The sequence below is a fragment of the Haliotis rubra genome, unplaced genomic scaffold (genome assembly GCF_003918875.1).
Source record: "Haliotis rubra isolate DU_JTF1 unplaced genomic scaffold, ASM391887v1 Scf43, whole genome shotgun sequence".
Lineage (NCBI taxonomy): Eukaryota > Metazoa > Mollusca > Gastropoda > Lepetellida > Haliotidae > Haliotis > Haliotis rubra.
Window position 1 is genome coordinate 1,097,430 of NW_025767113.1, and position 66,993 is coordinate 1,164,422.

At 43.1% G+C, this 66,993-nt stretch overlaps 3 protein-coding genes across 3 annotated transcripts; 1 reads left to right on the top strand and 2 right to left on the bottom strand.

Moving 5' to 3' along the window:
- Positions 1-1,349: 1,349 nt before the first annotated feature.
- On the bottom strand, positions 1,350-2,714 carry LOC124289006 (bis(5'-nucleosyl)-tetraphosphatase [asymmetrical]-like). Its single transcript, XM_046725602.1, is given in 3 exon segments — positions 1,350-2,087; positions 2,090-2,230; positions 2,479-2,714. Coding segments are annotated over 3 exon segments (456 nt in total). The 5' UTR covers positions 2,597-2,714; the 3' UTR covers positions 1,350-1,890.
- Positions 2,715-3,010: 296 nt separating this feature from the next.
- On the top strand, positions 3,011-39,038 carry LOC124288998. The gene is given in 12 exon segments (XM_046725594.1): positions 3,011-3,472; positions 4,097-4,883; positions 6,200-6,297; positions 7,014-7,229; positions 7,453-7,540; positions 21,340-21,461; positions 30,824-30,929; positions 33,939-34,120; positions 34,545-36,177; positions 36,179-36,999; positions 37,608-37,707; positions 38,556-39,038. Coding segments are annotated over 11 exon segments (4,299 nt in total). The 5' UTR covers positions 3,011-3,472; positions 4,097-4,118; the 3' UTR covers positions 38,724-39,038.
- Positions 39,039-52,729: 13,691 nt separating this feature from the next.
- LOC124288918 lies at positions 52,730-61,152 on the bottom strand. The gene is given in 4 exon segments (XM_046725510.1): positions 52,730-53,366; positions 53,368-53,814; positions 53,816-54,100; positions 61,030-61,152. Coding segments are annotated over 3 exon segments (993 nt in total). The 5' UTR covers positions 54,065-54,100; positions 61,030-61,152; the 3' UTR covers positions 52,730-53,069.
- Between the last annotated feature and the right edge of the window lie 5,841 nt (positions 61,153-66,993).

Consider the following 66,993-nt stretch of genomic DNA (forward strand, 5'->3'; position numbering starts at 1 on the left):
TCAGTGTTGATGCTAACCCCATCATCCAGCAAGTACTACTGCAATAGGCGTGTTCAGTGCTGATGCTAACCCCATCATCCAGCAAGTACTACTGCAATAGACGTGTTCAGTGTTGATGCTAACCCCATCATCCAGCAAGTACTACTGCAATAGACGTGTTCAGTGTTGATGCTAACCCCATCATCAAGCAAGTACTACTGCAATAGACGTGTTCAGTGTTGATGCTAACCCCATCATCATTAAGTACTACCAATAGACGCAGTTAAGAAGTGCAAGCAAGTACTACTGCAATAGACGTGTTCAGTGTTGATGCTAACCCCATCATCCAGCAAGTACTACTGCAATAGACGTGTTCAGTGTTGATGCTAACCCCATCATCCAGCAAGTACTACTGCAATAGACGTGTTCAGTGTTGATGCTAACCCCATCATCCAGCAAGTACTACTGCAATAGACGTGTTCAGTGTTGATGCTAACCCCATCATCCAGCAAGTACTACTGCAATAGACGTGTTCAGTGCTGATGCTATCCCCATCATCCAGCAAGTACTACTGCAATAGACGTGTTCAGTGTTGATGCTAACCCCATCATCAAGCAAGTACTACTGCAATAGACGTGTTCAGTGTTGATGCTAACCCCATCATCCAGCAAGTACTACTGCAATAGACGTGTTCAGTGTTGATGCTAACCCCATCATCAAGCAAGTACTATTGCAATAGACGTGTTCAGTGTTGATGCTAACCCCATCATCAAGCAAGTACTACTGCACCCCATCATCAAGCAAGTACTACTGCAAGAAAGAAGTTGGCAATCCATAAAACTTGTTCTTCTTCTTGTTAAGACTTGTATTTACATTTAAAGTACCAGGATGCATGCCACCTTTAAACGTTTCTGCTCACTGTAAGATAGTAGTTTTGTGAATCTGTGTAGAAGTCCGTCATTTCTGCAACTTTCAGTCCGGTTTTCCATCACAGAACTGCTAGACCTAACACAAAGACATGTGGAAGTATGAGAGGCAGAATTTATGTGTTTGAAAGGGATGGGTTAGTTAAAAGGAACAACATCAGTCTAATATATATGATAATTTTGAAGCTAAGTGTACCATTTTAAAACATTATCACATGGTCTGAGAAAAGACTGTCGTTCTTTGTTTACACTGCATAGGCAGACCCAGAGAGAGTGAGGGGGGTGTTGCAGGGGTCCTGATCCAGACTCCCTTAACACTGTTAACCAGCACTGCTGTGTGTGTGCATGCATGCATGAATCAAATATTTTGATAGGTTTTGGTGTTGGTTTGTGGAGAGCTGTGAACAAAAATCAACATACTATAGATGAAAAAATACCACAATGCTATTGTAAAGATTTATCACACTGCAGAACAATGTAGGGAAGAGCATAAGAAGTATACAGCTTTTCACATCATGGTGGAATAATGAACAAGAATGTCTTAAACAATTGTTGTTGATAGAACACTTGGAAACACAAATTTTATGCATAACACTGATATCTATAGAACAAAAAGAAGACAGTTTAAACAGTTAAACAAAAACTAATGTATGCTGAAGAGGTGCCAATGGTTTCAGACTCATTAATGCAGGTGAAAGAGAAAATTAACATTTTGTGATGTTATTGGGATGAAAATCAGTCTGAACAAAAATAATATCATTGTTTTCAGAAATGCTGACCCTCTTTGACAATATGAAAGATGGTTCTTGAAAGGGCACCAAACGTAACTAACTACTAAAGATATTTTGGTGTGGTCTTCTCCCCTATAACTATACATGTATAATTCTTATATTCTGACTAAGAATAAATCTCTTTTTGTATTATTACATAAATATATGTATTGTTGGCTTGAAGCCTGATTACACAATAAAGTCTGTCTGTCTGTCTATTGCTGGTGTATTTGTTTACCTATATCTGGTTTAGATTCCAAGTAACTATTCACATCAGAAAGGGCATGTTGCATCTCTCTGAACCTGGCTGTGTCACAAGCTTCATTGATCGGCAACCATTTATACTCTGTGTGCTCTTCTGATAACATAACTGGATCGTCTGGCTTCTTCAACTCAGCAAGCCAGTACACAACCTTTTGGGCTTCCCTCGTACATCATACTTAAGTGTTTTCTGATAGTCTTCATAAATGTTCAGTTGCTCCTTTTTCAAACCTGCTTCCTCCGCTGTTTCGCGTAAGGCAGTTTCAAATTCTCCCTCTCCTTCATCGACGTGACCTGCAATTACAAATGGTTAACATACTGTTCCCAACACGAAGGGTTCTACACTAGTTTCATAGAGGGTTCTCCTGGATAAATATTATATATTTACGTAGTTACCTCCATACTTAACATGACACATTTTCAGGTCCAACAAAATACAAGAGGTCAATGTGAGCATTGTTAAAGTCTTATTCGTAATTTATTACAGAAAAGAAAACTTCTCATAGCTTTTATCATCTTTAGCATGATGATACACAACGTACCTTTTGGGGGTGTCCAGTGTCTACTACCATAAGACGCTCGCAGGAGTAAATATTGGATCTGTTTTTCAAAACGTCTAAATATGATAAAGCCAGCTGCAACTACAACGTTAGATGTCATGGTTTGATCATGCTCCTCGAGAGTCGTGCATATATCATATAAATGCTACAAACGCTGTATAAGGCAAAACAAACTATGTACAACTTCCAACACTGCGGTTCATTTGTATCATATAAAGCAAATAACATTCGTCACTGCATGGAGCTTGCAGGCTCGAGCCTCATATATTCGTAGAGAATTATAACAATGAGGGAAGTGTGTGTTTCGTATTATCGTAACCAAACCCGTAACATACCGATCTTTTAATAAAACTCATTTTAATTTTATAGAATTTTGTAAAATTAAAGATTTAATACAAGAAATGTTATATTGAAGATAACTTTATCATTATTTAAACTAACATGAACGTCAATAGTCGTTACAGTAATAGTATACAAGATTAGTTTAATAATTGTGTATTTTTAATGAAGTTATAATATATCGTGTATAGGTTGATAATTGGTCGAATTATTATCAAGTTTAAAATATGAATGTAGTTTATACAGACATCTCACTTACACGTTATCACCATCGGCGCGGAATTCAAAATGGCGGCTTGAGTTGTAAACAAACTAACAGTGGCGATATAAAACTTCATTTTTTATCTATATTTTAGAGTAGTGTGTTTCAGCCATAATAAAGTGTGCTCACTGTTTCTCTATAATAAATCGCTGAAACATTCTAAGACGTGCTTGTTGAATCGTAGAGGAAAGCATATAAGATTTGGTCCAATGGCTGAAGGCTAAAATAACAAGCCTAAACATGAATATCACTACATACAGTTCGATCATTCATTGTGTATTGTTAACTTCCCGTAGAAGATGGCCGAGGACATGTACAACACATGAGTTCTGTAACATGACTACCTACGGAGATACACCTAAAACTTAGTCAAAGGTGATTGTTCAAGCACTTCTAACTTCAGGATGTCATTGCAGTCAGTTATTTTAGGTTTTATGAACATAAAAACTTTGGCATCTTTCCAGGTCTGTTCGTACTATATCTACAGGAAGTTGGCTCAAATGATGTGTATGTCATCCTTATTAATAACGACTGGCACTGAAGGCATGTCACATTGATTATTTCTCTCTTTTTCTTTCACCATGATATTGATAACTATAGTGCACTGTCCCATGTGGTCCCGTAAGTTACTGGTATATGCAGTTATTAGTAAGTACAATTATTTCTTGTTAGTTTCCAAGGGTTGTCATTATATATGTTACTATTGGTAAGATGAAATGCAAAAATGACATGGTGTTTTGAAATCTACTTATTGTTTGAACTTTTGTCAAATACTGTTGTGTCGAAGTTCAAGGAACCTGCACAAATGCTTCAAGCTATCTGCGGTTTGGCACAATGCAAAATGATAACAACAGGAAAACACATTGACCAAACTTTTATTTCAAGACAAGTGTATGTTTGAAGGCACAAAGTTTGACACAACATTGTTTGACTGTTAATAGTATAATGTGGCTTACATTTCTTCTGGACAGTATTTAAATACATTAGTATCATTTGCAGAAACCAAACTTTCAAGATCAAAATGGGGACTTTATATGAGTGTCTTCGAGAAGCAAGATTGGAGAAATATTATCCAACTTTTCGTGCTAACGGAATAACACGTTCAGAGACTTTGTCAAGATTGAGTCTACATGATTGCACAGTAATGGGAATAACTTCAGTAGATGATAGACGTCGGATGACAGAGCTGATAAACATAATAAAATCTGTTCATAATGCAAGTAGAACACAAATCTCTGATCCACAACTATCAAGTAATATCTCCCGGAAAACGTCACAACCCAGGAGGGCGAGTAGAAGTCCCAATCCAGCAGCAGGACAAAGTGGTGTATCCCGAGGCCTGGAAGCAACAAGAGACGTCACCGTGACAGACAGAACACCAAACTTTTCTGCTGCCTCCTATGTTGATATGTTACAGTTACTGACAGAATCAAGTTCTGATGAATCTAGTGATGAAGCAGTTCAATCAGACGAACAGAATATTCCACGTCATGTAGCAAGACCTAGCACAGTTTCAAAGCAAACTCGAGGACAGGTAGAGAGAGTCAAGCACACAGGGTATAACTATGGCGTTCCTAAAGGAACACTAAGGACTAAGTCTAAACCAGCATCATCCACACCATCGCGAGGTGTGGAGGATAGGATTCGTGTTTGTGTGAGGAAAAGACCCGTATCACACAGAGAGGAGAGGCATGGAGACGATGATATATTACAGACTGAGGGGACAAATTCTGTTGTTGTTAATGAACCAAAGCAGGCAGTTGATCTCACAGCCTTCACTTTACAGGTAAATGAATATTTATTTATGAAAAGTATCCATAAACTATTTATTCAGAAAGTTATTTAATATTCATTGTGTAGCAGATAAAGTGGACAGTTAGTATGGTGATTAAGGACAAGGCATGTTTTGTAATTCAGAATTGCTGAAAATATATAGAGTAATCAAATGTTGTCATACCATTTTCATGATGGTATTAACCAGGGGGATTTCTCAGTAGATGAAAATATTCCTGTGTCAATTTTGAAGTCATTCAGGCCAAGGTTAAAATGAATAATGATGATACAAGAATTCCTGAACCTCAAGTTTGATAAATCTGACTGTTGTCCAAGCAATGAGTTGATGTGATGATGAGCCTCATGTCCTGAGCGGTCGTATTGTATAAGCTGATCTCATATATCCTAACTGCATCCTAAAAAACTCTATCAAAATGTCATGTCCGGTACATGAGCCAGACCAGCAACCAATGATCAGTCCTCGGTATTGGAATATCAATGAAAAGCTATTGAAGTACTTCAGTTAATCCTGTTTTTACACTCATATAATAAAACATTTTCATTGTATTACTGGACTTTTGTTTGTGATCTAGTTGAATACTTTCACTCAAAATTTCATTCAGGTCAATAAATTTATATTAATTGTGACAAAATCGTCTGTCCCTCCAGAAATTATAACCTCCATTCACCTCATTTCATTCCTTTTTGCATACCTTGACACTGGTATCAATGACATGCATGTGATCAGTGTTCAGGGATTTTTTTACGCCAAGACTTCAAACAACCATAAGATACAGTGCACAAATGGGAATTTCCTCAGAAACCCTATTCCCTGGTGTTAATACATGTATACTAATGTTCACAAACCATTTAAACTGCAGAGAGGAAACTTTGCAAGTATACAGAATTCTGTCAAACCATACAGCTCTGATATACAGACTGAACTAGGGTGTATATAAGCATCAAATGATTTAAGATACATTTTGGGTGAAATATCATGAAGCTTAGAGTGATTTCAAGTTATTCATGGTTATGATGTTTCATTCTATTTATTTCATTGGTGAGGGCACAAATTCCCAGCCATCTGAGGTGCTATAATTTGGTATGTCGAGTTGAGTTCATTGGGCAAGCCACAAACCTATGATCATTGTTTTAAATCATGGTTTGCTGTGATTTGTCAACATGATACCAGTACTTGTAGCCTTCACCAAAGTGGTAGGTGTCTGACACATCTATCCCTCAGCATTAAACATTAAAGCAGCATTAAACCTAACTCACTTTTTCATGATGAGTTTATGGAAATTATTTCTAATTTTGTTTCTGTTCCAGCATGAATTTTTCTTTGATGAAGTATTTGATGAAAACTGTTCCAATGAAGATGTATATGTGCGAGCTGCAAGACCTTTAATCAACAGTGTATTTAATAAGTAAGATAAACCATGTTCTTTTTAATTACTTTCAAAGCAAACAAATACATGAAAACTTCATTTGACTAGTTGTGGGTAAATAGATGTTCCTCACTCGTTTCTTATCAGTCATGTTGATACTGTCAATAATGTCTTTTAGTATTACTGATAAAATGCACCTGTGTCCATCATAATGGTGTTAAACACTTAACATGCTTTTCCAGGGTTCATATCTATAACACAAGCTATAGAGTTGTTTGGAATCTATTTGACGAGTTCAGATACAACTAATGACACACTTCTTTTTAAGTTACTTTGTCATCAAATTAAGCATGTTTATTAAACATGACAGATCAACAGAAATTATTATCCATATTGTAAATATTATATTCAGAAATGTGGAACCTTTGGCCAGAACAATACACAATACATTTATGACATAGAGTCAAATATCTTGCATCCAAGTTTGTTGAGATAAGCACTCACACATAATAAACGTCTACAGATTTGTGTGAAACATCAGGCAGTGTTTTTACAAGCAAGCAGACATTGCATCGCCAAACAGACTTTATTATATATCATTTCATAAGTCATTTGTTCTTTATTGCACTATTTAGAATATTGCATAAGGCCTGAGAAATATCTAGGACACCTGAAAATAATATGCTCACGAAAACATTCTTCAAATTGTATGGATTTCAGCATTAAAGATTTTTCCGAACTTGTTTTCCCCACAGTGGTAGTGCCACCTGCTTTGCCTATGGTCAGACTGGGGCAGGGAAGACCCACACCATGATGGGGAATGAGAATGTACCTGGATTATACCTGCTGGCGTCCACAGACATTTTCTCCATCATTGAATCCAAGCAGTATGGGGATGGCCTCCATGTGTGGGTCAGCTTCTTCGAGATCTACTGTGGCCAGCTCTTTGACCTCCTCAACAGGAGGAACAGGTAACAGTTTGTTTCATTGTTAGCAGTTGTGGGGGAGGGTTTTGATAGCCACTGTATGATATTAGATCTGATATTAATATAAATATTTAATATCTCTTTAAAACATTAGTTTGTTTCCCACAAACGTACTGACAGATCTTAAACATTGTGTTAGGGTAAGTATTTGACCTCCTTTAGTTGTTAGTCACGAACATTTTTTAAGTCTGGTCATGTTTATTTCTAGACTCCATGCACGTGAAGATGGCTCTAATCACGTGTGCATCGCAGGACTGATGGAGACTGAAGTCAGTGATGTAGCAGGGCTTGTCAAGGTAGATTATACTATAGTCCCTGAACCACGTTTTTTCCCTACTGCCTAGTTTACCCTGCAATGCTAAAGCCATAAATGAATCTAGCCTAGATCTCCATCTCACTATGGCTCCTATTCAATTTAAACAGGTTTATTTGTTATTATCAAAAATTTTTAACTTACCTTACCATAGGTCTTATGCATATTACCTCAAGCTCCCTTAAAGAGATCAGACAGTCGTTGATTCGCCATTCTATAGAACGGCCCCCTCGTGTATCGACGAGTGTACAGGCAACGGAAGTGACGTGATCTCCCCTCCCGCGCAAGCATGGTCCATCCAAAATCACTTTTACTTCAAGCGTCTTGCTTGTCAGACGTTTTTGTTTCGCTAAGTTTTCAGACACTTACTAATAGATTTCAGATATTAAAGTTATTGGTATGTATGTTTTTCTATCTTATGTCTCTTCTCTGTGGGTGAAGAACATAATTTACAAGTAACTTCACTTACCTGGCTACCTCGTGTTTATGTTTTTCACTTCGGCTTGGGGTGTGTCCCCACGTTCCGAGTTTTTTCCACGTGGCATGTTTGGGTGTTTTGATACCTCTAGGGTTCTTCCACCTTCTGTTTCATGCTTGTTTTTGTGTACCTCCTTTTTTCTTGCCTAATTTGTGTGTTTTTTCACGCTTTTTCCGGCTCAGTGTGGGGGCAGCCATCTTGGTTGTTTACACGACTGTCCCACTTACTTGGGCGTGCCCATTCTTGTGGGAGGGGTGCTTCCATTTTTTCGTCTGCAGGGGTTGTTTCTAGGTTTTTTACGTTTCACATTTGTGTGTTACAGCTTTTGGTGTGCATGACCCGGCAGTTTTGTTGCATCTGCAAGGTGCAGAAGTCTGCCAAGGACCCACACCCCTGGTGCCCAGACTGTCGCGACTGTTGCCTGTTCCATTGTGGCGCTGTCACTTTTGTACTCGCTGTCCGTCGCAGATTTCAAGGCCTACCTCAGCTAAGAAGAAACGCTTGTCACAGCGGAGGAGGAAAATGTCTTCCCCTGTTTCTTCTGTGGACTCGGTCTTCTCCCCTCGTCGCCCGGTCGGACGTTCTTCTCCTGTGATAGATCAGCCCGTCCACCCCTGCGCCTCGTTTGCTGGCGCCTGAAGCCAAAGCGCTTCGTCTGGCGCCTTTGTTGACCTATCCCACCCGGACGCTTTGTCGCATCCAGAGGTTCAGAAGTTGCCGGACGCTCCTTTTTGCGGCAGCTGCGGGCCAAACTAGCACCGTTCCAGCGCCGTTGCCTAGCTTTGTCCCTGCGCCCGGCGCCTGTGGCACCCAGATTCTCCAGTTGCTGACTTGTTGCTTCAACCAGCGTCGATGCCTCGCCCGGCAGCCCATCGCGGACGCCGGGCGCCTATGCCGGCGCCGACGCCGACGCCGCGCTGGCCGACGCCTGTACCGGCGCCAGCGCCAGCCAACTCCGGCCTTTGGCGAACTACGTATCCCCAGGAAGGCTACAGTGTCTAGAGAGGAGAACCTACAACGTCAGTTAATGGAAGAAGCGTTCCCGGCGTCAGGGCGCCGGCGTTCCCATCGTTCTCGGCGATCTCGTTCCAGGTCTCCTCGGCAGCATCATCGGTCTAGGAGTCCTCGTCTTAGTTCGGATACTTCTCTTAAGCTGTCGTCGGTCTGACTCAAGGTCTCCGCTCTCCCGTGCGTTCCAAGGATAGGGAGCGCCACGGATCACCGATGCGTGGTAGGCGATACCGTCGGTCCGTTCAAGGTCACCTCCTGTTAAGCGCTTGCCGCGGCGTCCGTTCCCGACAGTTACTTTGAGTGCTGCTTCTCAGTTGTCATCGGTCGCCCACTCGAAGCCCACCGGGTCAGCGATTTACTGCTCCTACCGTGTCCTGGGAGGACACTGAGGAGCTATTTTCTCCGATTATAATGAGGAAATGTTGCAAGAGGATGATGATGATGGGGGCACCTACCTCCCTCTCTCTGCTGTGTTCGACTGGATTGCCGACAGACTGCGGATTGTCCTTCTCCCTCTTCAGGTTCGGGCCGACCGAAGGCTATTCGGTCTTCTCGGAGTTACTCCTCCCGCCTCACCCGATGGTGGCCGATGCTGTGGCTTCTTTGGGCGCTGATTTTGCTACTTTGTCTCTCAATACCACGATAAAGGCTCCTAAGTCACGCCAAAGGAGACTATAAGATTCATAGTTTGGATTTTGCCGATGGAGGCGCGGCTCATGACGAGTCCCTCAAAGCGCTTTATCGGCTTCCCCACAGGCATCCTACCGAGTGCAGGACTCCAAGATGTTGGCCATTGATGCAGAACTCAAGCGGATGTTGAAGCCGGTATCAGCGTTGGCCTCGGCAACCGGCTGCTGCTTGGGATCTGACGGAAGACAACACGTCAAGGTTAGAACATCTTACCACCCTGTTTCAAATGGCAGGGCAAGGTGTTGCATGATTTGCTGGCGCACCTCCGGGGCTCTCTGGCCATGACAACGGTTGTTCGGCGGATGGGTTTCCTGGAGCCCTGTTCTTGGCAGGAAGAGTTTAAAGGAAACTGTTAAGAGCCCCTTTAAGCGTCTCGTTTCCTCTTTAATGGCGGCATTCGAGGTGTATAAGGAACATGCAGAGCTTACCAATCACGGAGGTTTCTTTGTCTCACGTTCGAAGCTTTGAGTTCGGCCTTTAAGAGGGCAGATCATCTGCAAGGGGTAGAGGCAAAGCGCCCGTTACGTCCCGAAGAGACTCCGTCCCGCGAAGCCTCTGGCAGAAGGGCGTGGCCGTGGCAGATCGAACCTGTTTTTCAGCACCGTCAGCAGGATCGTCCCGGGACCCCCTTCGGCGCCCGGCAGGTAGTAGGGGGCGCCCTTGCTTCGGTCGCTGAAGTTGCGACCCAACACGACTGGGACCTCCGCCCCAGTCGTGCGGTTCGTCCCTACTCCAGTAGGCGGGAGACTGGGGATCTTCTGGCCCAATTGGACAATCCTGGAAGACCCGTTTATCACCAACATTCTCAGGACCGGTTACAAGCTGCCAATCGCCGTGTCGCCGCCTCTGACTTCAACGCCCCAGTCACGTGTGTATGCTCCAGACCAACAGTTACTGCTAGCAGACAGCATCCACACTCTGTTACGCAAACAAGCTATAGAGACAGTGCTAGACCCCCGACAGTCCCCGGGGTTCTACTCACCAATCTTCCTGGTTCCCAAGAAGGACTCAGGGAAACTACGCATGATTCACAACATGGCAGTTTTCAACCACCTTTATCTTTCGGAACCGCCTCACTTCCGCATGGTGTCCCTGGAACAGCTACGAGCCAAGCTTGCGCCCAGGGTCTGGTTGGCCAGCCTCGACCTTCAGGATGCCTACCTGCATGTGCCCATTTACCACCGTCACAGAAAGTACCTGAGGTTCTTTTTCAACGGGTCCCACTACCAGTGGAAAGTGCTTCCATTTGGAATTTCCACGGCCCCGTGGCTTTTTACTCGGATTACCTCGCCGATCACCCGGTTCCTCCATCTCAGGGGCATCGACTTCGACCCTTATATAGACGACTGTCTCATGAACCACCTCGACCCTCAGTTGCTTCGCAAACAGATGCACTTTGCCATTCATCTCTTGCAGCAACTGGGATGGATTATCAACATAGACAAATCCCACCTGGAGCCGTCCCAGGAACTGACGTTTATAGGAGGCCTCTTCCTGACACATTGCGACCTTGTCAGGATTCCGCTAGATCGCTGGAGAAAGATTGTCAGTTTCGCCAACCGAGGTCTATCCCAGCCGCTCGTGCTCAGGGAGTGGCAGTCCCTCTTAGGTCTCCTCACCTCAGCCCAGGACTTGACGCTCAGAGGTCGCTTGATGCTTCGGCCGTTACAGCGCTTCCTGTTGCCTTACATCCAGGCGGACGACCTTCAGTTGAGGTTCCTTTTGCCCCTGCATCTCCACGCTTACCTCCGTTGGTGGACTGTCGAGTCGAACGTCTGCGCAGGAGTCTCCTTGACAGAGTTTGTTCACGATCACGAACTGTTCGTAGATGCGTCTCTTCAAGGTTGGGGTGCTCACCTCAACGACCAGACCACCTCGGGGCTGTGGTCAGGCACCGAGCTAGGATGGCACATCAACAACTTGGAGCTGCAAGCAGTCATTTTAGCGGTTCGACACTGGGTGCCTCTGTTGCGGAACACCAGGCTCCTGATAGCGTCGGACAATTCCACGGTGGTGTGGTTGATTCACAATCAGGGAACGACCAGGTCCAAACAGTTGTTGGAGCAGACGTTCCAGCTGGCCAGTCTCCTGGACGACAATGGCATCAGCGCCAGAGCCCGACACATCCCAGGGTGCAAGAACGTTTTGGCAGACGCTCTCTCAAGGCCGGGCAAACCGTCTCCAACAGAGTGGATGCTACATCCAGAAGCGTTCAAACTTCTTTGTCACAGTCACGGCCGCCCTCTGATCGACCTGTTTGCGACTCGCTTCAACACACAGCTGCCGTTGTACGTGTCTCCGATTCCAGATCCAGCGGCATGGGCGGTCGACGCCATGTCCTTGTCGTGGGAGGGTCTGGACGTGTACGCCTTTCCACCACCAGTTCTGTTGCCAGCGGTAATAGCAAAGGTCAAGCGGACAGAGACGATTCGTCTGCTTTTGGTCGCGCCTTGGTGGCCAGCCAGAACCTGGTTCCCAGATCTGCGCCGTCTCGCCGAAAGAAGTCCGCAACAGTTACCAGACTGGCCTCACCTGCTCAGGCATCCCCACAGTCGACAGTGGCATCCCGATCCGACTCGGTTTCATCTGTGCGGTTGGATCATCTGCAAAAGGCGCTGAAGGCCAAGGGCTTCTCCACGGGTGTCGCCAAGGTTATTGCTCGTGCTCATCGAGTCTCCACAAGATCACTCTATGATGATAAGTGGGTTTCTTTTGAGAAGTTTTGTGCACAGAAGTCCAAGGACCCGTTGAAGGCTTCTCCTCAGTTTATAGCAGAGTTCCTTCTCTTTCTTCGGAAGTCCCGGCGTCTCAAGGGCAACACTATAGGAACTTATTTATCGGCTCTTAACTCCGTTCTGGCGGTCAAGTGCGACAAAAAGATTTCCAAGGTGCCAGAACTCATCGCCGTCCTCAAAGCGTTTAAGCTGGAGGACCAGAAGGCAAAGCTCCGTCCTCCGGCTTGGGACCTAAACGTCGTTCTTCGTCATCTGAGAGGTCCCCCTTATGAGCCCTTGGACACGGCTTCTTTTGAGAACCTCTCCAGGAAGACAGCCTTTCTCTTGGCCCTGGCCACAGCAGCTAGGGTTAGTGAGATCCACGCATTGGATGTCACCAGGGTGCGTTTTGAGCAGTCACGGCATGGTCTTGTTCATCTCGGACTGCTTTGGGATTTCGTGGCCAAGAACCAGCTGCGGGACAACCGGATAGGATCTTCTCCATCCCTCCTTTGTCTTCCATTCTAGGACCTCCGGCTGAGGAACAGCTGCTTTGTCCCGTGAGGGCACTTAAGATTTATATTGCCAAGTCATCTTCCAGGAGGCAGTCTCGTAAGAGACTGTTCATCCCGTTGTCTTCTGTGGCCAAAGGTGAAGTTAATAAGAATACGCTTGCGCTCTGGCTCCGTACTACCATCCTGACCGCCTACGATGCGCAAGATCTGCCTCATCCTACAGCCACTAATCCGCATGAGATTAGGGCTCTGGCATCCACCATGGCTCTCCACAGAAACTGCACCGTTCCAGCCATCATGGAGGGTTGTTTTGGAAGTCCTCTACTGTCTTCGCTAGTCATTACCTGCGGGGATTTGGCCGTCCGAGGACGTGGAAGGTCTTCAATCGTTTGGTCCACTGGTGGTTGCTCAGCAACTCACCCATCCTACCGCCCATTAGGTAACTACTTCTTCTTACCTTCTGGTCTTCAGGTTAACTTACACTCTGGGTGTATTTGTTTTCCTTAGGGTTGCCTTTAGTTACTATCTGTCTCCTGTTCCAGGCCTTCTCGCGACAGTCTGGCGATTCAGTAGTTTCTTCTGGTTTTCCCTTGGCATGTGGGTTTTTCGTGGGACGGTCCTCTGGAGCCCGACACCGCCGTCCTACTGTCGAATCCATATGCATAAGACCTATGGTAAGGTAAGTTAAAAATTTATTAAAATCTAAATATTTTAGATATTTAAATACTTACCTTACCATAGGGCGGTAACTCCCTCCCAACGCTGGATGCTCCTCCCCTCTCTGGGCTCTTCGGACCTGGTCAGTAAAAGTGATTTTGGATGGACCGCGCTGCGCGGGAGGGGAGATCACGTCACTTCCGTTGCCTGTACACTCGTCGATACACGAGGTGGCCGTTCTATAGAATGGCGAATCAACGACTGTCTGATCTCTTTAAGCGGAGCTTGAGGTAATATGCATAAGACCTATGGTAAGGTAAGTATTTAAATATCTAAAATATTTAGATTTTAATAATTATATATATTCAGAGACTGAGCGTTAGTCTAGGTAGATTACAGATAACCTACTTTCAACAACCTCGTGATGTATGTGCTATATGCATATGATATACAAATGCTATACCCTGATTTATAGAGAATACTACACTAGGTCTCATTACATACGAATTACAGTGAAGCCCCGTTAGTCCGGACTCCGATAATCCGGATGTCTCGCCTCCCGGGCGATTTCAGATTGTTACCAATCTATGCCTATATAATTTGCCTCGATGATCCGGAAATTCGGTTTCCGGAACCGGACGGTAAGTAGCTGTCACCAATCAGTAAAATAAACAGTAAATTGCTTCACAGTCCGGACGCTGTAAGTCGTGTTCACGAACCGTAACATCACCTCCCGGCGATGTTTACTTAATTAACCGGCCAACTGGGTTGTTGTTTTAATTAGACATTAAAAGCTCCCGACTGAAGATACTGTACATTTACACTTTGATTGACACCACAATACAAAGGTGGATGACAAGTGAGCTGTTTTGTGATTGGTTAATGTACTTCGACAGACAGATGCGGTCACATGGACTTAAAGTGATTTTGCTTTACGACAATGCTGCAAGTCACAAGTGTGCTTGCTAACTTTGCGAAATGTGACCAAATACCACGTCTCATATTCAACCGATGGATGCAGGAATAATTCGGACATTCAAGGCATACTACAATAGATCGCTTGTTAGACATTACCTCACCTGTGCTGAGGAAGGACGTGATCAGACACGTCGGATCAACATGCGGATGTCACTCGGTAAAATTATTGATGTGATGAATTAAGCTTTACATTAAATGCTTATTTGTTGTATCCAGATTCGTGTCGTTTTTGTAATAGTGAGGGAAGCAACTTGGGTCTTGATTCAGTAGTCCGGACTATTCGCAATCCGGACGAATTTACTGAAAAACGCAACCGTCCGGATTAACGAGGCTTCACTGTATACGAAACGAGTGTCCTTCCTATGGTATCTGACCGAGCGAAAGCGAGGACAGAAACCATAGGAAGGTCACGAGTTTCGTATAATTCGTATGTAATGAGTCAGAGTGTGGTATTTTATTTATTACCCATGTCTTACATGCATTAAGTTGACAAAATAGCGTATTTTTGTTATTGTTATGGTTTCATACCGAAACCGGTTTCATAAAGAGGTGCGGCAGAATGTCGTTCTGTAGTACACTTTTGCATGACGTCACACTGTAATGACGTCACTTTGTCATTCTCGTCTGTCCCCTTGGTAACCGACGTCACGATGCATGTCACTTGTCATCGCCTCTCGTACAACCTCCTACAGTAAACTACTCCGTAGCACCCCGTTTCTTGGTTTGCAACTGCTTGACTCGGCTAACATCACTGGTGGAGACATTGCATTTACGTTTTGCAACGGATATGATGTCTCAGTTCGACTCACAATTAAACAGCCACACGGCAACATTCGCAATATTTACATTCCCACAATGCAAAGTTGTAGAATGAATGAATTCACGTGTTTATTATGAATGAACAAGTAGTTCCGTCACGACGTGACCTAACTGAGAGGTCATCGGTTATCCAATCAAATCGTAAGAATCTCAGGTCAAGTCGTTACGACACAGGTCAACGAGATACGACACTCGTGTGACGTACAAGATTAGTATGCAACTATCCATACGTTGACCCCGTGGGTAATAAACAAAGTGATCATAATTCATATACTGTAAAAGGAGAAAATTTTGCGAGCAGGATATTTTTACGAACTTTGCGCTTGTTCTGACCTCGCAAAAGTTTTAAGACGCAGAAACGGCAACGATTTTACGTGGTTCTTTGAAACTTTATTCCATATTATACCATAATATAACATATTTAAAACAATGCAGCATACTTAAAACGTATTGTCTCTAAGCACTATCCTTTATTAGAACATTATCAACACTGTCTTCTCAACGATTCACTCAGTCACTTGCCTGCAGACATTTTGTCGAGGAGCCCGGATGCTCACCAGCCACGCACAACAGTCTCTTTGTTTTTCTTCACTTGGTCATAGCTGGACACTCACCATCGAGCATGGATCGGCTTCATCACACTAATCCTTAAATCAACATGTTTGTCGGTCTTGTCCTTCAAATTCTTTGTCACGCAGTCAGCGTACCGCTGCGTGAACTGAGCTTTCATGGCTGTCTTGAACTCAGCATTCACTGACAAGTCCATTGGTTGTAGCTCGCCGGTGCAGCCAGCCGGAACGAACTTGACCAGGAAGTTACGTTGTTTTAACAACTTGAGGAATGACTCGCATCGGTGTGCAGTGAAAACATCAAAGATGACAAGTGATTTCTGGCGTAGTGGCAGTTTGAGTTCTTTCTTGATTCCCTTTATGTAAGTGACAAGCACATGATCAACGTAATCCAACATGCTGTTTTCATTGCTCAAGTGATTGGGAGGGTGGGTCACGTGCCATTCTGATGGAAATTTGTAGTGGGCGTGGCATTTGTCAGTCAGGCCTTGGTAAATTATTTGTGGGGGTAAGATGTCTCCGCTGGCTGTACTGCCAAGCAATAATGTTATCTCTCATTTGTCCTCTAAGCCTACAATGCCGACTTGTTTAGATCCCTGAGAAGCTACGGTCCAGTTGGAAACCTGTACAATTTTCACTCCAGTCTGATCAAAGTTTATAACCAATTCCGGTGGAATTTTGTTCTTAGCCACTGATTCCCCCACATCAGAAATGAACTCTTCCTTTTGTTCATCAAAGTTGATTGGCAGTTTTCTGGCAGCTTTCGTCCCCTTTCGTTTCACGAAACCAGTACGTTGCAAAAATGATTCTGCCCAAGATTTTGTGATTGAGATAGGGCCACCGTTTTCAGCCAGAAGTGATCGGTTTTCGTAAGTTACGATGCCTTTTGCTGTAGCCACAACAATGTTATTGGTGATGATTCCCCCGTTATCACGAATGGAATGTACATGTTCTCTCACAAGTTCATCAAGTTCTCCTAAGAACGAAGGCCGGCCTCGTCGTTTGTGAACAAATTCCTCAATGTTTTCAGTTTTTTCTGCTGACATTTTGGCCATCTCCATCTCCACGCTTTCGAACTGTCACAAACTTCAACATTTTCCTTTGTGTACAGTTGCGCTGATAGCTCGAAATTTAACCATGTACTATAACAACATTATGACACTGAGTTTACCAATCTCGCTGAGTTCATCTCGTTGACACTTCTAGCGTTAAGAGGCTTAATTAGAGATAGTTTTAATCTAGTCTCTTTGATCTGCTTTAGTCCCCTTGGTCGGCTTAGTTGAGCTGAGCGTAACTGAACAGTGTTATATTTCCTCTAACACCAAACACACACCAGCTCCATCTATTGTTGAGGGCATATGGAAAACATGCGTCTTGTTCCAGTTGACCATGTGACTCCCAACTGTCGACCATGTGACTCCCTACTGTCGACCATGTGACTCTTACTGTCGACCATGTGACCCCAACTGTCGACCATGTGACCCCAACTGTCGACCATGTGATCCACAACTGTCAACCATGTGACTCCCTACTGTCGACCATGTGACCCCCAACTGTCCACCAGTGTCTCCCAACTGTTTTCATTCTCTTTCTTGTCACCTAAGGGTGTAGACATCCTGTATTAGAGAGAACAGGGTGCTACCTGAGCTGTCTCTCCTTACATGTGCTGGGTGTCTTGGGGGGATGTTTTTGAAGTACTTTCCCCTTCCTGAAAACTGAAAGGTTCTTGGATTCTAGAGCGAAGCAAGGGTGCCTGGCTTTTTAGCTTGAGTCATTTGTTCTTTGATGAATGATACAGTATGAAATCACATCCTTGAAAATCTGTGAACCAACTAGACTGCTTGTGAAGTATTCCACTCCTGGATGTAGTCTTCCTACAGACCAGAGGAATCTGTGGCCACCGTCAGCCATATGTGGGATGTATATTTATAATACTTATCTCACACATTGGATTCCCGCCAGACCAGCCCCACTTGTAGATTACTGGGGTGGCTCCGGGCTCCAAGTCAAGAGAAGGAAGCCAAATTATTGAGTGACATGGATGACTGGAGCAAGATGCACCCATTGTATGAACATGTGGTTATGACGACTGCCTACAACAATAGAGTTAGCTGGGTGGTGTTCTGTTAGAAGAGGCTGAAAACTGTTTCAAGTTGTTTCCACTCCAAGGTCATTAGATCAAAAGAAAGTGCATAACAGGAGATAGGATAAGTAGTATGAATATACAATGTATAGTTAAAATTTGTTGGGTTGAAATAGTAATGAACACTACACACTTCCTACATTGTGCATGTATTTTGTTACAACTCAGTCCTCATGTAAGTGATAGAAATTCAGCAAATTTTAATGGTAACAGCAAGTTATTCACACATTAAGATGTGACTTGAAGAGGTGGTTTGGTCACTGTTGTGTAGGGATATATTTGTTTTGGGGTTCAGCAGGTAGAAATTGTGATCATAGTTTAGGGATGGAATCTACAAACAATTGAGGTTGATTTGTTTTTTTGAGTAATGGAGAGAATAACCAACATGAAGGTCAAAATTACAGTTTATCTTTTCACGGGAATTAACATCAGAGATGAGGAACTGCATGACATTAAAATATTAACCATAATTCCTCTGCCTTGTTAGTTCCTCTGACCTTGTTAGTTACACTTACCTTGTTAGTTACACTTACCTTGTTAGTTCCTCTTACCTTGTTAGTTCCTCTTACCTTGTTAGTTCCTCTTACCTTGTTAGTTACACTTACCTTGTTAGTTCCTCTTACCTTGTTAGTTACTCTTACCTTGTTAGTTACACTTACCTTGTTAGTTCCTCTTACCTTGTTAGTTACACTTACCTTGTTAGTTACTTACCTTGTTAGTTACACTTACCTTGTCAGTTACACTTGTGTCAGTTACTCTTATTATTAGTTCCTCTAGTTAGTTCCTCTTACCTTGTTAGTTACACTTAATACCTTGTTAGTTCCTCTTGTTACCTTGTTAGTTACACCTTACCTTGTTAGTTCCACTTACCTTGTTAGTTACCTTGTTAGTTACACCTTGTTAGTTCCTCCTTGTTAGTTACCTTGTTACTTAGTTACACTTACCTTGTTAGTTACACTTACCTTGTTAGTTACTCTTACCTTGTTACTTACCTTGTTAGTTACCTCTTACCTTGTTAGTTACACTTACCTTGTTAGTTACACTTACCTTGTTAGTTACCTTGTTAGTTCCACTTACCTTGTTAGTTCCACTTACCTTGTTAGTTACACTTACCTTGTCAGTTACTCTTACCTTGTTAGTTCCTCTTACCTTGTTAGTTCCTCTTACCTTGTTAGTTACACTTACCTTGTTAGTTCCTCTTACCTTGTTAGTTACACTTACCTTGTTAGTTACACTTACCTTGTTAGTTACACTTGTTGTTAGTTACACTTACTTGTTAGTTTGCCACTTACTTGTTAGTTACTCTTACCTTGTTTTACCTTGTTAGTTACACTTACCTTGTTAGTTCCTCTCTTACCTTGTTAGTTCCACTTACCTTACCTTGTTAGTTACCTTACCTTGTTAGTTCCTCTTACCTTGTTAGTTCCTCTTACCTTGTTAGTTCCTCTTACCTTGTTAGTTACTTTTACTTAAGTTCCTTACCTTGTTCCCTCCCTTTACACTTACCCTTAGTTACACTTACCTTTAGTTACACTTACCTTGTTAGTTACACTTACCTTGTTAGTTCCTCTTACCTTGTTAGTTCCTCTTACCTTGTTAGTTCCTCTTACCTTGTTAGTTACACTTACCTTGTTAGTTCACTTCTTACCTTGTTAGTTCCTCTTACCTTGTTAGTTTCTCATCTTGTTAGTTACACTCTTACCTTGTTAGTTAGTGTTAGTTCCTCTTACCTTGTTAGTTCCTCTTACCCTTGTTAGTTACTTACCTTGTAGTTACTTCCTCTTACCTTGTTAGTTACACTTACCTTGTTAGTTACACTTACCTTGTTAGTTCCTCTTACCTTGTTAGTTACTCTTACCTTGTTAGTTACACTTACCTTGTTAGTTCTCTTACCTTGTTAGTTACACTTACCTTGTTAGTTCCTCTTACCTTGTTAGTTCCTCTTACCTTGTTAGTTACACACTTTACCTTTCCACTTACCTTGTTAGTTACACTTACCTTGTTAGTTCCTTTACCCTTAGTTCCTCCTACTTACCTTGTTAGTTACACTTACCTTGTTAGTTCCTCTTACCTTGTTAGTTACACTTACCTTGTCAGTTCCTCTTACCTTGTTCCTCTCACTTACCTTGTTAGTTCCTCTTACCTTGTTAGTTACACTTACCTTGTTAGTTCCTCTTACCTTGTTAGTTCCTCTTACACTTACCTTGTCAGTTCCTCTTACCTTGTTAGTTTGTCCTCTGTTAGTTACACTTACCTTGTTAGTTCCCTCTTACCCCTCTTACCTTGTTAGTTCCTCTTACCTTGTTAGTTACTTACCTTGTTAGTTCCTCCTTACCTTGTTAGTTACACTTACCTTGTTAGTTCTCTTACCTTAGTTAGTTCCTCTTACCTTGTTAGTTCCTCTTACCTTGTTAGTTCCTCTTACCTTGTTAGTTCCACTCTTACCTTGTTAGTTACACTTTACCTTGTTAGTTCCTCTTACCTTGTTAGTTACACTTTGTTAGTTCCTCTTACCTTGTTAGTTCCTCTTGTTACCTTGTTAGTTCCACTTACCTTGTTAGTTCCTCTTACCTTGTTAGTTCCTTAGTTTATCTTGTTTAGTTACCTACCTTGTTAGTTCCTCTTACCTATTGTTAGTCCCTTGTTAGTTAGTTCTTACCTTGTTAGTTCCTCTTACCTTACCTTGTTAGTTCCTCTTACCTTGTTAGTTACACTCTTGTTACCCTTGTTAGTTCCTCTTACTTGTTGTTAGTTCCTCTTACCTTGTTAGTTACACTTACCTTGTTAGTTCCTCTTACCTTGTTAGTTACCTCTTACCTTGTTAGTTCCTCTTACCTTGTTAGTTCCTCTTACCTTGTTAGTTCCTCTTACCTTGTTAGTTACACTTACCTTGTTAGTTCCTCTTACCTTGTTAGTTACACTTACCTTGTTAGTTCCTCTTACCTTGTTAGTTACACTTACCTTGTTAGTTCCTCTTACCTTGTTAGTTACACTAACCTTGTAAGTTCCTCTTACCTTGTAAGTTCCTCTTACCTTGTTAGTTCCTCTTACCTTGTTAGTTCCTCTTACCTCACAAACTATGAGAGTTGTAGATGAAGAACTTCCATATTACTTGCTGGCACTGCCAACTGACATAGGCTCCCTTTAACTGTCAGAAGCCATTGTTTCTAATCCACTGTTAGCCCTGTTGTTTTTCTGTTTTGTACAGGTCCTGGACTATGGAAACTCTGTTCGAAGTAAAGGTGCCACAGGGGTGAACCCCGACTCATCCCGCTCTCATGCGATTCTGCAGCTGGAGATCCGAGACAACACCGACCACAGGGTTGGCAGGTCAGACTTATAGACACCATGTAGAATGTGTCACAAGAGTTACACTCATGTTGCAAGATTGTACAACGTGTTGCCACAGTTACACTAATATTTCATGTTGCAAGCTTGTACACTGGTTGTCATTGGTACACTAGATTCTTTTTCAGAAGATATCCTCCTTGGGGTTCTTAGCATTTTTATGTCCATTAAAATTCCAACGACAGTTGTAACTATATTTTGAATAAATATTTACAAATCAGGAAAGTTCCACTCCACTTATTTTCGTCTTACCAAGAAGGACGGAGGGTTTACACCCATTCTCAGTCTCAGAGGGCGAAACAAGTTGATAGAGGTACTGTCTTTCAAGATGGAGACACTGCGCTCAGTGATCTCGTCTGTCAAGGCAGGGGATGGAGTAACGTCAATCAACCTCAAGGGCGCATACCTCCATGTTCCAATGCACCTTCATTTCAAGCAGTACCTTCGGTTCTCCTTTGATGAGAAGAACTACCAGTTTCATGTTCTCCCCTTCAGCATTTCTATGGCGCCAAGGGTGTTCACTAAATTGATGCTGATTCCAGCTCAAGTTGCCAGATCGCAGGGCAGGTGTTGTCACCTGTACCTAGACGACTGGCTCCTCAGGACTCTAGCCGAACAGTTGAGTCGGGAAGCCACACAGACAGTGTTGGACATTCTTACGAAACTGGTCTGGATTATCAATCTCAAGAAGCCAGACCTTGTCCCTATGCAGGATCTGGTCTTTCTTGGAGAAAGATTCAATACCAAGCAGGGCCTTTTCTCCCTGTCTCAGAACAGTATCGCCAAAGTCCAGAGGGTAACTGATGAGTTTCAATAAGGACATGGATCCAGTTGCTAGGAAACATGCCAGCTACTGTGGATGTAGTGTAGCGTGCGCATTTGAGGATGAGGCCCATACAGCATGTGTTGGCATTCAGAGAGCTACAAGAAGTTTCTTGAGAGGCTAGATTCCTCACCTTCAGCGGTGGACCGATGTTTGGATTCTCTCCAAGGGTCTCCCCCTGAAGACCCTAACGCCGTTCGTCTCGATTCAAACAGATGCATCCCCCACGGGCTGGGGAGGTGTTCTGGGTGAGCCTTGGGACTTTGGTCCGTGAACAAGGCCAGCCTGCACATCAATGTGCTGGAACTGAGAGCTGTCAGGTTGGTGTTTGAACGCTTCGTGGAGCAGGTTCGGAGTCAGGTGGTCTGTCTCGAAATGGACAACCAGACAGTGATGACCTATATCCTGAAGCAAGGTCGTCTCTTTTACTCCACTTGTTGAGTTGGAAGGTGGTGTTATTTGTGGTGGTAAAGTCTGGCAGACGGGTCGGCGATATTCATACGATGTCCGCCGAGCCCTAACTGAGTCTTTCACAAGGACAGAGTCAGTATTAGACGACGATTTTGAGTAATTTATTCTCTGTAAATGCTCATTAGCTTGGGACTTTCTTCGACCCCTGACCCTTAGTTGTGCCCTCACCTGTCGGTGTTGGAGGTCATGTGACTGGATAAGCACTATCTTAATCTAATTTTAGATTGGGGAATTCCACTTGACTTGGGGTTCGACAGAATGCCACTCCCACCTCTAATATATAGGAGTCTGTCTGCTGCTTGTAAGTACCCCAAGGAGGACCTCTTTTGAAAAAGAATCGCACCAACCTGTTGAGGTTGCTGATTCTTTGGAGAAAGTTGTCCTCAGGGTACAGCAACCCACCTCCCCACATTCTGTCAGATCACGATCAGCATGGAAAGTGATTAGCGAGGTAACAGTGACCTTCTCTTGGCTGCGGGCCTGGCGGGGCCCTGCAGGGGGTGGTCGAACAAGACAAAAACAAGTTTTTTGTTTTGTATATATGTCTTATTCAAAATATAGTTACAACTGTCGTAGGAATTTTTAATGGACATAAAAATGCTAATAAGTACCCCAAGGAGGACTCTCTTCAAAGAATTTGCAACCTCTACATGTTGCAAGCATGTAGAAGATGTTGCCATAGTTACACAAGAATTTCATGTTTTGCAAGCTGAGGGTGTCAGTATCATATGTCAATGTATTTAAATCAAGTTAACCAGTGTTTCATAGACAGAAGGATATGTTTTAAAACATGTTTATTTTTTAAACTTATCTTATCTCACGGCTTGCACCTCTATCTCTTGCTTCGACACTGAGTGGAACGACTGTAAACATTTTCCTTTGGCCTCTCTAGTTCCATCGCCCATGTATTCCGTGCTACTCTCGCTAATGGACAACTTACCGCAATCCATACAAGGCATGCAGCATGCTCCCCAGCAACCCACGTGGCCACTGCTCTCTCATCATTCACTTTCTCGTTGCGTCCCTGGGCGGACGTAATTGTAAACTCTCAGTTCCCTTCGATGAATTCTCCATTATGGGGAAACCTGAAAATAAACGCAAGCACAAGTTTTGCGCACAGTGTAAAAAGCCTTTCACCAATCTTGACCTCACAGTTTCTTGTCTTCCTGTCTATCTGAGGAGGATTTAAAAGCATACTATTGGGTATGTTCCTGCTGTCTAGTAGACTGTGCTAGATATACCTCTTCAGAATTGAGTCCTTCTTCGGTTAAGAAACCTCGCCTACTTTCGTTCCGAACCAGTCGAAATCCCCTCACTCGGAGGGGGAGGATTTTATGGCCGCCTCGTCCAATTCGTACCTCTCAGAGGATTTGAGGAATTGTTGGGTACTCACTCCTCCCCCCTATGACTGGGGCCTCTAGGGCTGTAGTAACACCTGTCCATCCCTATGACCGCTGCAGCCCCTCAGGATTTTCGGATGACCAGGGAGCACCCTGACAGTCTAGATCTCCGAATCGATCCTCTCATAGCCTCTCACGATCTCGTTCATCTGGTCAAACTTCTGGCCGTTTTCATCACGATAGTTCGTCAGATCAGGCTGAACTGCTTCGTACGAACCTCACCGAACTAAACAACGCCATCAAACTGGTTCGTCTGATCGTCCTGTTTCCGGCCATGGTTCGCCGAACTCATCCGAGTATCATCGCCGAACTGATTCTTCAGTACGGAAGGGCTCATCTCGTTTGTCCGAACCAGTTCACAACATCTCCATACTAGTTCGGCGGACCGAACTGAACCTCATCAATCGAACTTGTTCATCAGGTCGAACCAGTTAACCACACTGTCATCGAGCGAGTTCGTCAAGCCGAACCGATTCGCCGCACCATCGCAGATCGATCCGCTTTGCCGAGGTCTTCCCAACCATATCACTGAACTGATTCGTCACCACGTTACCGAACTGGTTCAACAGACCGATCTGCTTCATCTCAACCCTCCGAACCACACTGCTGAACTGGTTTGCCAGACCGAACCGGTTCGTCACAGCTTTACTGAACTACTTCGTCATCTCGAACCCGTTCCCTTCGGCATTATTGTTCCAGTTCGCCCTACCGAACTGCAGCTCATCAAACCAATTCATCTATTTATCATCTCCGTTCTAGTTTGTTTGGGGCGGAGGGGTAGCCTAGTGGTTAAAGCGTTGGCTCGTCATGCCGAAGACCCGGGTTCAAATCTGGTGTCCCCCGCCGTGATGTTGCTGGAATATTGCTTAAAGCGGCTTAAAACCAAATTCAGTAAGTCAGTCTAGTTTGTTTGGCCGATCTTATTCACCGCACCCTACCGCTTCTACGGATCGAACTAGTTCATCCATCCTTACCGCACCACGTCAGATGCTTCTGCGGTTCGAACCACTACGGGAATACTACAACGAACTGGTTCATGAAGTCGAACTGTTTCGTATCAACTCTCTACTTCGCCTAACCATTCGGATCCATATAGAACCTTGTCACCTAGCTGTTCTGGGTATTGTTGTATTGACTGGTTCTTTTTCCCAGCCATCAATTCGTCTGCACTAGCCGACTTCGTCTCCTACGAGACGTCATCACAACAAATCGATTCATTACTGAACATGTTCACCATGCCAAATTTATTCACCACGCTGAACCGGTTCTCAAGGCCGAATCCAATCAATTTACTGATCCCGTTCATAAGACTGAATCGATTCACCTGCTCGAGACGGATCTTATCACCAAATCGACTCACCACGTCAAATCGATTTACACAGCTGAATTGATTCACTCATCTAGATGATGCTTGGCACTTGCCGTTCTGACGATCCCAGATCTCCAAGACTCCTTCCGTGACCGGTGCTCATCTCATTCCAGATTTAATCTACCATCCGATCTTCATGTTTGATGATTTAGTTCAACAAATCTACCCTTCGGCGCAGATATTAGCTCTACAACCACCTGTTTGTGCATTACTAAATAAGCTTGCTATCCAGGAATATTTTACGATGCTTCACGAAGTCCTGTTACTACAGACTACTCATAACCGCGTTATGGTGTATCGCTGGGTGCAATCATGGCTTTGTTCGTCATCTCCTTCACCCTTTCTTTTACATCATCAGCAAGCGTCTGGGCAGAGGGGTCAAGTTTCTGTGCATGGTACCAGCAGTGATGTCTTGTCATGTAGCTAGCATCCCTTAGCCCGAATTTTATGGGTTGTGACTCGCCCGGTTAACCGAAGACAGGGTTGTCCGGATTTTTGCCACTTTTGCATTGTGGGTAACGTTTGCAAATGGCGGACTACTGTTTGTTTACCGGAGATTTTTGTGACTATGAAGTGCCCTGACAGACTTGTCTTGGTCGCACGAGTCGGATATCAATTCCAGCCTTTAATTGCCAGTAATGAGGAACTGGTAAGGGTGATTGTGTCAGGATTCGTCAGCCAACCGAGAGAGTCTGCTTACCGAGGGTGTCGGACAGAAATGCCCGAGAACCCTTTGACTTTGGCTAGGGTTACTCGGTTTTCTACTTTAGACCAAGCACTAAGTTCAGAGGTCACTGCAGCTCTGTCCGGATGGCCCCAATGTGGTGATCTACTACCTACTCCATTAGTACTGTCATGGTAGCTCGACTATTTGAACGTTCCTATCTCAGGAGATATCCCTTTGTCATTGGCAAGAGTTAATAATAATAATAATAATAATAATAATGCACATTTATAATGCGCCTTTTCCACGCCCTTAGGTATGCTCAAAGCGCTACAAAGATGAAGATGGGTGAAGTGATGAGAAGTATACTGAGAAAAGGTGGGTTTTCAGTTTTGCTTTAAAACTATCAAAACTGTCAGAGTCTTTGATGTCATATGGAAGAACATTCCAGAGGGCCGGTGCTGTGTAGGAGAAGCTGCGGTGTCCGAAAGATTTCAGTTTGTAGGAGGGTATCACAAGAAGATTCTGAGAGTTGGAACGGAGACTGCGGGCAGGTACATATGGGTGAAGCAGGTCAGAGAGGTAGGAAGGGGCCAAGCCATGGAGACATTTGTACGTCAGGGAGAGAATTTTGAGTTGCTAAGCCTCCTCACCTCAGCTCAAGCCTTCACTTACAAAGGACAACTTCGGGCCAACAACCTGAAAGCACTAATCCACCTCCTCACTTCTGGATGGTGTTGATCAACCTACTGCGGACCATTATGAAGAAGGGAGACTTCCTCATCAGCCTCGATCTTCAGGACGCCTACCTTCACGTCCCGATACATCCAGAGCACCAGAAGTACCTTCGCTTCATGTTCAATGGGAACCATGAATTCTTAAGTCGGGAGTTAATACTGACTCAGAAGCTTCAATTTATCAGGGCGGTCTTCAACACCCGCCAGGGGATGCTTTTTGTGCCCAAGGACAGGTGGGTGAAAATCCAGCGTTGTGTCTCACCAGCATTGTTTCTGGCAAGGACTCTTCACCAATGACTTTCGCAGGGCTACTCCCGTAGAGTAGCTACAGTTATTATGGCTGGGCATCGGACGTCCACTCACTCATTATACGCCGATAAGTGGAAGAGATTTGAAGCTTATTGCAAGGCTAGAGGAATTCAGTCTCCTACTTCCTCCGCTGCTCAGGTTTGAGCGGAAGAAACATGGCAAAGTCTTCCTGGGTCTCCGCTGGGACTTCATCGCAAAGAATCAGTTCACGGGACATCTGGATAGAATGTTTACTATTCCACTACGCATTTTCCTCACCGCCTCTCAGGATTGGCGACGTTTGCGGAAGCGTGTTTTCATACCCTTATCGACCGTCTAGAGCTGAGGTGTCTCGAACTACCTTGTCATTCTGGATGCGTTCCACCATACTACGAGCATACACCTTTGCAGGTTTACCTCCTCCAGCCACATCCAATCCTCTCAAGACTCGTGCTTTAGCCTTGACAATGGCGTTGCATAGCAACTGTTCCCAGACATCTATCATGGAGGGTTGTGTCTGGCACTCTGACAGTGTTTTCTCACGTGGTGGCACGTGGTCCTGTGCATAGCGCTCAGGTCACAAATCAGTTGAAGTTAAGCAATGTTGGGCTCGGACAGCCCTTCGATGGGTGACCGTGTTGGCAGCTTAACTCCTGAGAGTTTCTAGGACTTCAGTCCTGCCCCACAACGAAGCACATGTGATACATATGGTCTCACCTTAGGCAAGTGAGTTTGTTCACAATTGCCTCTGTTCACCCAGCAGGAAATGGGTACCCGGTGAAATAAGTCATGAGACTATTAACCTTCTAGCACCTAACAGGCAGCTTGGGTTATCCGGGGTAATAATGATCAGATTGTGAGCTTTGAGCAGGATATCTAGCCTGGAAAAGGCGCGTTATATATATTCTCATTATTATCTCATTATCTCACCTATCTGTGACAGATGTCCAAGGATTACATCAGGTTAGACCACTCGTGTTGGCTCAGCAGCTCACTTTGGCCCATCAGCGCAGATGAAGGAAAGTTCGGTACCTATTCCTGTATTTAGTGAATAATAGTCTGAACTTCATGTTTATCTTTTGTTCTCATTGATTATGGGTTTATATAACTACTTCTCTTAGTTTGATACTAAGGCATCTAGATACCGCTGCCAAGTTTTACTCACGTCAGTGAAATGAGTCTCTCCCGAATTCCAGTGGATTTCATTGCATTCTGACTCCTAAGTTACCAGGCTCATCCTTTGATTAAGCTTATGTAAAGGAGCGAGGGTGAATTTGATGTTGCTTTGGAACTGAAAGTTGTGAGTTTCAGATTCAACTTTTCTTTCACCCTCTATGTGATGGTGTCTGGGGGGTTGTCTCAAAGCAGGGGCTGGTTCGATTATCAGTTGAAAAACTGTAATTACGGAAGTACCTTGGAAATCGTGGCAACACGAGGCTTACTTGCTAAGCTACGTCCTTTTGTCTTAACAAAGGTTACGGCCAAACACCACATCGCTCTGGATCACCTATCTAATTGGGAGTCATTGTGCCCAGTAAGCCAAGGGTTTCAGCAAACCCGTCACAAGCAGAGGAGTTGTGTGCATGCATAACAGGCCTCCCTTGTGAATCGCTATCTACGGTTGTTCAGGATTATACAGCTTAGCTGTCCTTTCTGTAGAGACTTAAGGTAATCTGCGACCTGCCGTCCAACCGTGGGATAAGTGCAAGCCGTGAGATAAGATAAATTTAAAAATTTGGAAATTTGAACTATAAATTGTATGTTTATATACTTATCTTATCTCACACGATGGACACCCGCCCAACCTCCCCACTACTCAGATTACTGTGACGGCTCCAAGAATGGGAATGATGAGGGAACAGTGGTCACGTGGGTTGCTGGGGAGCGTGCTGCATGCCTTGTATGGAATGTGGCAAGTTGTCAATAAGCGAGCGTAGTATGGAATACGCGGGTGATGGAACAGTGGGTAGCTGGGGAGCGTGCTGCATGCCTTGTATGGATTGTGGCAAGTTGTCAGAATGTGGGAATCAACAGTGGGTAGCAATTAGCTGCATGCCTTGTATGGAATGTGGCAAGTTGTCAATTAGCGAATACACGGGTGATGAAACAAGAGAGGCCAAGGGTAAAAGTTTACAGTCGTTCCACTCAGTGCTGAAGCAAGAGAGAGAGGTGCAAGCCATGAGATAAGATAAGTATATAAATATACAATTTATAGTAGAAAATTCCAATATTGTGACCCATTTGCCAAGTCTCATGTAGCATGGTACCTGTTGTATCAAGGTCCACATGTACCATCAAACATTCTATATAAAGCCTTGCATGTATCATGGTACCTGTTTTTGTTGATACCCATGTCTTCATGATGCATGTGATATCAAGATACATGTTATATCAAGATACATGTTATATCAAGATGCATGTGACATCAAGATGCATGTGATATCAAGATGCATGTTATATCAAGATGCATGTGGCATCAAGATGCATGTGATATCAAGGTACATGTGATATCAAGATACATGTGATATCTAGATGCATGTGATATCATGATACATGTGATATCTAGATGCATGTGATATCATGATACATGTGATATCAAGATATATGTGATATCAAGATACATGTTACATCAAGATACATGTGATATCTAGATGCATGTTATATCAAGATACATGTGATATCAAGATACATGTGATATCAAGATACATGTTATATCAAGATGCATGTGACATCAAGATGCATGTGACATCAAGATACATGTGATATCAAGATGCATGTGATATCAAGATGCATGTGATATCAAGATACATGTGATATCAAGATGCATGTTATATCAAGATACATGTGATATCAAGATACATGTGATATCAATATACAGTCAAATCCGGATGAGTTGAATGCCGGTGTCTCGAATATTATGCAGAACTCGAAGTACCTGTCGGTCCCGACCATTCCCTGTTATAGTTGTCATCATTTGAATACCGGTTACACGAATTTGTCTCATAAATACACACGATGACTCAAGAAGGAAATTTGGTCCCATGAGATTCAAACAACAGCAATCTTGTATACATAAGCCGAAGTCAGTCAATGAGAAGTTGATTGGTGTAGCAAACTGATCCAATTAACAAACTAGCGCGGCTCACACCTTTCCGCCATTGACGGGTGAGTTCAAAAGGCAGATTAGTGATTTTACGGAAATCACTGTCTGTGCTAATCAGACTGGAACTGATAAGGTGCCCCTATAGGGAAATCATTAGGTAAACAAATGCTTAGGTGGAGGAATTAGGACTGGATCATCTTTTTTCTATCCTCATAGACATACCTATGTCTCGAATACATCGATAAGTCGAATTTATTACTTGGTCCCCAGCCATTCGACTCATCGGGATTTGACTGTACATGTGTAATCAAGATACATTTTTTAAAGAGTCTCATGTATTATGACTGCCCATTATCATGGAGACATGTACAAATTTGTCTTTTTCATTTTCACTTCAATTTGTTCTATTTATTGGGCTCTAATCTTTAAATCTATTGTGTTGTTGATTTTACTTCAGTATGATAGAAACTTTTACTTTGTCTGTTCAAGGATATCTTTCATTGATCTGGCTGGGAGTGAGCTCGCTGCCGACGTGACAGACACAGACAGACAGACACGTCTGGAGGGAGCTGAGATTAACCAGAGTCTGCTGGCTGTAAGTGAACAGGTGTCTGTGGTGACAGAAACCTATCTGGCCAGAAGGTGTTGTATCATGTAATCTATTGGTCACATCCTGGCCAGAAAGTGTTGTATCATGTAAGCTGTTGGTCACATCCTGGCCAGAAAGTGTTGTATCATGTAAGCTGTTGGTCACACCCTTGCCAGAAAGTGTTGTATCATGTAAGCTGTTGGTCACATCCTGGCCAGAAAGTGTTGTATCATGTAAGCTGTTGGTCACATCCTGGCCAGAAAGTGTTGTATCATGTAAGCTGTTGGTCACATCCTGGCCAGAAAGTGTTGTATCATGTAAGCTGTTGGTCACATCCTGGCCAGAAAGTGTTGTATCATGTAAGCTGTTGGTCACATCCTGGCCAGAAAGTGTTGTATCATGTAAGCTGTTGGTCACACCCTTGCCAGAAAGTGTTGTATCATGTAAGCTGTTGGTCACATCCTGGCCAGAAAGTGTTGTATCATGTAAGCTGTTGGTCACATCCTGGCCAGAAAGTGTTGTATCATGTAAGCTGTTGGTCACGTCCTGGCCAGAAAGTGTTGTATCATGTAAGCTGTTGGTCACATCCTGGCCAGAAAGTGTTGTATCATGTAAGCTGTTGGTCACATCCTGGCCAGAAAGTGTTGTATCATGTAAGCTGTTGGTCACACCCTTGCCAGAAAGTGTTGTATCATGTAAGCTGTTGGTCACATCCTGGCCAGAAAGTGTTGTATCATGTAAGCTGTTGGTCACATCCTGGCCAGAAAGTGTTGTATCATGCAAACATTTTGTGTCTGTGTAGAACCTCAAAGGCACATGTTGTGACATATAGAAACAAAGAGAACGGCTCAGCTGCGTATGGATTTATAATTTGTGGAAAGAACAAGGTACAGTGAGGGGGACAGTCCCTTTCATGCATTGAAAGCGAGGTGCAACCTAGGTGAGGGGGTATGCTGAAAGGTACCTAGGTGCAACCTAGGTGAGGGGGACAGTCCCCTTGTCTTCATGCTGAAAGGTACCTAGGTGCAACCTAGGTGAGGGGGACAGTCCCCTTGTCTTCATGCCGAAAGGTACCTAGGTGCAACCTAGGTGAGGGGGACAGTCCCCTTGTCTTCATACTGAAAGGTACCTAGGTGAGGGGGACAGTCCCCTTGTCTTCATGCTGAAAGGGACCGCCTCCGTGGTGTAGTGGTTAGAGCATCCGCCGAAAGGTAAGGTCCTAGTTGATCCCGAACGTCATACCAAAAGGGTTAAAATATGGTACTTGTTGGTCCCTGCCTGGCGCTCGGCATTAATGGGTACAACAAGGACTGGTCGGCTCGGAGTCAGTATTATGTGTCTGAGTGGGATATTCATGCTTCACTGCGGCATGGTATCTCAGTGGGCAAGCACTATAAAACCAGCTTCAGTCTGGGCTAAAGCACCAGCTGCAACCTGCACGCATGAGGCGACAGTCGATGGCAAATATTCTCAGATGCAACGTGAGGGGACCTCACCTTGTCTGCGTGCTGAAAGGTACCTAGGTGCAACCTAGGTGGGGGGACAGTCCCCTTGTCTTCATGCTGAAAGGTACCTAGGTGCAACCTAGGTGAGGGGACAGTCCCCATGCTGAAAGGTACCTAGGTGCAACCTGCTGAGGGGACAGTCCCTTGTCTTCATGCTGAAAGGTACCTAGATGCAGCAGTCCCCTTGTCTTCATGCTGAGGTGGTGCAACCCTGGGGACAGTCCCCTTGTCTTCATGCTGAAAGGTACCTAGGTGCAACCTAGGTGAGGGGGACAGTCCCCTTGTCTTCATGCTGAAAGGTACCTAGGTGCAACCTAGGTGAGGGGGACAGTCCCCTTGTCTTCATGCTGAAAGGTACCTAGGTGCAACCTAGGTGAGGGGGACAGTCTCCTTGTCTTCATGCTGAAAGGTACCTAGGTGCAACCTAGGTGAGGGGGACAGTCCCCTTGTCTTCATGCTGAAAGGTACCTAGGTGCAACCTGTGAAACCCATTCTGCTGACTCTCCGGTGTCATCTCACTCCAGATTCAGGGCCGTCATCTGTTATGGCATTGTTTGCATTGTGTTACCATCTGATATTATGAATCTCTTTTGCTCAGGGTGACAATGTTGTGTTTGGTGTTTGTGTTCCCATCAAAATGCAGATATTTCACTTCATAACATGATTGACTATGTCTCTCATAATGTGCACCAACATAAACAAGATATTACATTCTAAGATGCTTCGGTGAAAGATCAAAGGCACCGACAGTACTTTATCAGACGATAATGTGCACTTTTTGCATTACGTCACAATGTATTGGTGTCACTGCGCCATTCTAGCCTGCCCCCTCGTAATTGAACAATTTTGCATTATGTCACAATGTAAGCGACATCAAGATGCATGTCAGTTGTCATCGCCTCGTACAGCCTCCTACAGTAAACTACTCCATTGCATCCTGTTTCTTGGTTTGCATTTGCTTCACGCAGCTAACGTCACTGGTGGAAACATTACGTTTATGTTTTCCGATGGTTGAACTGTCTCAATTCGACTCACAAGTTTTAAGCGACACGGTAACATTCGCAATGTTTACCTTCCCACAATGCAATCGTTGAATGTCGCTTGACTACTCAGCTTCATCTGGATGTACTGATCTAAACTTGTGTTGGTAGTAGAAATGTGACTTTCATATTGCCCCATATGGTTTACGTTAATCACAGATGTAATTAAAATATTTTAGAGAAGATATTTATTCCGAACGTAAACCGTCATCAAACTGTTTATCTTTTCTATTTTTCTGGTAACGTTCGTCTTAATGTAGAGGGGCAGACACATCAATAGAAGAGCGCCTGAACTATTATAACGTTAAAGCACTCGGACGCAAGCGTTCTCGTGCTTTAACGATAATAGTTCTTGGCGAAAGTGTGCTTTCTTACACTATACATGGTGGTAGAGGGAACTGTATTTCTTAAACAAAATGTGGAAGTAGAAGAAAAGGCCAGAATATCTAATTATACCGATTTTCTTTCAGTTGAAAGAATGCATAAGGTCAATTGACCAGTCAAGTCGTCATAAACCATTCCGTCAGAGCAAGCTCACCCACATTCTGAAGGACTCGTTCGTTGGGAATTCTCGGACCTGTATGATAGCCAATATCTCGCCCACAATGTCTGCTTGTGAGAATACACTCAACACACTGAGATATGCAGACAGGTAACCCTGGCCTAGTTGAAATAATCATTGTCAGTTAGCTAGTTCAAGAAACGTTTCATTTGTTAATCATAGAGTCATATTTTGGTACATCTGTTACAGAGGGGTATTAGTTATGAATATTCATAATGGCATTTTGTATATACATGTACAACGTTTTGTGAGGGATATTCTTTGTAAATTAACAAATTTCTGCAGTAAGTTAGCAGACCACTTGAGTATCGGGCACAGATTCCTTGTTACTGTGAGTATAGAATCTCCACAGAACTAAGTTAGATTTTGAGAATATAGTCAAAGATACTTCACATATCTCAAAACCAGTTATAAATCCTACAAGAGTAACAACTGACATTGCTGGTGTTCCATCTGCAGTAGATGGTCCAGCCATAGAAAGGAAATCAGTCTTCATCTTTATGGTAATTTTCAGGGTAAAGGAACTGAAGCGTGATGGTTCTCGAGGCACTACCAGCAGTCAGGCAGAGAACTTGCTCATGAACATTCCAATATCAGCGCCATCAGTCTTCCATCCGTCCAATATCCTGTCCTGCTCTACCCCAATGCGACCAGTCACGCGGCACACAGCTCAGCGGCCTCAGGATGAGAATATATTGGATCCAACAGATTCCCCTGTCCGTGGACACTTTCCGCAGAAGAAAAATACCAAATCAAAAACACCCAACATTGCCCAAAGTTCCTCTGTGCCAAAACAGTCTGTGTCTGGAACACATGATGTATCTCCATCAAGGAGGAGAATCTCAAGACCATCCCGAGAACCTTCACCAGCCCGGGATCACATCCTCAGACAGAACATCCCACCTCGTCAATTGGTCCCCGCTCAGCAAACTTCATCTCCGAGTGGGTCAGACAAAACAGACTCGGAATCTTGTAATATAACACTGCCACGGAACAACAATCTGCCCCAGCCAAATATTCCAGTTGCCCAGTCAACAGATACAGAGTTTGACTTCCCAACATCTGATTTTAATGTGCCAGAAGAACTAAATGATCTCAATAAAACTGGAGAGAAAAAATGTGACCCCCCCAAAAGTGCGGGAGATACTGGTCATGGGATGGACAAGACTCAAGGAGTGTCACAGGGACTTCCTAAATCATCAGGTCGAATGCTTCCGGAGACTCCCATGGTAGGTAAAATGCAAAGATCGCAGAGCACTGACTTACCACAGCAACAAGACCGGGTTCCAGACCAAGGTCAGCATTTGATGAGACAAATCCCCAGAAGTAACTCACCTGCGACCAGACGACCTCACTCTGCTGCCGCTGTGGCGGAGGCAAAGGCAGCAGGGGGAGCAATGCTGCCACTCCCTACTCCATCAGTGTCTGCACCAGTGCCATACGCTGCTGTTCCTACTATAACTCCTTTGGTGGAGAGTATTGAAGATGATCAGTTGTTTGACAACCCTTCTGAACGGGCAAGACAGCCTGTAGTTAGATCAGATTCTATAGCAAGTCCTCAGACAAAGAACGGGTTAAGCAGGCTGAATGGTGGCAGTCAGCTGAGTGTGATTCCTGCAGTTTTGCCAGCATCCAGCAGTGACCTCAGCTTCACCCAGAGGGCCCCAGTGCGACCTCCAGCAGACATGCAGGGCATCCTTCTGACCCCCCGGGCTGTTGACATCGTCCCAAGTCAGCAGCCACATGAACCACACCTCGTTGTGTCAGATGTCAGTGACATTCCTGAACCTCATCCTGTCCCTCCACCTCCCAGCATTCCTTATCACAGAGATGGAAGTCCAAAACATGATTCACTCAAATCTGATCTTCCACTTCGTTCCTCCCTTGCCAGGGAGCGACGGACAAGGCATGCCTCCCATTCCTCCCAGTCCAGTGACGACTCATCCATGGAAGGAGCAAGGACGTCCCAGTCTGACTCTGCTCAAGGTCCTTACAAGGTCAGGTCAAGGAGCAAAAGTAAAATGACTGATCTGAGAAAAGAAAAGAGTGACCCGATGATAGCTCTTCACATGCAGACAAAGAAACAAACGCTACCCAACCCTGATGACTTCCACAAGTATCTATCCAGGGGAAACACCCCCAAGGCCGGGCAGACCGGCTTCTAGTCCGATGTCAGTTCCACTTTCAAAACTCTCCTCTCCTGAAGCAGTTCCAAGTCAGCCAGTGATGAACATCCTCAGTGAGTCTGAGCAGACGGAGGTAAAGTCAGGACGAAGTAGTCCAGCAGCCAGGTTGATGAGCCAGGATTTACGTAGATCACCAGTCACCTTTGACAAACATGCTGCTGGTGATGGTAAATCAAGTGTAAAGTCAAAGAGTAGGATGTCTGTGGCCGATGTGTTGAAGACAACCAGTAGAGGGGAAAGAGCAAAGTCACCAAAAGATTCAACAGCGACACATGGTGTCAGTTCAGGTAACCAGAAACAGAGGTCATCACATGCTGTACAGAATGAAAATAGCTCACAGACTGAACACACTGATAACCGACAGCCTCGCTCCAGACAGGACAACATCTCCATGTCCTCCAAGAGTGATTCATCCCAGCAAAGTTCCTTCAACTCAGAGCTCCTCGGCAAGAACATCCAGACTACAACAGGGAGCTTTGTTGTGAGGAACAGTAATTCCCCGACCGGAGCAAAATCATCCAGTTCTGTTATTGTAACAGAGAAATTGACAGTGGGAGCAGTCTTCTCCCCTATCCATCCTCAGCCTATCACCAGTCATGCAGTTATCAAAACCATTTCCCCGACCAGCCCGGCTGCAGAGGTGGTTCAACCCAAACCTGTCACTCCCATGTTGGCGCCACCAGTTTCAGCTTCAGTAGCAGGATCTGTGACGGGGTCTGTTGCCATGGAGAGACAGAGCATTGTGTGTCAGGGAATACCACTGGATGACAAAAATGATCCAAGGTAAGCCGCTGACTTTATCATGGGATTATCTGGTACTCCAACTGCTCCACAGTCTTCTCACATAAGTGTAAGCTTTTGCAATTAGTCACAAGCATGGCAATTGAATTATTTCCTTCCTTTTCTCTCTTCGATGAATATCCTATTTTGATGTCTTCCAGAAAGGCAGCTCTTTCATGCATTACTAATGAAAATACCCTTTTTAAATATGCAAATTGATTTAGAAATAATGCCAGTCCAGGGCTACAATGTAACCCAAAATATTTACCGGCCCCAAGCGTTATAACGTACAAGGACACCCCTTGTAGTCTGAGACTCCTCTAACCCACTCTTCTAATTTTAGACTCACACTATAGTACATGTCTGCAATCTTTGAATGTGTCCTTAGATACAATGCGTCATCAGGATTATAGTCAATTTTCTTATTTGATTCCAGTTAATGCTCTTCTCTAGACAACTGCCCATCAGTTGACTGATTCTGCATTCTTCTTATTACAATGTTTGTGTGTAACACTAGGTGTGATCTGTCTGTGGTGTGTCTGTGATGTTATGTGTAATTTACGTGTGTGCCTACCTGGGATTTATCTGAAACATCCATTCCATCTTTGCAGGAGCCGCCTCATCATGTCCCATGAAGACCAGCTGGCTTCAGTTACCTCCCTTTGTAAGCAGGAGATGAAACTACTCCTGAGTGCCAAGTCTGGACATCGGGTAAATACCATTAACAATGAACATGTATAATCACCTTTACACCATGTAGGTAGATTTACTTAGACCGGTACCGCTAAAACGTATTTTCTGCGCATGATCGGAAGAAAGCTTAAGGTTAGGGTTAGGGTAAGCAGAGTTAGGGATAGATTACTATATACAACAACCAGAAGTATACTATGTTTGACTTTATTTGAGACCGATGACTTGCTCACTAACACAAAATCTAATAATTGCAACAAAACCAAAATTTGCACAGTCACATGAAATTGACAGACCAACTCCGATGATATGTTTCATAATTTTGGACACCCGAATAAAAAAGTTGTTTAACAAACGATCATTATTTTGTTGTCACTTACCGCTATTTCTTACGATGGGGGACCACTTGCTGGTAGAACATCCAGGTGTTCGAATTGTACATGTGAAATTGAAATTTCACTGCACACGCTTGTTGATTACTGTGGGCGCTGCAGTCGTCCGAGAATGAAGTCAAACGGACTATAGCTAAAACAATGGTACCGGTATAAGTAAAGTGGTCCCTCCATGTCTCCATGAATGATTGGGCGCAACATGTCAAAGAGCAGGGAACTGAGGGATGTTACAGTGTGTGAATGAATGAACTGAGGGATGTGTTGATGTGGTACCTGCTGCTGTAATATAGCTGGACTATTTCATGGTCACCATTATGGACAAGAAGTCAGTCACTGTACATGTTTTACTTGCACTGCTTCTCTATGTGACTAAAGCGAGAGGCTACTTTTATTGAAGTACCTGTGACAGGTTGTCCGCTGATGCCAGGTTTACTCCAGATGAGGCCAGGTTCACTGTCACATCAAATGTTGTTTCAGAGTTTTGAAGACTATCTGAGGAAGCTGGGAGATATTCTGAGTCACAAGATGTCCGTGATGCAGCAGCTACAGACCCAGATCTCGGACTACTGCAGCGCCCACGGCATTCAGCGGAGATCTGTCAGTCAGTCCTCCACATCCACCATCAGGTCACACCAGCAGCTGTAGCCAGCCACCTGCTACATCCCCCATAGTACTACAGCTTACACGGAGGGCTGACATTGTGGCCTCTGGACCTGACATGGCCATGTGTCAGCTAAAGAATAAGAATTCCCACTATGAGGACCATCACCTCAGTGATTGGTCAGTGTCAACCTAATGTCAACATTGGTGGTCAGATTAAAGCGGCCATCATGACAGGTACCGTATATTACCGTCTATAAGCTGACCCCATAGATAAGCAGACCCCCAAACTTGACCCTTAAAATCAGTGTCAAAATGGTATGTCTCGTACATAAGCCGATCCCCGCGATGGGGTCCTAATCCTGGCAAACACAGACCACAGACAACTGGCAGTTACCAATAATGATAACTTTGGTCCACATTATTCAAAGAATCCACAATCATATTGCGTCTACTCACGCATCGAAATGAAGTGTAGTTGACAGAAAATGGATAATATATTTTGTTTCCCTAAATATCATACTTATTGTAGCTGGACGATCACATGTCAACAAACTGGCTTGCCTATTGTACCCCATTCCACGTTTTTCGCTCCAACAGGATAGCTAATTTCACATCATATTATCAACAATCAAGAACTAATTACCGTTTACAGTAACATTGGTAAAAATGTATGAATTCAAATGGCTTGCTTATTTTACCCCATTCCATGTGCGTACAACTTCCGCTTACCACGTTTATGAGGGTCCGTATAACCTTAGTGTTGATTATATATATTTTACAGTTATAGAACAAAAACTGTAATTAAAATTACACAATGCTAGGATATCAGGGCTCGATTTAGTGCTTTGTTACTTGCACTGATGCTAGCCAATATTACAAAGTGCAACCTAGTTATTAGTCTAACTTGCACCAGGTGCAGGTCAATTTGTGAGTGGATAAACTTCTGAATAAAACATCTAAATAATTCAATAGCATATTCCATTCATTACATATTACCATAAAAGCAGTGCAACTGGAATTTGGCTGGTGCAACTAGGTTTTTATCTCAGGTTGTACCTGGTGCAAGTAGGTTAACATCTCTTAAATCGAGCCCTGGATATATTTCTTTGGGTTTAATAATAGTGTTCTGTATTATATTTTACTGATGACTGCGTCAGAATTCATCCCGTTATATTATTGTGCATATTTGAACTTGATCGCCGGGAAACGTGTGCACAGCTGATTGCTATTTTCGGCCCAAATACACACGGTAATCTTAATCCCGGCAAATAATACAGTGCCCAACAAAAACAACTTAGAACTTAAAAGGTAAATAATCTTGTCTTGTGATGTTTAATTGCAAATTTGACGTCTTTACTGACAAAGTCGTCTTCTGTTGTTTGTTCACGCGAAGTGATACGTTGTTGTTTTCTTACCCCTGGAAAAAAGTTTGACGAAAGCGTAACCCATAGATAAGCCGACCCCCTTCAACAGATTGCTTTTTTTTATCCTCAAAATTCGGCTAATAGACGGTAATATGACGGTATTTGAAATCTGTGATGATTCCCTGTATATAGTCAGTGATGTACACTCCATAGTGCTGGACTCCTTCACCTCAGTAGTATTCTCTCCATCACTATCCCTGCCGTCACTCCCAGGACAGTGAGGGGCCTTCCCACACAACCCACAACCCTTCCTGGTGACCTGGGCTTGTATGGAGTACAACATTCAGGCAGAAGTATTACAATGTCATTGAAGTCCGATGTTACAGTGTGACATCATATCTCTTTGGGTTTAGAAACGACAGGATATGTTTAATATCCACAAGGATAGTCTGTAAATCGGGAAAAAGTTTGTGAGCATGAACTTACTACAAAAGATGCAAAAAAAATAAGTTTAGTGATTTTGATTCTCTTTGGTCAGTCCAACCACAAACAAAAACTGCATGTAGGAATATTTCTGTGTTTCACTTCCACATATTGTCAAACTTGACAGTTGCAAGATTAGATTAATAGTCTCGCATGCTGTTTCCTTTATCAACGTTGTCACTCTGTGTCATAGTCTAAACGGCAAATTACACTATCTTGCCACATTTCTTTAAGGTGTTAACATACCACTGAGTCGTCCAAACCTGTCACTATACTCCAGCCTTCCTTGTCTACTACAACTTGCAACTCTGTAGTTTCAGATTCACAGACTCTGGGTAACCAGTATGCTGCTTCCTACTCGTGAAAAACAACATGCCAAAAAGTAGCTTTGATCTTTTGATCACAAACTTTCTAGTTAAGGATATTGTCAGTTGCTCACAATAATCCTATGGGACAAAGGTTTACAGAAAGGTACAGCGTTAATAATATATTTTCAGATTCGGAAACCTGAGAAGACTTCTCTTAGGTGATTAGAAAGTTAGAAAGTCACATGAGAGATGTGTTTCAGTAAAGCGGATCTTTACACTCTCAGAGAGATAGGGTATCAGAGTGAAAATATGATCAGATCATATCTGATCATTGAGTCTGAATCCCAGATACACACCAATTCCTGGTCTCAGTAGCAGACTTGCAGGTGAGGAAGTCAGTTTTGTTTTAAGGAAGCCAAGGATTCCCACAAAATATGAAACATTTTAATATATTCTTACTTTGTCAAGCATCCTTTACAACTGTAACAAAATCATAGGATCCTGGCTTGTCAGCATGTGTGAATTCCAGATACACATACACACTGATTCCTGGCTTGTCAGCATGTGTATAGGTTTTACAGACTTACAGCTCAAGGCCTGCCTTCTGTAACAGATACACACTGATTCCTGGTTTGTCAGCATGTGTATAGGTTTTACAGACTTACAGCGCTCAAGGCCTGCCTTCTGTAACAGATACACACTGATTCCTGGTTTGTCAGCATGTGTATAGGTTTTACAGACTTACAGCGCTCAAGGCCTGCCTTCTGTAACAGATACACACTGATTCCTGGTTTGTCAGCATGTGTATAGGTTTTACAGACTTACAGCTCAAGGCCTGCCTTCTGTAACAGATACACACTAATTCCTGGCTTGTCAGCATGTGTATAGGTTTTACAGACTTGACAGCGCTCAAGGCCTGCCTTCTGTAACAGATACACACTGATTCCTGGCTTGTCAGCATGTGTATAGGTTTTACAGACTTGCATCAGCATGTGTATAGGACTTGCACGCTCAAGGCCTGCCTTCTGTAACAGACAGACTTGCACCGCTCAAGGCCTGCCTTCTGTAACAGATACACACTGACTCCTGGCTTGTCAGCATGTGTACAGGTTTTACAGACTTACAGCGCTCAAGGCCTGCCTTCTGTAACAGATACACACTCACTTAACGTGGACCCTCCGCCCAGCTTTCTCAAGGTCCTCATCCCTTGACATCAACAACATCCATTACATGTATCATGACACATCCCCACCATCCACTCCATTGTGATCTAGTGTAACCATGGCAACAGAGTTGCTTGACACCCTCCAGTATTTGAGATCTGTAGTTAACTTTCATGCTGTTTACAAGTGCTTTCATGTGATCACATTCCGTCACCTTGTGACATGTTCATTTGTCAGGGAATGTTATCAGGTCAGTTGTTACTTTGTAATTTTACATAAAGTTTTGATATTTATATGATTCCTTGAGGTTCCCCTTGGTTATGTCGATATATGTTGGTGTCCACAGACTTTCTACACTTGTTATCATGTTTATATGTCACCATGATTCCTTCCACCTCAGCTGTTTGTAGACAGTGTGTCAGTGTTGTAGACAGTCTCCACCTCAGCTGTTTGTAGACAGTGTGTCAGTGTTGTAGACAGTCTCCACCTCAGCTGTTTGTAGACAGTGTGTCAGTGTTGTATAGTCTGCTCATATGCAGTGAAACACAATGTGGCAGGAAGACAGAGTCCTCGAGCATCCCTCTCTAAATACCTGGCTTACGCTGGTACATGTTGATGCTCATCTTCAAATCCCAGTTTGCTCAGAGTAATGCCAGTCACTGGCTTGTCTGGTCCAGATTTGTTTACTTCATGACATCTGTCATGTAGCTGAGTGTGGCATTAAATACAGATGATATCATTTGACTGCGATAATCAACAAACATGAAGGCTGTTTGTGTGGAGACATAGACAAAAAGTCATTCCATGGCTGTCAGTTAGATGTGTGTGATGATACAGTATCTTTTGTTTCATTGTTTTGTGAACACTCATCACAGCTCAGGTACCTGAAGCCAGATGCAGATGAGGAAGGATTCCCCATACAACCATGTTTTTACAATGCTTATCTGTTACTGTTCCCTGTGATACTGTCATCATAGCATCCATCCATCCATCCATCCATCCATCCATCCATCCATAATCTTCTGAAATCCACTAGTGGGACACATTTTGACATAGATGTTGATGGTCAGTATTGACATGATTTACTGACTGTATGTAGAGAACTCTGTGACACATGGCAGCTTGCAAACTGTGATATTTCACCCCTACCAGTCCCTCCTGAAGTTGTTGATGCCAGTCATTGGTTTGACTTGTGTATTTTGTTTTGTTCTATTAGTGACAGGTACATGTTTTATCCCATTATGTTTTACCATGTTAACTTATTGACATAATGTCAATGTCCCTTTGTTAGGATTATTTTAGAGTGTACTGCAACATGGAAATATTGATTTCAGCACATTTCTTAATATTGCTATATTTGGATCAAAGATGTTTTAAATATACAGCTAAGGCAGTAATTTTACTGTTTATTGAGCACAACATACTCTTGACAGGACTGCACTGCATTTATTTTCTGACACAAATAATAATAAGTGAAGAGTGGAAATCTTTGCTCCTGAGTTAGTGACGTGTAGTGCTCCTTCAAGACTGTCCCAAACTTTTGTCAGGTGTTCATTTGTCTATGGGACTGTATGCTATGTCACAATTCTACCTATGATTCTATCTCCTATCACAGTTCTACCTGTAGCTCTATCCCACGTGACTGTTTTACCTGGGACTCCTCGTAGTCTTATCACAATGTCAGATGGTTTTTCAAACAAATGCCTGGAAATGATCAAGACAACTATCTGTGGTTTGGAGGAACTCCTGACCTCAGCCCTTAATGGTTGTCCATTCAGATGAGCAAGAGTTCCACCAGAACCAGGAGAGTTATTCAACAATGCATTTAGTGAGCCTTGCTGATGTAGAAGTTATTGTCAGGACAACGCCTTCATGAAGTTCATGACTGTGCAACATTTTCAAACATTCCATCCATATTTATTTCATTTACAGTAGTTTTAATGTCTTTGCATGTGATATTATAATCAAATGAATAAATTATTTTCTATAGAAGCCTTTGATGTTATGTCTAATGTCACTGATGTCATGAATGAAACAAGGTTTCAAAATGCATCAGAATCTACCCTCCCAACTGTGAACAGTGGCATCTTCAATAACGTGAGTGGACTGTGCTGAACCACAACACAGAAGGCCTGTGAGGATCATGAAGCAGCCTCTGGTCTACTGAACCACAAGCCTCTGGTCTACTGAACCACAAGCCTCTGGTCTACTGAACCACAAGCCTCTGGTCTGCTGAACCACAAGCCTCTGGTCTGCTGATCCACAAGCCTCTGGTCTGCTGAACCACAAGCCTCTGGTCTGCTGAACCACAAGCCTCTGGTCTGCTGAACCACAAGCCTCTGGTCTGCTGATCCACAAGCCTCTGGTCTGCTGAACCACAAGCCTCTGGTCTGTTGATCCACAAGCCTCTGGTCTGCTGAACCACAAGCCTCTGGTCTGCTGAACCACAAGCCTCTGGTCTGCTGAACCTCAAGCCTCTGGTCTGCTGAACCTCAAGCCTCTGGTCTGCTGAACCACAAGCCTCTGGTCTGCTGAACCTCAAGCCTCTGGTCTGCTGAACATCAAGCCTCTGGTCTGCTGAACAGCAAGCCTCTGGTCTGCTGAACCACAAGCCTCTGGTCTGCTGAACCACAAGCCTCTGGTCTGCTGAACCACAAGCCTCTGGTCTGCTGAACCACAAGCCTCTGGGCTGCTGAACCACAAGCCTCTGGGCTGCTGAACCACAAGCCTCTGGGCTACTGAACTGAAGCATGAATGATCATAGTACAATCACTTTGTAGAACAAGGTCAAGGTCAAGGCCCAAGTACACTCACAGCCTTTGTCAATCACCATGATAACAAACACTGTCCCTAAAGACTCATACAGAAACTGGAGTTGGATTTAGTTCCTTCTTGTTTATTGAGCTTTCAACCTTTCCCTGGAAGTATTACAAATGAAACTTACCCCAAGACATGATGTATCCTACTCTTTCTATATCAGATTGAATCTCAATTTCTCAATAAACTTTACATCACGAGTTGTGTTAAAGTCTCCTTGTACATTTAGACATGGAAGGTTTGATCACATCAGTAACAAATATTTGTGCAATCTCTATGTGATCTGTCTAGCTAAACTTGAGCTCATGAGTATATCTGCTGGTGCTAATCCAATGTGTGAGGTATTAACTTTATTTGTCGATTATATTAACTCAGCGTTATCCCCATGTTTGAGGTGTGCATTAACTCTAGTTCATGAATATATCGGTTGAGTACTATCCCTTCAGCTCGTGACCATATTAACTCAGCGTTATCCCTTCAGCTCGTGACCATATTAACTCAGTGTTATCCCTTCAGCTCGTGACCATATTAACTCAGCGTTATCCCTTCAGCTTGTGACCATATTAACTCAGCTTTATCCCTTCAGCTCGTGACCATATTAACTCAGCGTTATCCCTTCAGCTCGTGACCATATAACTCCACGAGCAGTGTCAGTTCCTCCAGTACTCCACAACAACATTCCAGATTGGATTTCTTTAATTTGATAGTAAAAGCCAATATGTAATAAGTTACAATCATTGAAAAAATATGAAAATAAACACAGAACTTGCACCATTTGAAAAATGAAACAATTGACATCACAAATTGGTAACAGAAAATATATATCATTCAAGACAATAAACAGCCTGATATAGTTTACGCAAATCATCTTGGTAATACTGATGTTTCCACTAATGTTATAATTCTGTTTATATACAGCCCCATATGTCACACATAAATAACAAAACTTTGGTATGAACAGTGAAGTCCAGCCACAAGGTTGGGCTGGTAGTTGACTGTTGTCTTGTGATCCAAGAGTTGATGTGACTGCAGTGTGAATCTGGTATAGCGTTACGTCGTGTTGGTCAACAAAGACCATGCATCAACTTGCAGTAGTAAAACTGTACTGTTTCCACAGACATAAGAAATAGAACATCAACAGTGAAACACAATTTATGGAGAACAACTTATTATAATGTAAAAGTGACACTTTTTCTGTCTTGCTTGTATATAAACATCTACACCAAAATGTCGCTTTTCACAGCAAGATAAAGAGGTTGTAATCTATACACGATGTATATCACAGAATGGTATATGACCATTATAAATGAAAGTATTGAAAATTCCACAAATAGCAACGTGACCACTAACTAATGTCGGCAGCAAGAATCATCTGTAAGTTTACGCCATCTCAAAAGTTGACAACACTAAACAGCCTCAGTTTTGATAAACACACAAAGTCATGAAAACACAGCAGCAATGTTCATATCAAGCACTTTCACTGATTCAGGGGCCACCTAAGAACACCTGAAGACAAAACCCTAACAGAAAACATTACACTGCATATACACTAACAGATACTAGACTTGGTCCAACAGATTGGTCAAACCTCCTCCCGTTAAAGACAACAGGTAACAGTGTGTTTATATTTGCCATCTCCTCGCTGTTTCACATTGTTAACATCATCCTCTGTAGTCCAGGGTTGTATATGTTCCTGATAAATACCATGGACTCCACCATCTCAGCTTGGTTTTGGAAGTGATGCCACCGTTCTTAGCAGAGAACTTGTGTCCCCTGAGCATAATTTGACAAAGTGTTTATAAGAGTCCTTGAGTGAAGCTGATATGTTCAGGGTATACATCACAACATCGTGGAGATTTAATACACTGGACAACGGAGCAGGTGATCAGGTCAACTACATCGCTGACTGCTTTGTATGGAAAACTGCCATTGCCAGGCAACATGTGAACTTCAAAATGTCATTGTTTCATGTGTTAACTCTAAAAGGTCTACTAAACTCTGTGGTAAATACCACTATTATCTGTGATCACACCTCTGTGAGAAAACAAGGATTTCCATCACAAATTAGCAGCCATCATGAAGAATGATGTAAGATCATGTCACAGATCACAGGAACAGCATCCTGTCACCGACCAAGGAGTCAGCGCCTTGTCACAGACCACAGGGTCAGCATCCTGTAACAGACCACAGGGTCAGCATCGTGTCACAGACCACAGGATCAGCATTGTGTCACAGACCACAGGATCAGGATCATGTCACAGACCACAGGATCAGGATCATGTCACAGACCACAGGGTCAGCATCATGTCACAGACCACAGGATCAGGATCATGTCACAGACCACAGGATCAGGATCATGTCACAGACCACAGGGTCAGCATCGTGTCACAGGCCACAGGGTCAGCATCCTCTAACAGACCAGAGGGTCAGCATTGTGCCACAGACCACAGGGTCAGCATCATGTCACAAACCACAGGGTCAGCATCATGTCAGAGACCACAGGGTCAGCATTGTGCCACAGACCACAGGGTCAGCATCGTGTCACAGACCACAGGGTCAGCATCGTGTCACAGACCACAGGGTCAGCATCCTGTAACAGACCACAGGGTCAGCATCATGTCACAAACCACAGGATCAGCATTGTGTCACAGACAACAGGGTCAGCATCCTGTGACCGACCAAGGGGTCAGCATTGTCACAGACCACAGGGTCAGCATTGTTGAACTGACCACAGGGTCAGCATCATATCACAGACCACAGGGTCAGCATCATCTAACAGACAACAGGGCCAGCATCCTGTCACAGACCACAGGGTCAGCATTGTGTCACAGATCACAGGGTCAGCATTTTTTAACAGACCACAGGGTCAGCATCATGTAACAGACAACAGGGTCAGCATCATGTCACAGACCACAGGGTCAGCATGGTGTTACAGACCACAGGGTCAGCATCATGTCACAAACCACAGGATCAGCATCCTGTAACAGACCACAGAGTCAGCATCATGTAACAGACAACAGGGTCAGCATCGTGTCACAGACAACAGGGTCAGCATCGTGTCACAGACAACAGGGTCAGCATCGTGTCACAGACCACAGGGTCAGCATCGTGTCACAGACCACAGGGTCAGCATCGTGTCACAGACCACAGGATCAGCATCGTGTCACAGACCACAGGATCAGCATCGTGTCACAGACCACAGGGTCAGCATCCTGTAACAGACCACAGGGTCAGCATCATGTCACAAACCACAGAATCAGCATTGTGTCACAGACAACAGGGTCAGCATCCTGTGACCGACCAAGGGGTCAGCATTGTGTCACAGACCACAGGGTCAGCATCATCTAACAGACAACAGGGTCAGCATCGTGTCACAGACCACAGGGTCAGCATTGTGTCACAGATCACAGGGTCAGCATTTTTTAACAGACCACAGGGTCAGCATCCTGTAACAGACAACAGGGTCAGCATCATGTCACAGACCATAGGATCAGCATCGTGTCACAGACCACAGGGTCAGCATCGTGTCACAGACCACAGGGTCAGCAATGTGTCACAGACCATAGGGTCTGCATCATGTCACACACCACAGGGTCAGCATCATCTAACAGACCACAGGGTTAGCATCCTGTCACAGACCACAGGGTCAGCATCATGTCATAGACCGCAGGGTCAGCAATGTGTCACAGACCACAGGGTCAGCATCATGTCACAGACCACAGGGTCAGCATCATGTCACAGACCACAGGGTCAGCATCCTGTCACAGACCATAACATAGATATCAGCTTTGCATCAAATAATGGTGGCCTCAGTCACAGAAACAGGGGTCTACAACATAGATAATTAAGGTGTATGTCAAACCCAGGTGGGTGTCTACATCAGAGATTACAACCCGTGAAGATCCGGGTTAGAATTGGTCTTCAGTAACCCATGCTTGTCGTAAGGGGCGACTAATGGGATCGGATGGTCAGGCTCACTGACTCGGTTGACACATTTCATTGTACCCCAGTTGTGTAGATCGATGCTCATGCTGTTGATCACTGGATTGTCTGGTCCAGACCTCAGTCATATAGCTGGAATATTGCTGAGTGTGACGTAAAACTCACTCACTCACTCAGAGATAACAAGGATCTGTGTCACAGTTAACAAGGGTCGGTGTTACAGATAAGGGTCCATGTCACAGGTAAGGTCCATGTCACAGTTAACAAGGGTCTGTGTCACAGTTAACAATACTCTCTGTCACAGATAAGGGTCTGAATAAGGACTGAACTAGCACCAGAGCTAATGTGATCTTTGAGAATCTTTTCTACTTTTAACTATCTACCATATCTATGTGATTCAACAATGCAAAGAGTTCAATCTAAGAATCAACATCACAATATTGCCAGTAATCTGCCATACATCTGGAAACTTCAGGAATGAAGAATTGTCAATATCAATTTGAGAAGTTAGTGAACAATACAATAGTCTCCATTAATGGGGCATTAATTGGCAGATAACTGGCTTTGATCTCAGTCCTGCATTCTTAAAGCAGATGCTACAGCCCTATGACCTGAGACTGATGTGGCACTGGTCCTCCAGTTGCAGCACCACATCATCACAGCTTGTTTCTGTCATCAGTGTAAGGAACTGGTCAAATGTGGACAAAAAGCTTAGATATTTCAGACAGCGATACACATACCTTACACTCCCATCATCATATAAATGGGGACGTCCTCAAAGGTTTTCAGAATGGATAACATAAACATAGCAGACATATCAAGCAGAAATTTGATCAAAACATCGTGCAACTCATGGACCATACATAACCATCACTGTAACAAAGAATTCTCAGCTAGCAGGATTTTTATTAATTTCCACTTATTAAAAGTAGATAAATGCTGTCCATATCACAGATACAATATGAATAAAGTTGTCATTCATTGACTTGAACTGTAAAAATACTGAAAAGCTTGGATGGAAAACTTGAATACATGTTATCAATCCCCTCCAATCCCATGTTGGTATAAGGACTTCCTTCCCATCTTGTAGCCAGGAAATCCTGTACATAGATATCTTCAGATTCCATTAACACAACCCCATTCTGCACTTTGGGACAAGAAAAATTGTAATGTTATTTTAGAAATAGAGCTGCTGGGCCTAAGGTATTCAGCCAAACGACACAGAAATATAACACACTGGAAAAGAGACATCTCCCATTCTCTGTACAAGAATGGGACTACGACACTGACAAGGGATGGCTTTATATCACAGCAGCACACTTTACTCGTTTCAGTGTCAATATCTTCAAGAAATATACAGCAGCATAAACAAGCAAACAATCATTTTGTGCAAAGTTTGCAATCAACTGATGCAGAAGTCCTCAGATAAACATCACAAAATGGGCTGAACAGACGCACTTTGATTCAATCATGAGTAATCAAACGTATTTACACTGATGAAGCTTCAAAGGAAATCGAATGCTTTGGCAAGAGCCACAGATGTGGTCCCATGTAGTGTAGAATCATAGAAAATACTAGTGATGAGATCAAAATGAACAAATTGAATAAATACCTGTCAGTAAATGTTTGTGTAAGAAAAAGTTGCACAATAGATTTCTTAAAGCTATTTCTTTCACTGATAAGTGATATGTAAAGTTTTCAGGTAGTTCTTCATTTCACCTGGGACTCAACAAAGCTCTTCAACCAACATTGTCCATCAACAGCCATGCTGTCCATCAACAGCCAATGCTGTCCATCAACAGCCAATGCTGTCCATCAACAGCCAACATTGTCCATCAACAGCCAACCTTGTCCATCAACAGCCAATGCTGTCCATCAACAGCAAGCATTGTCCATCAACAGCCTACATTGTCCATCAACAGCCTACATTGTCCATCAACAGCCTACATTGTCCATCAACAGCCAATGCTGTCCATCAACAGCCAACACTGCCCATCAACAGTCAACATTGTCCATCAACAGCCAATGCTGTCCATCAACCACCAATGCTGCCCATCAACAGCCAACACTGCCCATCAACAGCCAATGCTGTCCATCAACAGCCAATGCTGTCCATCAACAGCCAATGCTGTCCATCAACAGCCAACATTGTCCATCAACAGCCAACATTGTCCATCAACAGCCTACATTGTCCATCAACAGCCAACACTGCCCATCAACAGCCAATGCTGTCCATCAACAGCCAATGCTGTCCATCAACAGCCAATGCTGTCCATCAACAGCCAACATTGTCCATCAACAGCCAATGCTGTCCATCAACAGCCAATGCTGTCCATCAACAGCCAATGCTGTCCATCAACAGCCAACATTGTCCATCAACAGCCTACATTGTCCATCAACAGCCAACACTGTCCATCAACAGCCAACATTGTCCATCAACAGCCAACACTGCCTATCAACAGCCAACATTGTCCATCAACAGCCAACACTGCCCATCAACAGCCAATGCTGTCCATCAACAGCCAATGCTGTCCATCAACAGCCAATGCTGTCCATCAACAGCCAACATTGTCCATCAACAGTCAACATTGTCCATCAACAGCCAATGCTGTCCATCAACAGCCAATGCTGTCCATCAACAGCCAACATTGTCCATCAACAGCCAACATTGTCCATCAACAGCCTACATTGTCCATCAACAGCCAACACTGCCCATCAACAGCCAACACTGCCCATCAACAGTCAACATTGTCCATCAACAGCCAACATTGTCCATCAACTGCCCATCAACAGTCAACATTGTCCATCAACAGCCAATGCTGTCCATCAACCACCAATGCTGTCCATCAACAGTCAACATTGTCCATCAACAGCCAATGCTGTCCATCAACAGCCAACATTGTTCATCAACAGCCAATGCTGTCCATCAACAGCCAATGCTGTCCATCAACAGCCAATGCTGTCCATCAACAGCCAATGCTGTCCATCAACAGCCAACATTGTCCATCAACAGCCAATGCTGTCCATCAACAGCCAACATTGTCCATCAACAGCCAATGCTGTCCATCAACAGCCAACATTGTCCATCAACAGCCAATGCTGTCCATCAACAGCCAACATTGTCCATCAACAGCCAATGCTGTCCATCAACAGCCAACATTGTCCATCAACAGCCAACATTTTCCATCAACAGCAATCAACAGCCAACCATGTCCATCAACAGCCAACATTGTCCATCAACAGCCAACACTGCCCATTAACAGTCAACATTGTCCATCAACAGCCAACATTGTCCATCAACAGCCAATGATGTCCATCAACAGCCAACATTGTCCATCAACAGCCAACATTGTCCATCAACAGCCAATGATGTCCATCAACAGCCAACATTGTCCATCAACAGCCAACATTGTCCATCAACAGCCAACACTGCCCATCAACAGGCAACATTGTCCATCAACAGCCAATGCTGTCCATCAACAGTCAACATTGTCCATCAACAGCCAACACTGCCCATCAACAGTCAACATTGTCCATCAACAGCCAACACTGCCCATCAACAGCCAACACTGCCCATCAACAGCCAATGCTGTCCATCAACAGCCAACACTGCCCATCAACAGTCAACATTGTCCATCAACAGCCAACACTGCCCATTAACAGTCAACATTGTCCATCAACAGCCAACACTGCTCATTAACAGTCAACATTGTCCATCAACAGCCAACATTGTCCATCAACAGTCAACATTGTCCATCAACAGCCTACATTGTCCATCAACAGCCAACATTGTCCATCAACAGCCTACATTGTCCATCAACAGCCTACATTGTCCATCAACAGCCTACATTGTCCATCAACAGCCAACATTGTCCATCAACCACCAATGCTGTCCACCAACCACCAACAGCCCACACCAGACAGAAACATGTCTCCACTATAGTATCTACTATTTATCTAACAACTGAACCTTCCTTACCCATGTTTTATTGGAGTTCTATCTGCGCTTACATACTCACATAATGTCTTAGGATGGAGAAAAAAAGGATGGTTTTGTGAAAACTTTAATGTTTGTCTTAAAGCAAACATAGACTGATTTCATCGCTGTTCATATTTTGTCTGGCAGCCTGAGAACGTCCATCTCTCTGTTCATGAAACTACTAATGGAGGTCAGCATATACTTGCTGATCTCCGAGAATGAATACCCTGCTTGTTCATCAGCACCACAGTAGACGCAGTATCAAGCTCTGCCCTATTCACTTCCTGTCAGCGTTCCACATGGCACTGAGGTTATTCACAATGTGAAGAACATTAAAACATGAAATCATCAAGCATCATGGCCTTTGTCTTAAACAAGAAGTCAATTTCTCCTAACAAAATATAGTTCTTAATGGTGTCTGGAAGCTGCATCTGATCCAGGGCATCAGGTACAAAACAAGTGAAACTTCGTCTGACTGTGACCCGACAGTGATGCCTCAGGGACAGGGGACTGCTCTCGTATCTCCAGCACCACCTAGCTGTCTCGGGACAGATCTTCTTGATGACACTCACATCCGCCTTTGTGTAATGCCACCCCGCCCCACTCACATAAAGGATCAGTTTTTTGAAATACGGATGCCTTGGTCTCTCTGCAGGCCCAGTGAGATTCTTTGTAGTATTCAAACGAATTGAAAACAACACACAGATTTTCACCATTGACAATCTTCAAGAGTTTGACAGTGAAGTCTGCCGAGTGTTGCAGGAAGGGGTCTATGATCCCAGCACACATGGGCTGATGCCTGTGCAGCTTCTGAAGCAGCAGCTCGTGGAACTGTAGGGATGTTGCATGAGCTATGCACGTGTCGATAATACGGAAGATAAAGTCATTGTCCTCAATTTTGAGTGCTGTGCGAATCACATACATCATGGCATCCTTGCGCACTGGTTCTGCATGATTCTCCAACAGAACCGACACAATCTGCCAACATATCTCATGGCGAGGTTCTAGCCGGTTGTCAAAAGTTGTCACCAGTGCTAGATCCAGCGGAGAACAGTTGCTAATGTTTACATAATTTTTTATCACAGTGTTTCTGTTTGAGCAAGATCTGGACCATATCAATATGACTGAGTTTGACTGCAAGGATCAGAGCAGTTTCCTGGCGGTCGTTAAGAGGTAGGTTGACATTGATGTGTTTGAGCAAGCCGTCCAGTTCACTGGAACTATTGTTGATGATAGCATTCTCCAGAGCTCTAGACTTGGCCAAAGTGGGAGACAGTTTTCTTTCTGTGTCACTTTCATAATCCATATTAGTGGCACCAAGAATCATATACTGTTGCCACCAGGGTCATGTTTGGGGATAGCACTGAAAAGACAAAACAAACAGAACATGAATTACTTGATCAAATGATCAAGCTACATTTTGTAAAATGGTTGGGAGTTGGTGCTGCAATCTGATTTTATGACTATCCATTGTCTATGGCTTATCTATGGGGTCGGCTTATCTCCGGTAATATACGGTAGGATATGAATGATGTTGTTCATCAAGATAATTCACCCAACAAGTATGGAACAAAATGTGGAACCAAAATGACATGTTGGGCTTTAAATATTACTAATACAATACAAACAGTTCTGCATACATTACTTTCTGAACCAAACATCACTATTATGACTTCAAAGTTCTGCATACACTACTTTCTAAACCACAAATCACCATTATGACATCACAGCCCTGCATACACTATTTTCTTAACAACACTTTACCCGTGAAGATCTGGGTTAGAATTGGTCTTCAGCAACCCATGCTTGTGGTAAGAGGCGACTAACGGGATCAGGCTCGCTGACTTGGTTGACACATGTCATCGATGCTCATGCTGTTGATCAGTGGATTGTCTTGTGCCATCTTGCTAAAGTAAAGGGGGCTGTGTGGTATGAAGCCCACACTTGGAGCTTGGAATAAAAAATGTAACTAATGACGTTACCATATACCATCAGTCCTATTTTCAAGTACCTTTGATTTTCCATGACTATTGATTACTTTGATGTTTAGTTAAGTTACTGCTAGATCAGACCATATCAGTACATGGGAAGTAATGTAATTTGAGTTTTTACTTTTTATACTGGTTTTGTGAGGTAAAACAGTTTTTAATGTGATGTTAAAGATAAGTGCACTCCTACGGCAATGTGCACGCCAGTGTGACAGTGTATACCAGTCTGTACTAATGTGTCTACATCAATAGCCCACTGAGATGCCAGGTTGCAGTCTAACATGGATACCAGACACAGATCCCTGACTCCCACCTGACCAGTTTAACATGGATACCAGACACAGATCCCTGACTCCCACCTGACCAGTCTAACATGGATACCAGACACAGATCCCTGACTCCCACCTGACCAGTTTAACATGGATACCAGACACAGATCCCTGACTCCCACCTGACCAGTCTAACATGGATACCAGACACAGATCCCTGACTCCCACCTGACCAGTCTAACATGGATACCAGACACAGATCCCTGACTCCCACCTGACCAGTTTAACATGGATACCAGACACAGATCCCTGACTCCCAACCTGACATGGATAGACACAGATCCCTTACTCCCATGGATGACCAGTTTAACATGGATACCAGACACAGATCCCTGACTCCCACCTGACCAGTTTAACATGGATACCAGACACAGATCCCTGACTCCCACCTGACCAGTTTAACATGGATACCAGACACAGATCCCTGACTCCCACCTGACCAGTTTAACATGGATACCAGACACAGACTCCCACCTGACTCCCATGGATACCAGACACAGATCCTGACCAGTTTTAACATGGATACCAGACACAGATCCCTGACTCCCACCTGACCAGTTTAACATGGATACCAGACACAGATCCCTGACTCCCACCTGACCAGTTTAACATGGATACCAGACACAGATCCCTGACTCCCACCTGACCAGTTTAACATGGATACCAGACACAGATCCCTGACTCCCACCTGACCAGTTTAACATGGATACCAGACACAGATCCCTGACTCCCACCTGACCAGTTTAACATGGATACCAGACACAGATCCCTGACTCCCACCCTGACCAGTTTAACATGGATACCAGACACAGATCCCTGACTCCCACCTGACCAGTTTAACATGGATACCAGACACAGATCCCTGACTCCCACCTGACCAGTCTAACATGGATACCAGACACAGATCCCTGACTCCCACCTGACCAGTTTAACATGGATACCAGACACAGATCCCTGACTCCCACCTGACCAGTTTAACATGGATACCAGACACAGATCCCTGACTCCCAGCTGACCAGTTTAACATGGATACCAGACACAGATCCCTGACTCCCACCTGACCAGTTTAACATGGATACCAGACACAGATCCCTGACTCCCACCTGACCAGTTTAACATGGATACCAGACACAGATCCCTGACTCCCACCTGACCAGTTTAACATGGATACCAGACACAGATCCCTTGACTCCCAGCTGAGATCCCTGACTCCCACCTGACCAGTTTAACATGGATACCAGACACAGATCCCTGACTCCCACCTGACCAGTTTAACATGGATACCAGACACAGATCCCCCTGACTCCCACCTGACCAGTTTAACATGGATACCAGACACAGATCCCTGACTCCCACACATGGATACTGACCACCAGTTTAACATGGATACCAGACACAGATCCCTGACTCCCCAGCTGACCAGTTTAACATGGATACACAGAGACACAGATCCCTGACTCCCACCTGACCAGTTTAACATGGATACCAGACACAGATCCCTGACTCCCACCTGACCAGTTTAACATGGATACCAGACACAGATCCCCTGACTCCCACTGACCAGTTTAACATGGATACTGACCAGTTTTAACATGGATACCAGACACAGATCCCTGACTCCCACCTGACCAGTTTAACATGGATACCAGACACAGATCCCTGACTCCCACCTGACCAGTTTAACATGGATACCAGACACCAGTTCATGGATACCAGACACAGTTTAACATGGATACCAGACACAGATCCAGACACAGATGACTCCCACCTGACCAGTTTAACATGGATACCAGACACAGATCCCTGACTCCCACCTGACCAGTTTAACATGGATACCAGACACAGATCCCTGACTCCCACCTGACCAGTTTAACATGGATACCAGACACAGATCCCTGGACAGACACAGATCCCTGACTCCCACCTGACCAGTTTAACATGGATACCAGACACAGATCCCTGACTCCCACCTGACCAGTTTAACATGGATACCAGACACAGATCCCTGACTCCCACCTGACCAGTTTAACATGGATACCAGACACAGATCCCTGACTCCCACCTGACCAGTTTAACATGGATACCCGACACAGATCCCTGACTCCCACCTGACCAGTTTAACATGGATACCAGACACAGATCCCTGACTCCCACCTGACCAGTTTAACATGGATACCAGACACAGATCCCTGACTCCCAGCCCACCAGTCCAGGTTGTATCCACAAATGCTAAGAGTGTCAGGTCAGGTGACATGTCTTCTATCATCATCTGTTGCTACTTTCTGCTCCCCAGGAAGATGCTCCACTCGCTAGATGAATGAGGGGATCACTTTTTCAGTGTATTATTTCATTTGCTGTCAGAAATTCACATGTGTTATATGCTGCTGGAATCTCCAACAATTCTACAGATTACGGCTCGGACAACGACAAGTCAACATTGACTCTCTGAGTGCCAGACACCCAAATACCAGACTGTATCTTCACATGTAACGGTTCGGTGGAATGTCAGGGGTGGAAATAACTTTAAAATTGCTAGTGTACTCCGGTACAGTGGCACATGTAAAATCACTTGCCCTGATAATTTTTTCACTATACCGGCCGTTTTCTTGTTGATTTTTTAAATAAACAACATAATGAATATTGGAAAGTCAACTGGACACCGGTACAGTGTGATATACAAATTTGCTTGCCCGACAGATAAAAACACTGGACTTGAGCATGGGGCAATGGGTTATTTCCACCCCTGAATGTGTGCATAGAAAGTAATGCAAATGCAGTAGCCATAAAATTTCTGAGTCCTGTGCTGCGATTCAAACCACGGACCTACCGTATATATAAGCAATGTATATGTATATATAAGCAAGTGTATTTTAATTTGTATTTTAATCACCAAGTCTAGCCCTAGCTTAACCACTCAATCTAACCTGCTTCACTTTCACAATAGCACTGTCACCCTTGCGCTTACGTTGTCTATTGTCTCTATTGTCTTGCCCCAGCCCCAGGCCCCTTAGTTTCAATAGCAGGGTGTTTTGTGGGTCAGCTATCATTTTCACTTCAGTCTGTCTGGTCACTGGTCATAGCTCACAACAGCTTATAACAGGTTAGTTTATATTTGGATTGTATATTTTATGTCTTCATGTTTAGTGTGTATGTATTATTTCTTAGCTTCCTTTAAAGAATGTATCATGTTATGTGTGGTAAATATAAACCAAATCAACTATTTGTAATATGTAGCATAACTAGGTCTTAGCAATACTTTACATATGTAAGTTTATTGTAGGTAATCCTAAATAACATTTCCCACGAGGATGTGACCTGACTTATAAATTATTGTGTAGGTAAACATAATGTGTACATCTACTTCTATAAACTAATGCACCTATCTTTGCATGTATGAATGAATGTATGTATGATGAGATGAGTTATTGGAACAGATGTTTTATGTACAGTAGAGTGATAATGTACAGATGTAGAACGTTACATAGTATTGATTATGGATATGTTTATGTTCAGGTGTGGCAAACATATTTCCGGATGTTTGTGACGTCAAAGGGGCACAGTGCCATACACTCGGTGAGGGTTAATTCGTTCTTATTATATTGTAAATAATTATGTTAAGTACTTGTATGATGCTACACGTGTATGTTGAAATATAAACATTATATACATTTCTAAGATGCCTAGCTGTTAGAACAATTGAAAAAAAATATATAATGAGACAATAAAGGTATAGTTTTTTGATGACGTAACAATTGAATGACGTTATCCCGTCACTGCGCCATTCTAGTGTGCCCCCTCGTAATCAAATTATTTTACATTACGTCACAATGTAAGTGACGTCACGATGCATGTCAGTTGTCATCGCCTCGTACGGCCTCCTACAGTAAACTACTCCGTTGCATCCCGTTTCTTGCTTTGCAGTTGCTTCACGCAGCTAACATCACTGGTGGAAACATTACGTTTATGTTTTCCGATGGTTAAAATGTCTCAATTCGACTCACAAGTTTTCAGCGACACGGTAGCGTTAGCGAATGTTTATTCCCACAATGCAATGGTGGAATGTCGCTGACTACTCCGCTTCATCTGGATGTACTGATCTAAACTTACGTTGGTAGAAGAAATCGACGTTGATATTGCCCCATATGGTTTACGTTAATGACAGATGTAATTAAAATAATTCAGAGAAGATATTTAATCCGAGCGTAAACCGTCATCAAACTGTTATCATTTGTTTTTTCTGGTAAGGTTTGTCTTAGCGTTAGGGGCAGACACATCAATAGAACAGCGCACCAGTTAGCCCTGTGCGAGGATTCTTAATTTAGGACACCGACACCGTCATTTTGTTTTCTGCCTTAAATTAATCGTAATTATCCTTAGAAAGTATTAAATTTAGCATCTTAGAAAGATGTAAAGTTAAACTCTACCCAATGTGTTTTGTAATAAAGTATAGTTTTGCCCTGAACTATTATAACATCAAAGCACTCGGACTACCGTCCTCGTGCTTTAATTATAATATTTCAGGGCAAAACTATACTGTTTATTAAAAACACATTGGGGTAGAGCGAACTTTATTTCTTAAATATACACACGTCTGCTCTGTGACCTGGTTGATCAATAATGATTGTATTGCTTATATATGATCGTAGTACTTACTGCTAATCAAGAATGATTGTATTACTTATATATGATCGTAGTACTTACTGCTAAGCCTCACATGTATTGGCCCATGAAGTATTGTAGCGTATTTTGATGCAATGTATTTATTATTTACAGGGCTTTCTTCAGTTATTATTGCCATTAAACTGACATCTACAGAAACTACTTGTCTTTGTGGTATATACAAAACCACGCCGGTTACATCCACATGACCAAAGATGATAACCCTGTCAGCAAGACAAGGCAAGGATGTAATCTGTGGGATGACTCAACACCCTGCTACACAAACGTGAGTGACTTGTTGTGTAACCATGAAACCTTATGCTTGTCATTCTACAATGTATTGTAAACCAAAAGTCACTGTGTTCTTTAATCTGATTGGTTGAAAAACGTGATCAAATGGTATTTGATTCCCGGAAATTCTCTGCGTATTAATACATACAAACATCGCTCACACCATTGTATTGTTGATGACGTCATTAAAATCATATTATGACGTAAAGTCCGAATGACGTCACAAATGAGCAGTTCCAGATGCTACCATGGGAGACAGCCGAAACGTCCGGCTGATGACATTTCACTGCTGTACCCGTACTCGATGTCAATGAGTGCAGACACAAAAACGTGTGTGGACCTTTTGGTTTACTTTTGTGTTTACAATGTCGATAAACATCATGTGTTGGCGAATTTCCGCCGTCGGTTCCAAATAAATTCCCGTGCTTCAAATACTCAATAACACCCGGAAATTCGCCAACACATGTTGTTTATCTCCTAATTTAACGTGACTCGCCACAGATCCGATAGCCCTGTGGTACCGGGTTCCAACACGGGATCAACCCCAACCCACTTACCTGTCCCAACCATAATACCTGCACAAATATACAGCTAATATTCCATTATATACCTGTCCCAACCATAATACCTGCACAAATATACAGCTAATATTCCATTATATTCGTTATGAAATTAGTTCAGGATGATCAGCCACTGGTATTGCTTTGTGAATAAACAAAAACGCACTTGAAACGAGAAAATATGTTTTCAACAAAAATGTTATCAAAATAAAATAAATAGCGATTACTCCGAAGTTCTAGTTTAACGTATCCTTAGAATACAGGTACAGCGATACATCTCTAGTACAGATATGTATGTACATTGAGATAGTGTTAGCTAGGAACAGTGTACACTGAGCAGTAAATATAACTGGACTTGAGAGCTGTCATGTGTGAGCGTAAACAAACACGCTCGACAAGTGTGGTGACATGTGATGTGCACAAACGCTTCCATTTTGCACAGTGATAATTCAAAGGAATATTTACACATTAGTCCATCGGAGCAGCCGTAGTGTCACCCGTCTGACATATCAGCTGACACACTGCCTCAACACATGGAGGCAGCTGAACTGCAGGTAACAAACTGTAAACAAGTTTCACTTCCGGTGAAAACTCGGGTATCTTCGCTACATTCCGTGTGAAATCGGATCTCAAGTGGCCGATCGCAGTCTTTCGTGAGCCTAGTCTGTGAAGTCAAGGTTACATTTCTCTCTTTTAAACCAACTTACTGATTATAGGGTGGTTGGTTTGTGTTTAACAGTTTAGACTGGTGTTGATGAAAACTAAAAAGGACACCCAACATTAATGGTGCAGAACTGTTATCAAGCAGTGAAGCGTTAGAATCAACACCGAAACATCGCTCCCCATTATAAATAAATAAGTTGTTCATTCATATATATCTCATTCTCACTTCAGATTTCTGGATACAACTAACAATGACCCAATATACTGAACACCAAAATCTTTAACATGGATTACAATTGTTGAATCGTCACTAACAGATGTTATCTACTTCTCGAGCTCATTAATAGACCCTTAGCAATCTCCAGCTAGCTAGCAAAATAAAAGGAGATAGGTCTACCTGAGGTAAAGCAAGATGTATTTGGTACCGCTGGAACGCTTGGAATCTTTAGTTTTCCAAAACCAATGTTGCCAGAATTGAAAGTGTCAGGCAATATGTCATTTTGGGTCGTTTCCATGGTACCCATGGTTTGTTACAATATATCATGTCGTTATGGTATATTCACACATAGAATGTCATTGAAAGTCCCGTTTGCCACGGTGACGCGCTCCCCCCCCCCCCAACATAATTTTGCATGACGCCTCTATTTTGCAACATTTGGTTTAATAAAATGGTGACTCTGAGCTCCGAACGTGTGGTGAAATAGACAAATGAAATTAAATAAACAGTTAAATCGGTAATCTACTGTCATAACATATAAAAAGTTCGCGCCTGTGAAATATCAACAAAACTTTAGAAAAATAGCTCACACCAAAGCCTTCACCGAGTATTTTACCAGACAACCCGCTTCCAAGCTGCGCGAAACCTATTTCACTACACATGTGCTATGAGCGCAGCCCAGCTGTTGAAACCACTTTTCCCCCAAGCGCGGGGGAAATATTAGTGAATCGTTTGAACTCCGATTTCGCGCGGTCTTTTTCATCGCGTTATTTTTCAGCTTTATAGGTTGGATTGCATTTTTGATGATTTGTTTCGGTAAGTCCATACCGAAAGGTATCAGAATCTGCAAAGTTGTGTTTTACGTTGCATGTGACCTTTAAAGAACGAATAAACTTTGGTTTTTTTTGTACACTTTTAACCATTACATATGAAAGACTTGTGGTTAGTCTTCAGCGGAACACCAAATTCATTCTTAAAAAGCTTTTGGTTAATTAATACCGAGCGCCTAAAAGTTGCCAAAAAGATGTCTGGTTCTCTCTCGCCCGCCAACGAAACCACAGAGGTTATGTAACTCTGTCGCCAGGGCACTACAGCGAACCGGAACTGACGTTATGTGAGGAAGGATTTTTCAGTCAGTTTTATATAAAGTGTGTAATAAGCTCGTCATTATGCTGATTTCTCGACGTTTTCATTGAGTAAAAAAAATGAAAACTACTTACCAGTTGTAGCAATATATGTATATGATTGATGGCCAAAAGGATTTTGCATGACACAGCTTGTAATATAACGATTTCTTCCTCGCTTCTTTGTGGTCGGAGTGGCAGTAATATGATTGTCAGTAGTATTATATTGACACCCACCTCGCTTCTAAGAGAGAAACTGTTATGTAACCACAAGGAAAGAAGCAGTCAACAAAATTCAAATTTTCCAAGGCAAATAAAAATCACAATAAATAGCATAATATTGTTTTATCACAGGAAGCGTGTTGCGATTGGAACTTGTTTCGCTGCACCAGAATTTGATGAATTGTAGAACTGCCCACGCGGGAGTTTTTTGTTTAAAATACTTCATGCAATATATTGCAATGCATATCGCAATACATGCTTTCGCATCGCAATATATCGCAATATGAAAATTCTCTGCAATACCCACCCCTACTGGTGACTTATGAATCACATTTGGGGGTGATGTCTGACTGCGATTCTGATTCTGAAATGAAGATTTGCTTGGGTTACTACAAAAAACTTTACATTGCCAAAAAAGGGAACAAACTATTTTAAACAAACGAAGCCTTTTCTGCCGACTGGAAAAATTATAACAAAATGCCATTTAGATGCACCAATGACAGTAAACTACAATGGTTCCAATAGAGAATATTACATCACATCTTACCGACAAATATACTGGCCACATAAAGAAACTGTGCACACAGGAAATATATAGATAGGCAGACAGCGTCTTTATGCATAAATAAAGGTGTGAACATAGGAAGTATTGGAGACAATCAAACGCTCATGCAGGTGCCAGGCGACGTGACGTCATTGATGGTGGCCTGTGGACTTGCAATGTGTTACTGCACGTGCAGCCTGTGCAGCTGCACACAACATGTGAAACTCATAAATTGATGTCACTGTCGAAAGCTTGATCTTTGGTCATTCAAACGTTCACAAATTCACATGATAGGTCACATGCACATCATGCCAAGATTAACATGTGCTCAACGTCATGAAGCCATTGGAATGGTTCGAGCAGGCATGAGCCAACAACAGGTGGCAGCACATTTCCAATGCCATCGTAACACGATATCTGCATTGGTCAGGCGTTATGGAAACAGTAATGACGTCGCCGACCACCCACGTTTTGGGCGTCCCCGAGTAACGACGCCAAGACAGGACAGATGGATTCGGGTGACTCATCTCAGACGCAGGTTCCAGACGGCAGTGACCACGTCCCAAACCATTCCGTAGGCCTTCATTTGGAAAATTTGGTAGCCTCTATGCGTCGTCGATGCACTGCTGTGCTTCCCGCGCATGATGGTCATACCCGTTATTGACTTTGTGACTTCGACGTGTGACCCCCGACTCAATTTTGAACTTCTGACGTCATCGTTACGGATATTGTTCATGTTCTTTTGACATGTTGTTGTGGCCCGATACTTCAGCTTATAAAGTTTCTACATTATGTCGTCTTTTCTGTGTTGTATTCCAATCCTGAAGGAATTTTCTGTGTGCACAGTTTCTTTATGTGGCTAGTATAAAGTTATTTAAGATTGGGTATATAAATAATTCAAATTGCAGCTTCTCCCAAGACGACAATGAGACACTTCATCACATTTTCTGGTCTTGCATATCTGGCAAAAACTTGACTTTTGGCTAAATCGTAAAGCTCTTATCAATATCAAAATATAAAAAAAAACCAAGCATTGCTTGGTTTCTCAGACAAAAACAATGACCCTCTCAATATTATTATTATCTTTAAAAACCTAATTTTTGGGAAGCAGATTAAAAAACATTGTGCCACCTTTTCATGTTTTCCAGAATGAAATTAGACATAATTATATGATAACAAAGTGCTCTTCTTTAATGGAGTGTAACATCAGCGCCTATTATAAGTTCTGGTCTTCATGTCATGAACTGTTCATTTAAATTGTATATCATATGCTTGTTGAATTGTAACCTGAATGTCCTTTGTTGAGTTTTCTGAATAGTCTATAAAATATCTTTAAAAAGAATAAAATTGTCAAAAAAAGATTTGCTTGGTTAGTGAAAGGGACACTCGCACCATTAAACCAAATACCAACAAAGTGCATTTTATGTTATTCAACATACTACAAGTCCACAGTAAACCATGCAAAACATTCCGTACAACAGAAAATGGTAATGTCAAGAATCCGAAAAGATTGAACTTTGGGGAAAAATTTAGGTCGGACCTGCATTGAGTCTCGCGACATGTTGTTGTGATGTCTGATATTTTTTTAGCCATGTGTGTAGTAAGTCTATCCTTTAAAGAGGCAAGTCCAGATAACCGGACAGGACAGTCTTTCATAGGGACAACTTCGTTCGTTTTATTTCTATTGTCATTTACTAATACTAATTACGATATACCCTTATACAAATCAAATGTTTTTATCTATACACGGCCAGAGGCAGATCACCGTATGTGTGGACAGTAGCCTTTGTTACCGAGTGAAGCTGATGTTTCCTTGGTGACGGTTGACAGATTATTCCGTTGACAGTCTACCAGTGTTTAGATTCCCTTCACCCCGGTGTTCCGTGACTGCACGAATAGATCGATTCTTTACATGTCATCTCCACGATCGAAAATTCAACAACTCAATTACCTTCGGTGTTTGATGGAACATATGACTGCCTAGCATTTGGGACATCGTGTTGTATATATAAATAATATTAACTTCAAACGTAATTTTAATGATACAAACAAAGAACCTCAAATACATCCTGACACTATTTCCTTGCTTCGCGTTTTGCATTTTATGGTGGTAGAAACACAGGAAACATGTAATATCGTCTGTCTAGCGAATAGTGTGTACACAAAAGACATGTTATACACACGCATGCTGGGTGAGTGAGTAAGGTATGTATATATATTTATATATACTCACTCACCCAGCATCCGAGTGGGCGACATGTTTAACAGAATAAAAGATAATAAGATACTATATCTTTAAAAAAAAATAGTCTTAATCTGCACTTTATGTGTGGAGCCATGAGTGGGTATATGTTCATCAGACCAATCAGTCAAGATACCTAGTTTGATTGACGGTGCTAACATGATGATACAGGGTGTTAAGGTTGGATTCTCGTGTTTCAAGGAGTGTGTAGTATTGGCGTGTACAATCACCCAAACTTGGGAAATACATAGAAACATCATTAAGAAACATACCATGTTTAATAACCGTTTTATTACACAAAATCAAATACAGACGGTGAATGTTTGTTTTGAGCCGCCAGCAGGGGAGGACTTTTCATGTTCGATTTCCCCTTGACTGCGGACGTAACGTGTGACGCGTGTCGTGTATTGATGAGACCCGCCATCACCTAGTTATAATGCGACCTGTATCATACCCCATGGAGAAAGATAAGAACACCCTTCTTAGAGATTTGCATGCACAGTCGATTTAACTCCATATATTCTCGACTCAGATTTGAAGATCAACCCAAACATGTCAAAATGGTAATACTTTTCGCATGAATACTGAAAATCCCTGGAAAGCTGATCGAGGGTGGTGGAAACCTGTTACTGACGAGCTGTGACCGTGTTTGAGCTGTGACTGCCACGCAAGCTCTTTACGGCGTGTTTATTGGATCACATATATACCTATCTGCCATGTTGTCATCAATACACAAATAGCTGCCGTGTTCTGGTCAGCTGTGGCCTGTCCAATGTGGCAAAACAAATATCTGTGAGTGATCACTGCAATGTGTCTCCAAGCAATATATGGTCTTGTTTGTGTCAAAAAAATACCTGAATGATTTATTTTCTGACCCTTGTCACAGATACTGTAAAGTCAGAAAACAGTGTCGTGAGATCGGATGGCGATAATGTTGTCATAATGTTGAAAGTAGGTAGATCTATAACCCAGTGTATTCACATGGCGTACATACAGAATGTTCAAATACAAGTGATAATGTGTCACACTAACAAGTATATCATCTCCCAGATACACGCTTGTGGATATAGAGAATATTAAATTCTGCATACTCAGCCTCAGATGTTGGCTCGTTAACTTCCTACCTGAACCTGCCACCACTAGGGTCATATATAAACTTTATAAAATGGCGAAATAATATATAGGCCTTCCGAAAATCCACTTTATACAGTTCTGGTCACAATATCCTGGGCCATATCCTGCATTGCCTTTCTGACCCATGTTTTTATTTGATTTACTGAATGTCAGATTTTCTGAGTAATTAAGTTTCTCGGTCGGTTATCTTCCAATCAGCGAGCGACACATTACAGGGGCCCATTTGTCATATACACGTATACAAAGTTACTAGATCACACAAATAATACTTGGATAAATCACT